Below are 72,089 nucleotides of genomic sequence, written 5' to 3'. Positions count from 1 at the left end.
AAATGATCCCTAGGTCATATGAACTTGTTGAACCAACCATAGGGCTTTGCTTCAATAGGATTTGCACTTGCTTGCTTGATTGACTGATCCTCCTAACCAGTCTTGACTTAATGACTTGCACTTGGGCAAATGGACAATGCAATGCTATGCAGTGGCCAATGTAATGTTATGACCTAACATGAAAATGAATATACAAAATGGGGGGGGTGCAAATTTGAGGTGCTACAGCTGCCCCTATTCAATCAACTGGGAACCCGAATGGATGAGAGCAACGGCTGTCAGACCTTCAGGGTAAACAGGGATTGAATACCGAAGAACCGTAGAAATTTGCACAATGCGGGGATCCACCAACGGAAACGTCCACTGGGATCTGATATTTATTACTGGGTATTTTGATTTTTTCTTCCAAAAGGTACAGTCACATCCAGACATCACAACACGATGAACGGGAACAGAAATCACAACTAGACGTCAACGGACGACTAAGAAAAACTCAACGTTTACCAAAACCAACGGAGAGGTAACCAGACATCAGCGGATGACCTGGGAAGGAGATACAACTAGACGTCAACGGACGACTAGGAAAAACTCGACGTTTATCGAAACCAACAGAGAGGTAAATAGACAACTAGATGTCAACGGACAACTAGGAAAAACTCGACGTTTATCGAAACCAACGGAGAGGTAACCAGACATTAATGAATGAATGGGAAGACTCGACCAGACGTCAACGGACGAACGGGAGAAGCTCGACGTTTATCGACACCAACGGAGAAGGAGAAGCTCGATGTTTATCGACACCAACGGAGAAGGAGACCCGACATCATCGGATGAATGGGAAAGATATACAACCATACGTCAACGGATGAAATGGGAGAAGCTCGACGTTTATCGACACCAACGGAGAAGGAGAAAACTCGACCAGACGTCAACGGACGAACGGGAGAAGCTCGACGTTTATCGACACCAACAGAGAGGTAACTCTCTGGGGATCAAGGTCACGACATGGAGCAGCCAGGAAGGAACACCAAGGATGCCGGGTTGTAGGCATGAAAAAGGTGACCAACCAAAGCGTGAATTGGTTTGTGTTCCAAAACACTCATCATCCTGAAGAGGGCTAGAAAAGCAATCTTGTTAAAGGATGGACATTCGATTCCACAAGGAATACGAATCCTACTCAGCTGGGGAAGACAAAACTTTGACCCAAGAGTGCATGAGATATATTATCTATAGCCGTCAAAACGTAGATAATACTCTCGCATGGAAGATTATCCTAACCGGGTTGTAGGTTGTTAAAAGATAAATCAACCGACATCATCCTGAAGAGAGCGAAAGCAAACTTGTTAAAGGATGGACATCCAATTCCACAAGGAATACGAATCTTACTCTGATGGTGAAAACAATCAAAAGACTGACCAAAGAGCGCATGAGATATATTATCTAAAGCCGTCAAAACGTAGATAATACACTCGCATGGAAGATTATCCTAACCAGGTTGTAGGTTGTTAAAGGATAAATCAACCGACATCATCCTGAAGAGAGCGAAAGCAAACTTGTTAAAGGATGGACATTCGATTCCACAAGGAATACGAATCCTACTCAGCTGGGGAAGACAAAACTTTGACCCAAGAGTGCATGAGATATATTATCTATAGCCGTCAAAACGTAGATAATACTCTCGCATGGAAGATTATCCTAACCGGGTTGTAGGTTGTTAAAAGATAAATCGACCAAAAAGAGAGGCATCGGGATACCGAGACTGGGTATGTAAAGATGACCAATCAAAAGGGGAAACCACAAACATTACCAGCAAACGATGAATGAAAGAGGACCTGCTGGGGATAAAGTTGCTGACTCGGAGCAAATATCCGAAAGGTGAAAGGAATATCAATATCGACTGGATAATGATAACCACAAAGAGGGGATTACATCTACCGGTTCGTAGGCAGAAAACCACAGAAAAGTAACCGCCATCACTAGGATGAGCACAAAGGGTTAACTCCACAGAGGGGAGAACAGAGGATTCACATCTACCGGTTAGTAGGTAGAAGACCACAAAGATCGGACTTACAACTACCGGGTAGTAGGTAGAAGACCGCAAAGATAGGACTTACAACTACCGGTTCGTAGGTAGAAGCCAACAAATTCCGCTGAGGATAAGATGAATGAGTGCCGGCTAATGAGCAGCTATTCATTTACACCACAGGGAAGCACAGGAGACAGCCACAAGGAAGCCAATTTAGGATCGATCCAAAAAGGCATATTGAATCAAGACTCATCCTAATGAGGAAGGAACTCAATAGGGAAAACCCATCCCATTATGTGTGGGGAGGGAACGAAAACAACTGTCATCCACGAGGATACAACTCGTGGGGAGTGCAGAAGGAAATGACAGACACTTTCTGCTTAAGGGGTCGACTCTATATGGAGAGGTCATGCACACCCACATCTGCTAGGGAGAATCTACTGGGGAGATCTGTATCACCAATTAGCAGGAAACAACCATCAACAGATACACGGCAACAGCTGCAACATAAGTACCTGAATGTTATGATTATGCATGTATGCATTATGCATGAGGAATGTATGATGAATGCTGACAAACAACCATGTCTAACACACATAGGTCCAGGAATCAACCACCCGGCACTACTCTTCTTCCTTAGGGAAGGCCAAAATCACCAGAGAGCAAACGCGATCTGCTGGAAACCGGGATATCAGGGAACAACATCTTCCTGCCGGGGAGGAAGGCCACAAGAAGCTTCCGGAGGGATCATCAATCACAACCGGGGAGAAGAGTTCAATGTACAGGCAGACACGCCACAACCACAACTCATGCTGGAGATCAGAGATGCCAAGAAGCAACCAGATCTCTGATGAAGATAGATAGGCATTGATAAAGCTCATCATGCCAATAACTCCGTTGAGGAATCTATCCGAGGGAATGCCGGTTTACTGGGATGTCAATCCACCAAATACCGAATCTTCCAAAGACAAACACCCATGCCGGGGAGAGGAGGAGACTGCTCTGCTGGAGAGACGAAAATTAAAGTCTTCAGTAAACACTCTGCTTGGGGAACTGCCCCCATAAAAGTGTTCCAACAGCAACCTTGCTGGGAATGCCCCACGATAGGCTCAAACAGCACTCTACTGGGGATACACCACCATAGAGCTAACAGGGAATTGGAGGGAGAATGTTGCACTGCCGGGGACATGAAGATGAACAACTTCAACCAACACTGCACTGAGCAACCTCGCTGAGGAGAAACCAAAAGAGGTTCTACAGGAAAAAGATACAGTTATACTCGAGATACGAACAAATGTCTTACCTGTTGGTAATCATACCGCCCTTGGGAAAGCACTGTGGATCTCCTAAGTATCCTTCCATCATTGTGAATGTTCACTTTGTTTAAGAACAATTTTTGAAAAATTTGTTTATTTTGAAAACAATGATACTTTATCAATTAAAACATGCAAAACATTTGTTGAGTTGAAACAAATAAGAGTGCAAATAATTGGATAAAAGCTCAAATTGATGTGATGGAATGGTAGTCTGCGAATGGCAGGACCCCATGGATCTGTACAAGTTTGAAATCGGTGATGTATATTGGAAAGGGCTACATTGAACATAATGACCTTTCCTCTACCATTCCGAATTTCGATGTATCCGGAGCTTCAGTCGACGACGAATCGAGAATTCCTGGCGGATGACAGATGTAGAACACAGTCTTGTCAGGATGCAGTTACTTGCTAAATCCCTAATTTTTGCCTAAATCGCCCCAGTGTGAGGTGCTCAATCTAGCGGGATGCAAATTCTTTTTCAATGTCTCTAACTTTTGCCTGGATCGCCCTTTCGGGGTTTCAATCCACCGAGACGCTCCTTTTTGCCTAAGTCGCCCTTTGGGGTGTTCAACTTAGCGAGCTGTTTTGCTTTTTTATTTTATTTTAGGCGAAGTATTCCTTGACTGCATCGGAATTCACAGGACGAGTGAACTTCTCCATCCATTGTTGTAAGTGTCAAAGCACCGCCTGAAAAGGCTCTCTTGACAACATATGGACATTCATAGCTTGGGGTTCACTTGCCCCTGGAATCGGGCACGAAAGACAAGACTTTCTTGAGCACAAAGTCATCTTCTCGGAGCACACGAGGCTTGACCTTCTTGTCGAATGCTTCCTTCACTCTCTGCTGATATAACTGACCATGACACATGGCAGTTAATCTCTTCTTTTCGATCAGATTCACTTGGTCGTAACGACTCTGAATCCATTCAGCATCAGTCAACTTGGGACTTCGAGGGTGCTATTTTTCTTTTGTTTCTTTTCTTTCTCCCTTTTTTTTTTGTTCTTTTGATTTTGATTTCTTTTGATTTCTTTTGATTTTTTTTTGATTTTGCACCCTCCTCTTTTTTTTAATGCCCCAGCTGGCTGTTCTGCTGATCCTCGAGATATAGCTGAGTGATCTTCTTTTCTTGCTCAAGAAGTCGGGAAATCTCGTCAGGAATCCCTTCAACATCATCTTCTTCCGCTTCGAATACAGGGAATTCAAAATTGGGAGATGACGTCGGATCATTATGTTCAATGGGTTTAAGAAACAACCTGCATAATGATTTTGAGTATAAAAAGCACTTTGAAAATCAAACAAGACAATCGTTATGCAGATGAAAGGATTGCTTTTATTCTTGTCTTTAGGGTTTTTTGTGATCACCAATTTCATGCAAAAAGCGAAAAGGGAAAACAAATGGAAAAACAAATGTTTTAACATGCTTTTATTTGAATGAAAATATCATTGCACAAAATGTTGCCAACAATGTCATCACTTCTCCTTTTGGCATGGGAGAAGGGTTTTTAAACAAAGTGATTATTACTCTGACTTATGAACAACTGTAGGAACGCCCACAATGACCCAATTGTGGTAGATCCCACCAGGGATGACAAATGTCAGAATCCTTTGCATCAGCAGCTTCTGCTCTTGAACAAACTTCTTCGTTGAAGACTTCAGCAGAAAAGCCACCGCCAGCCCGGGGCTTGTTATCTTCAAGTTTGATTAACCCTGGGACCTAAGTCCTCAAAGCTCAGAATACCTGATCTCACAAGGTCCTGCACCTTATTCTTCAACTGGAAGCAGCTTTCCACATCATGACCAGGAGCACCCGAATGATACACACAATGCTGATCAGGCCTATACCACCACCGGGGGTTGACGGGTATAGCCGGCGGGTCTCTGGGAATAATCAAGTTCCGCTCTATCAAAGAGGGATACAACTCTGTGTATGACATAGGGATCGGATAAAAAATGATCTTCTTTCTCTCATTACTTGTACTAGCTTGATTACCATTGTGAGGCTGGTAAGCCTGCTGCTGAGGACGATGTTGTTGATGCTGATATTGCTGAGTTGGTCTTCTCTGCTGTTGTTGAGGTTGAGTTGCTGGAATAGTCACAGCAGCAACCTGACGATACTGTCCTCTGTTCACACTCCTCCGACACTGCACAGCGTTTGTTTCACTCTCTCCCCTTTTGGGTGCCCCAGAATATGTCTTTTTAGAATTCGAAGAACTTGAAGAGCCAGGATCTTGTATCTTTCCTGCTTTAATGAGACTCTCAGTCCTCTCCCCACAAACAACAACATCAGAAAAGCTACTGAACGGGAAACTCCCCATGCGGTCCATGAACACACCTTGCAAGGTTCCAATGAACATGTCAGTCAGCTCTCTCTCCAGCATAGGAGGTTGCACTCTAGCGGCTAGCTCACGCCACCTCTGGGCGTACTCTTTGAAGCTTTCTCCAGTCTTCTGACACAAGCTCTGCAGTTGGGTTCGGCTCGGCGCCATGTCCATGTTATGCTTGTATTGCCTCAGAAAGGCTTCACCCAGATCTTTCCAGCTTCTCACTGATTCTTTCTTCAGATCCATGTACCAGTCCAAAGACGCTCCAGACAAACTGTCTTGGAAAAAGTACATCCACATCTTCTCGTCATCAGTGTATGCGGAGATCTTTCTGTAGTAAGCCTGCACATGAGTGCGAGGACATGAAGTACCGTTGTATTTGTCAAATGAGGGCGCTTTGAACTTGTAAGGGATCCTCAGCCCATCAACCAAACCCATATCGGTTACATCGAACCCCAGAGAGTTCTGACACTCCATGGCACAGATTTTCTCAGCAAGGGCATCCACTTTTCTATCCCTCTCTCCAGTTCTCACAACTTCATCATCTTCACTAAGCAAAGTGAACATGTCCTCTTGTCTGTCAACAATCGGAGCAGGATGACGAATCGGAGCCCGGGTAGCTCTAGCATTGACAGTCTCTGCAGCAAGAGGCTGTCCATTGATTCTGATCCCTCTTAACTCATCCCCCACATCATAGTCATTGGTGAGAGCAGCAGCATTAACATTCTCATGAACATGTACACCCACCGGCGACATGCGGTTGGACTGCGGAATCACAGTGTCTTGTCTCTGAACCAGGGCTCGAAGTTCTTCCTGACCTTGTGCAACCCCTTGCATCATTGTCATAAACTGGGCCATATTCGCCCTCATCTCAGCCAACTCCGTCTGAACTTGGTCCATAATCCTCTGATGATTGAGTCTGGTTGAGTAACGATGCGGTCGACGGTCAGCAATCCTGTCTCAGTCAGGAACCAAAGTGAGAAGTCTCTCCAAACATGTCTGTAATGCAAGGATGATATGTGCATGATATGCATGATATGGGTATTATTTTGTCATGAATGATCCTGATAAAGGATATGCGTATGCGAGTTAACTTTTTTCTTTCATTATTATTTTTTGGAAAATAAACATGCTATGATGCAAATGATGGAGCCATGACTGGTCGGCTGTGCATCTCGGAGCACAGGGTCAGAGCTTCGGCTTGAACTCAGAACCACAATTCATCTGAAACCCAAAGTCATCTGAGGAACTGTCATCTGAAGAACCAAGAGTCACCAACAGGACCACAAGTCACCAACAAGTCACCGTACCTGTAATAATGATCATTCCCTCCCCACTCACGGGTGTCATCTAGGCCAGGGTAAGGTCGAGAGAAACGCAGGATAAACAACCCTTTCAAGAATATCATCCTGTGCACACCCGATGTATGCACCGATAATACCCCATCAGAGTCTGAACTGCTCGTGATATCAATGTTCCGCTAAGTGGCGCATACCACCCGCTTCCCATGAATCACTCTATTCCTAGGTTTCCTAGATTTCACTCATAGCCTGGGTATTGGGCCTTTTACCTCGAGTAACTCCCAACCCAAACAGAGAAACATAGCACCGCCAACAGATGAATATGAATGAATGCAAACATTAATGCACACATAAATGCAAACAATAAATGAATGAATGCAATAAATAAAGCAGCAACCAAAACCCTAACCCAGAGAGCGCTAGGAGAGACTCGCTTAGGGAAGATGGACCAGCAAGAGGTCAACTTCTCTTGATCCCCAGCAGAGTCGCCAGCTGTCGCATTACGCGAAAAACCGGCGGGAAAACAAAACAACAGAGCCGTCACCGTGCGTTATTTATCCCAAAAGAGGGAAAGGAAACGCTCGAAGTAAACCTGGAAAAGACGTGGTCTCGCGACCAGAGAATGATGGGATCGGGAGTCGGTTATGCGAAGGGAAGGTATTAGCACCCCTACGCATCCGTCGTACTCGACGGGATCCACGCACAAAAGGAAAGATACAGGTTGCTAAAAACTGCTCACAAACATCAAACACTGGCTGAAAGAGACACAAGAAAACAAACGAAACTAACTCGGCAAGATATCGCATCCTGGGCCTACGTAGTCTATCAGGCATAGACATCAGAGTCGACGTAGTTCGGACTGGGGGAAAACATGCTCGCTAGGATATCGCATCCTATGCATACGTATCTTCTTGGACTAAGAAGAATCAGAGCATCCGTAGCTCGGCTAACGCACGCCAAACAAAACAAACACAGGAAATCGACTGCCAATCGCTGGGCTTACGTCAAACTCCACACAAACAGGCAAACATGGAAACCGAATGCCAATTGCTGGACTTACCTCAGACTCCGAACCAAACACACACACTGGAAACCAAATGCCAATTGCTGGACTTACATCGGACTCCAAGCACACAACAAGAGGATACGGAATGCCAATCGCTGGGCTTACATCCATCTCCGACTCACACAAAGACAAAACAAAAAGGGCGCCCGGAGAGATCAGCTCATCTCCTGCCTACGTACCTCATCTGGTATGAGGATCAGGGCGACGTAGTTCCCCTACGCAGGGACAAAGGACTAGCCTAACCAGATAACAGAGGGAGACACAACTAGGGAGACTAACTCGAGCCTAGATGTTATCATGCAAAATCATCCCTAAGTTAAGGTTGCTATCTAACTTGCACAGGGAGCAAGCTATCCTAAGCACAGGCAAAAGCAAACAATCACAAATAGCACACACTATATACACACAAAGTGGGGCTCAAACAAGGGTTAGGCTGCAAAAGCAAGCCAACTGCATCGGGGTGATGTTAGCTCTTAACCCTAACATTGAGAGTTAGGGTGAAGCAGATGAATTAGGAAGTGAAGATGAGACTTCACAGCTCTTATCCCTGGCCTGGGAGAGCTTCATGACAGATGAAGTGTGGGTCCAGAAAGTGGGAACCCTTCTACACTGATGACACTGACTCAACTGTACAACTGTACAAGGATCTTGGGTTATTATCCACAATGCATCAACACAGTGGTGTGAGCAGAGGGATGACTCAACTGAATAGCAGGAGATGGGTTGTACATCTCTTGTGTCTACCAATTGCCTTATCAAAGGTCTTTTCCTGCTTGGGGACAAAAATAAACAAGCACAAGCATTGCCTCTTAAGGAGGACTTCAGACAGGTGCCTGGCCAAGTAACAGGCCAGGTCTTCCAGACTACATGCAGTTAGAAGGTTATACCTCAGTGCTCAAGCTAGCAAGCAAAGCAAAATCAAGTTCCCAATGGAACTATAGCAACTAAGGTACCTGAAAACAATCTAACATAATCAGTACTCAGCTCAAACAAAAGTCAAACAGACAATTACAAGTCCACAACACAAACAGATAACAAGCATCAATGCACAAAGGTGCAAGCCACAAGGCATAAGTACAAGTCTCAATGCCTACAAAACAAACTCAAAGTTAGTCATAAACAAACAATAAACCAACTCCAATTGAGTGCACATTATCAAGTATAAGCAATTGTGCTCTTTGACCTGAAACAAAGCTCAAACATTAAGCACTAACCACTAGGACAAGGCCTAGGGTCAAAATGAGAGCAATAAACCAAAACAGAACATGAAACTTATCAAAAATCAAGATCAATCAAATAAGAATCAAATCTAAGTGTTCTCACATTCATATCATCAACCAATATCATTTCATAAGGCAAAGAGTACAAAGCATGCAATTTAGAACCTCATAGAACCAAACAGAAAGATTCAATCCACATCAACTCGAAAATATTTCAGTAAATCCCCAAAAAATTCATGGTCAAACAGAATTCATAACATGATATACACACCAAATTTCAAGTCATTTGGACCAAGGGAAGCAAGTCAATTAAATTCCAAAAGTCAAAACATGTTCAAACAAGCTCATACAAGGCACCAAATCATGCATCAAAATGCTCCTCAAGGTGTCTAGTTTATGCATACAAAATTTCAGCTCCATCCAATTAAGCATCATTATTTCATGAGCAAAATAGCAAGCAATGTGCAACAAATGATATGTATGAGCAAACCCTAGCCAAAACAGAAATCCACACATGCACAATTTTCATAAAAATCACCAAAAAATAGTAGACATGGCAAGGATCATCATGGAAAAAACCTCATGTTAATTGGATTAATGGTTTGAGAGTTATGATTTTTCTAATGTGGAGAAAAAATAAAAATGAATAGAACAAGTGTATATGAACATGGTTGAATACAAGAGGAATAATGCAAAGCCAAAATGAAAGAACGTTGGAGCCAGGATTCGAGCTCCGTGCGTTTTCAAATAGGGCGCCACTTAAGTGAAACGCTGCGTTTCACTTAAGTGCGTGGCATGATGCTATTGGATGCATGGCTCACAAACAGAAAATTTCATGCAAACACACGGGCAAATGGATCAAAGCAATGCTGGAAAACGAAAACCTAGACATTCAAGCAACATTCATCGTGTTCATCAAGGTCAAGAACAAAACTCCACAGAAATTCATGAAACTTATGTCGATTGAATCAGCCTTCATCATACATCAATAATCTAGCAATGATTTGTTCTAACTCTAACCACATCACAAGAACCGATCCAAATAAGTTTCAACATCCAAGATTCGAATCCACATAACTTGCTCCAAACTTAATGAAATTTCATGATCTAAATTGCAGAATGATCTACATGCTAAGATCTACAAGAACCACATGATAATTGTGAGAATTGGAGCAATCGAGTTCTTACCTCTATGAAGATGCAGCAGCCGATTTGTTGGATTCAAAGCCTGGAAGTGTGAAACAGATGTCCTATGTTGCTTGGATGAATGTATGGAAGCAAGACTTCAGCTCAACACAGCTTGAATTCGAAGAAATTTCCAACTGCCATCAAAATGCTCAATGTAACAGTCCAAGAAAACAGCACGAAAATGGTGATCCCTGGCTTCAATTCACTTCCAAAAGGCTTGTGTATGTTGGAACAACGAAGATCAATGCAAGTTCTATGAAGATTTTTGCAGAAAAATAGAGAGAAAGTTTTGGAGATTTTTCACTTTTTTGATCTAGATCTGAGCAAGAATGAATGTTAATCCCATTTTCTGTTAGAATTATCTTTATATACCATGGCTTAATCATTTCCTTAATCTCAATTAACCAAAAGTGAGTGAATTAGTGAAATGAGTGTTTATGTGCAATTGGCCAAAATAACCTTCATGTGTGGAATGAGCTGCTACAGTGCACGAATTTCTTGCCAAACACACTCCAAATGTGGTTTTAGATCAAATTCAAGTGGTGGGAAGTGTGGAAAATGCATAGTTTTGAAAGTCACTTTTTTCCCTCCCTTTTTTAAATTCAAACCACATGGAAAATGCCATTTTTATGTGATGATTTTTGATGAAATGTAATGAATGATTTGGATAGAGCATGTCAAATGGAGATTGTAGCAAAAAACCCCACTCAATTTGGCCAATTGGTGTGAAAGTTATCCAAGTTTGAAGTTCAAGATTTCTTGACATTGATTTGATCATAACTTGCCAACCACACATGGGAAATGGATGTTCTTAGACTTTTTGGAAAGGTGAGAGCAAGATCTTCAACTTTCATGTTGGACAAAACTCCATTTGAAGCTTGTATGATGATGTAAATTTGAGGAGAAGACCTTTCCATTTTTGGCAGTTTGAAATTACAGGTCACTTACTATTTTTGGAAACTTTTCATCCGACCTCAAATTCCTCAATCTTGATCTTTGAAATGTCAAATGAGACTTGTATGGACATGAATGAGGCCTTTCAAACCATCTCCCACCTTCAAATCCATGAATTCAGGCATAGTTGACCACAGTTGACTTTCTAGGGTTTCAGATGAAATTCAGCTTGACTGTCGAGCTTTGATCATCCAATCCTTGGCCAAACCACTCCAAAATGATCCCTAGGTCATATGAACTTGTTGAACCAACCATAGGGCTTTGCTTCAATAGGATTTGCACTTGCTTGCTTGATTGACTGATCCTCCTGACCAGTCTTGACTTAATGACTTGCACTTGGGCAAATGGACAATGCAATGCTATGCAGTGGCCAATGTAATGTTATGACCTAACATGAAAATGAATGTACAAAATGGGGGGTGCAAATTTGAGGTGCTACACTGTGTTTCAAGGACGTAGGTCCTAATGTGAAGAAGAACCCATTGCCCGAGCATGGGAAATCCTCTGTCAATATGGTCCAGGGCTGCCCTGGTAAGTATAAAGTAAAATATATCAGCCATATTCGACAATCTCTGGTCGAGATGCACAGACTGTTATGTGAGTACAGTCATTACGAGCACGACCACGACAGATGCCAAGTTTGCACGGTCAATCAAAGAGGATGTCGCTAAGTCCGGAAAGACATCCAAGAAATGCTGGATGAAGGAGTCATTGAGATACTTCAGAATTGAAATGTTAATGTTGATGATGATGAAGTCAATGTAATATCTCCGGTATTTCGGATTCCTGAGCCCGTTATCATCAAGTATGATGGCAACAAGCAGAATGCTCCTCCTTCTTTGATTATTAAACCAACTGGCCCTGTGCCATACTCTTCTGATAAGGCGGTTCCCTATCGCTACAATGCTGTGGCATTGGAGGATGGGAAGGAGGTGCCCCTGCCCTCTACTTCTGTTGTTAATATTGCCGATGTCAGCGGCTTGACCCGTAGCGGTCGTGTTTTCTCGGCTCCGCCAAAACCCCAAGCTGATGTTCGAAGGGCCAATGTTGCTGATAATGCTGAACGCCCGGTTGGGATTGCTGTGAATGCTCCGAATCCGACACTTGTTGTCGTTAAACGTGCCTCCGTTGTTGGCCAAAGTGGTAATACGAAAGAAGATTGTGATGAGATGCTGAGGCTCATCAAAAGGAGTGAGTACAATGTTGTAGATCAGCTTCTACAGACGCCATCAAAGATCTCTGTATTGTCTTTGTTGATGAATTCAGAACCATACCGAGAAGCTTTGTAGAAGGTGTTGGATGTGGCGTATGTAGATCATGACGTCACAATAGAACAATTTGACAGTATTGTTGCAAACATCACCGCTTGTAACAATTTGAGCTTTTGTGATGCTGATCTCCCCGAGGAGGGAAAAGACCACAATTTGGCACTACACATCTCTATATGCTGGTGGACACTGGATCATCGCTGAATGTGTTGCCAAAATCCACTCTCGCTAAATTGTCATGCCAGAGGCCTCCCATGAGGCAGAGTGGAGTAGTGGTTAAAGCTTTTGATGGGTCCCGCAAAATTGTGATTGGAGAAGTTGAACTCCCAGTCAAGATTGGACCAAGTGATTTCCAGATCACCTTCCAGGTCATGGATATTCACCCATCATATAGCTGTCTGTTGGGCAGACCATGGATTCATGAGGCAGGCGCCGTGACATCCACCCTACACCAGAAATTGAAGTTTGTCAAAAACAAGAAGTTGGTGGTGGTAGGGGGAGAAAAGGCTCTCCTGGTTAGCCATTTGTCTTCCTTTTCTTACATAGATGCTAAGGATGAAGTTGGAACGTTGTTCAAAGCTTTATCTATTGTTGAACCTACTAAGAAAAGAACTTCTTCATTTGCGTCCTATAATGGTGCTAAGTTGGCCATTGAGCATGGTACAACTACTGGATTGGGGAAAATGATTAAGCTGGAAGACAACAAATCCTGGGCTGGCATAGGGTATTCTTCTGGCGTTTTCAACAAGCATGGGTTGTTCAAGAGTGGTGGATTCATCCACACTATTCAAGATGAGGAAGCTGCTGCTATTGTGGAAGAGGATGCAGAGGAAGATTCTGGCAACTTTGTCATCCCTGGAGGGGTCTGCAATAATTAGGTCGCTGTTGATGTTCCAATAGTTATCCATAAGTCAAAGTAATGATCATTGTGTTTAAAAAACCCTTCTCCCATGCCAAAAGGAGGAGTGATGACATTGTTGGCTCATAAATACAATGATATTTTCATTCAATAAATTCATGTTAAATGTTTGTTTTTCCAATTATTTTCACTTTTTGCTTTTTGCATGAAATTGGTGATCACATAAAACCCTAAAAATAGAATAAAATCAATCTTTTCATCTGCATAATGATTCGCCTTGTTTGAATTCTAAAATCTCTTTATATCCAAAATCATTATGCAGGTTGATCAAACCCATTGAACATAATGATCCAACACCATCTCCCAACTTTGAGTTCCCTGTATTTGAGGCAGAAGAAGATGATGTTGAAGAGATTCCTGACGAGATCACCCGTCTACTTGAGCACGAAGAAAAGATTTTTCAGCCGCATCTTGAGAATCTGAAAACAGTCAACTTGGGGTCTGAAGATTATGTGCGAGAGGTAAAGATTGGGGCACTCCTAGAAGAATCTGTTAAGAAGGGGTTGACAGAGTTGCTACGAGAATACGTCGATGTCTTTGCCTGGTCATATGAAGACATGCCTGGTCTGGATACTGATATCGTGCAACATTTCCTACCTTTGAAGCCTGAGTGCGTGCCTGTGAAGCAGAAGCTCAGAAGAACTCATCCTGATATGGCAGTGAAGATCAAAGAGGAAATTCAGAAGCAAATTGATGCGGGGTTTCCGGTGACTTATGCATATCCTCAATGGGTGGCCAATATTTTGCCCATTACTAAGAAAGATGGAAAAGTCCGAATGTGTGTGGACTATCGAGACTTGAATAAAGCTAGTCCAAAAGATGATTTCCTTCTACCACATATTGATATGTTGGTAGATAATACAGCTAAATTCAATGTCTTCTCGTTCATGGATGGATTTTCCGGATATAATCAGATTAAAATGGCACCCGAGGATATGGAGAAGACAACATTCATCACACCTTGGGGAACATTCTGTTATCGAGTGATGCCCTTCGGTTTGAAGAACGCCGGAGCCACGCATCAACGAGCTATGACTACCTTGTTTCATGATATATGCACAAGGAGATCGAGGTGTATGTTGATGATATGATTGCAAAGTCAAGAATGAAAGTTGAACATGTAGAGCACTTGTTAAAGCTTTTTCAGCGTTTGAGGAAGTATAAACTTCGTCTGAATCCTAACAAGTGTACGTTTGGAGTCCGTTCCGGCAAGTTATTGGGCTTTATTGTCAGCGAGAGAGGTATTGAGGTTGATCCCGCCAAGGTCAAAGCAATACAAGAGATGCCTGCGCCCAAAACCGAGAAGCAAGTCCGAGGTTTCCTTGGCCGCTTGAATTATATCTCCAGATTTATATCCCACATGACTGCCACATGTGCGCCAATATTCAAGCTCCTCCAGAAAGATCAGTCTCACGATTGGACCGAGGATTGTCAAAAAGCCTTTGACGGTATCAAAGAGTATCTGTCTGAGCCACCGATTCTGTCTCCACCGGTAGAAGGGAGACCATTGATTATGTATCTGACAGTTCTTGAAGACTCAATGGGTTGTGTCCTTGGTTAGCAAGATGAAACAGGGAAGAAAGAATATGCTATATACTACCTGAGTAAGAAGTTCACCGAGTGTGAGTCTCGATATTCGATGCTTGAAAAGACGTGTTGTGCTTTGGCTTGGGCTGCTAAGCGCTTACGCCGGTATATGTTAAATCATATGACTTGGTTGATATCCAAAATGGATCCAATCAAGTATATCTTTGAGAAACCTGCTTTAATTGGGAGGATTGTCCGTTGGCAGATATTGTTGTCTGAGTACGATATTGAGTATCGAGCTCAGAAGGCTATAAAAGGTAGCATCTTGGCTGACCACTTGGCACATCAACCAATTGAGGATTATCAGTCAGTTCAGTATGACTTCCCAGATGAGGAGATTCTGTATTTGAAAATGAAAGATTGCGATGAGCCTACCGCTCGATGAAGGGCCAGAGCCTGGTTCCCGTTGGAGCATGGTATTTGATGGCATTGTAAATCAATATGGAAATGGTATTGGGGCAGTGATTATTACTCCTCAGGGCACACATTTTCCTTTTACGGCAAGGCTAACTTTCAAATGCACGAATAATATGGGTGAGTACGAGGCTTGTATTATGGGATTGAAGGAGTGTATTGATCTTAGGATCAAGCATCTTGATGTTTATGGTGATTCGGCCCTTGTTGTTAATCAGATTAAGGGTGAATGGGAGACGAATCAGCCTGGCCTCATCCCATATAGAGATTATGTGAGAAGGATTTCAACATTCTTTATTGACGTTGACTTCCATCATATTCCTCGAGATGAGAATCGAATGGCAGATGCTCTTGCTACACTTGCTTCAATGATTGTGGTTAGACTCTGGAATGAAGTTCCCAATATCACGGTGATGCGCTTGGACAGACCAGCTCATGTATTTGCAGTAGAGGAGGTGCAAGACAATAAACATGGTATTATGATATCAAGTGCTTTCTTCAGAGCCAGATTTACCCGCCTGGGGCATCTGTGAAAGATAGAAAGACTTTGAGGAGATTATCAGGCAGTTTCTACCTCAATGGCGATGTGCTTTACAAGAGGAATTTTGACACGGTTCTGCTCAGATGCGTGGATAGACACGAAGCAGACCTGTTAATGATTGAGGTTCATGAGGGTTCCTTTGGTACTCATTCCAATGGACATGCCATGGCTAGAAAGATGTTAAGAGCAGGCTACTATTGGCTGACAATGGAGTCTGATTGCTGCAAATATGTGAAGAAATGCCATAAGTGTCAGATTTATGAGGATAAGATTCATATCCCCCGACACTTCTGAATATGATTTCATCACCATGGCCTTTCTCCATGTGGGGAATTGACATGATTGGCATGATAGAGCCAAAAGCATCCAACGATCACAGATTTATTCTCGTAGCCATTGATTACTTCACCAAGTGGGTTGAAGCGGCGTCATATGCAAACGTGACCAGGCAGGTGGTTGTGAAGTTTATCAAGAATCAACTCATATGCCGTTATGGTGTACCAGATAAGATTATTACTGATAATGGATCTAACTTAAACAACAAGATGATGAAAGAGCTATGTAGCGAGTTCAAGATAGCACATCATAATTCTTCTCCTTACAGACCCAAGATGAATGGGGTTGTTGAAGCTGCTAATAAGAATATCAAGAAGATTGTCCAGAAGATGGTTGTTACGTACAAAGATTGGCATGAGATGCTGCCATTTTCCTTGCATGGGTATCGTACATCTGTCCGCACTTCAACAGGGGCAACCCCTTTCTCTCTTGTATATGGCATGGAGGTTGTGCTCCCAGTAGAGGTGGAGATCCCATCAATAAGAGTCTTGATGGAAGCCAAGTTGACTGATGTTGAATGGGTTCAGAGTCGTTATGACCAACTGAATTTGATATAAGAGAAGAGATTGACTGCCATGTGCCATGGTCAGTTATATCAGCAAAGGATGAAGAAAGCCTTTGATAAGAAGGTCAAGCCTCTTGTATTTCAAGAAGGTGACCATGTGCTCAAGAAAGTTTTGTCTTTCGTGCCCGATTCCAGGGGCAAGTGGACTCCAAACTATGAAGGTCCATATGTTGTTAAGAGAGCCTTTTCAGGCGGTGCTTTGATACTTACAACTATGGATGGGGAGGATTTCACTCGTCCTGTGACTTCAGATGCTGTCAAGAAATACTTCGCCTAAAAATAAAAACAAAATAGCTCGCTAAGTTGAAAACCCGAAAGGGCGGCTTAGGCAAAAATGAGCGTCTCGGTGGATTGAAAACCCGAAAGGGCGATCCAGGCAAAAGTTAGAGACATAAAAATAAATATATATCCCGCTAGATTGAATACCCCGCCTTGGGGCAATCTAGGCAAAAATTAGGGATTTGGCAAGTAACTGCATCCTGACAAGACTTTGTCCTACAAGCTGTCATCTGTCAAGGTCTCGCTCAGTCATCGTCAACTGAGGCTTCAAACACATCGGATTCAGAGTTGGTGGAGAAATGGTCATTATGTTCAATGTAGCCTTTTTTCCAATATATATCACCAATTTCAAACTTGTAAAGATCCATGGAGTCTTGCCATTTGCAGACTACCATTCTATCAAATAAATTTGAGCCTTTATCCAATCCTTTGCACTCTTATTTGTTTCTATTCAACAAATGTTTTGCATGTTTTAATTGAGAAATGTCATTGTTTTAAATAAATAAAATTTTTATAAATTGTTTTTTAAACAAAGTGAACATTCACAATGACAAAAGGATACTTGGGATGTCTTCAGTGCTCTCCCATTGATGGTATGATTCCCAAAAGGGTAAGGCATTTGTTCTTATTCCCAGCATACTTGTATCCTCTTCATTTTCCTTTCAGGTTGTTTCCTCCGCTGGCACAGAAGAAAGTTGTACCCCCCACCAGATCCCCAGGGAGTTCGGGAGTTCTGGATGTGATCTCAATCTGCTAGATCCCCATTGAGTCTGGATTTAAAATTTGTGTTATCAATCATATGGTTGTCATCCCTTGTGTGGATTGATCTAAAATCCCTTGTAGATTGATGATTTGAATATGCTAATCCTTTTGAAGGAGTCAGTTTCCCCTGACTTCAAGCGAGAAATTCCCCTCGGAGTGAGCAGGAAATCCCTGAGAGTGGAGTTTTCATCAAACTTGGTGGACCTGTCTACTTTTGATCTCCAACAATTTTGCTCCTTGACCATCCTCAGCAGGGCTGATCCCACTCCTACTCCCCAGTATGGTCACCATCAGGGTATCTCCAGCAGTTGCCTACGGATAATCCCCGATTCGGTCATTAGCAATACTCCCCTAGGAGGATTGTCTGATCAGAGTCCATTTGCGGTTTCTTCCTGAGCAGAGTGGTTGATCAAGATATTTATCCTTTATTCCTCAACGAAGTAGTCTCCCTTCCTCCTCGACATATGTGATTTCTTCAACAGTGCAAGGAATGTGGTGACATTGGAACCTTCTGATTGGTGGTTATTCCCCACAGAGTTCCATCTTCCCCTCTGATAATTTCCCCAGTAGAGTTGCTTTTGCGGTGGATTTTATCTGTGTGATGATCCTGTCCCCAACTGGAGTGACTGATTCTCCTTACATGAAGAGATCTTTGTTTCCTAGCTTTCTCTCCTAAGATGTAGTACCAGATGTTTGTCCATTGATTCTTGGACCTGTTTGTGTTAGATATGTCTGTTTGTCAACATTCATCATACATAAACCACACATATACATGCATAAGCTTGACATCTAGATATTCATGTTACATTCTTTGCCATATATATCTTTGTGATACATATTTCTCCAAGCAGAATATTTGTGTCTGATCTCCCCATGTAGAGTCAGCCATATAGGCAGAAAGTGTCTATCCCTTTCTTCCATATTCCCCACTGAGTTTTGCCCTCGTGGATGATTGTTGTTTCAGTCTCCTCCTAACACATATATTAGGATGGAGTTCTCCCTGAGTTATATCCTCATGGGGTTGAGTTTTGTTTCATTGTGTCTCTCTAGCTTGTTCCTAGATTGACTCCTTGTGGTTTTCCCTACACTTCCCCGTAGTTTAGATGAATGATCACTCAGTAACTAGTAATTGCTCATCTTTTCCCGGTGGAGTCTATGGCCTTCTATCCAGTAACCGGTAGTTATAAGTCCTATTCCTGTGGTTTTCTACCCTCATCCCGGTGGTTATAAACCCTATTTTATCCCTTTGCAGAGTTAACCTTATTTTGTTCATCCTAACCGATGACGATTACTCTTCTGTGGTTTTCTACCCAGTATCCGGTAGATGTAATCCCCTCTTTGACGGTTATCTTTATCCGATATTCGGTATCGATATTCCCTCACTTGTTGAGTATATCTCCCAGTAGCCGGTGGTATATCTCCCGGATCATTGCCTTTGTCAATGTATCCCCAGCGAGTCATCTTTCATTTACCCTTGGTTGGTAATGATTGTCTCTCCCTTGGATCGTTCATCATTTTATATCTTCGGTATCCCGATGCCCTTTCCTTTCGGTCGATTTATCCTTTATTAACCCAGTAATCGGTTGTGGATAATCTTCCATGCGAGTGTATTATCTACGTTCTAACGGTAATAGATAATATATCTCATGCGCTTTTTGGTCGAAGTTTTTGTTCTTCCCTAGTCGGGTAAGATTCGTATCCCCTTTGCGGAGTCGAATGCCCATCCTATAGTCGAGTTTGCTTTTTAGCCCTCCTTTCGAATGATGAGTGTCTTGGAAATATTCCCCAATTCACGCCTTGGTTGGTCACCTATTATATGCCCAGTAACCGGTATCCCTGGTGTTCCCTCCTTTCTGCTCCCTATTATGACTTTTTTGTCCCCTGTGGAGTCAAATTTCCTGAGTCGAAATATACCTTTTTTAGGTCTTCCTCAGATGATTTTGGATGTTTGATATCTCTCACCCTCATACCGGTCTTAGATATTCATTCTCCCTGAGCATGTTGTTCCCTCACCCTTGTACCGATGTTTTGGATCACATGTCTCTTTGAGCTTATTACCCAATAACCGGTAATACCTCACTTATTTTTCCTCAGCTGAGTCCTTTGCGGACATCCCCACCTAAGTCCGGATTTTTATCCGAAGTATCCTTTGTGGATAGTTTTGCTCTATTGGCATATGCCCCGATACATGCATTTTTGCGTCAGCTCGAGTCTTTCCATTGATTCATTTTCATGGAACCTCTTCGTGTCTCCCAGCAAGTTTCAAGTCGTGACCTGCTCACGCATTTTATTCCCTTTATTCCCCCCAGAGTCTCTGTCTCCCTAGTGAGTGTATTACTCCTTTGGATTATCAGTTTCTCTTGATTTCTTTTTCTTTGTGGCCACATATCCCCACAGAGTATTAATTTTTGCATACATACATTTGCATCATGAGGTCTCTTAGGGACCAAAATTCGTCTCTTTGTTATTATTTAAGCCCATTCTACCTCGTCGAGATGAAGATTTTCACCTTCGTATCTCCGGCTAGAATGACCTTAAATAGGGGCATCTGTAAGACCCCAATTTTGACCCTAAGATCCCTCATGGCATCATAACATTACATTTGCATTGCCTCAAGGATCATAAGCATCTTGGCTCCTTACCTTTGGGGTGGGATCTCTTGTGAGTTGGTTTGAGATCACCAAGCATGCTAGAATTGTATATTATTGCTTTTCTCATTTTATTTACTAACCAAAAGCACAAGAACATATCACTAACACCTCTTGTTTGTAGCTTGAGCAGTCACAAAATCCAAAGCTTCTAGGAGATCCTATGTGCATTGATATGGCCAATAGGAGATGAAAGCAAAAATGGTATTGGTTCCCAAAGTTATCATCCATCAAATATGTCTCCCAAGTATCTCAATTCATCATTTTGATCAAAGCAAATCAAGGGGTTTGAGGCTTGTTTCCCCAGGGAAACCCTAATTCATTTGTTCATCAATTGTGCCTTGCTCATGAAGCAATCTCAACCCATGGTCAAATGCAATCAAGAGAATTTCTTTCATTCATCATTCAATTCATATTTGAACTTATTTGAGTGTCCTCAATCATCAATTCATCAAGATATGAGGCATGGACTTGAGAAGTTGATCAGTTAATTCATCTGACTATTTTGAAATACACTGAGACCTAACTTTTTATGTGTTTGTCAAATGGAGATGACCCCAAGATAAAAAATGTTCTTACGAACCATATGAACAACTTTCATGTTTATCAAAAATTTATTTAAAGCTTGGAAGATCATCATCCATTCCAAAACATTATAGGTCATTTTGATTGAAACCCTAATTTGGGTCAACTTTCCAAGTACATAACTCCTTCATTTTTCATGATTTTGAGGTGGGATCAAATGAATTGGAAATATTAATATGTCAACTTCAAATGTTACGTTGATCAAAATTTCAAAATCTCAAAATAAATACATGTGATAATGCAAAACATTATAGGTCACTTTGGACCAAATGCATTGAAATGTGAAAAAGTCCAACTTCAAGTGCCCATAACTTCTTCATCAAAAATCCAAATTATGCAAACTTTAAGTCCAAATTTATTTCCTTGAAAATATATACAACTTTTATGTTAAAGCTTTTGTCATTTGGAGCTTGTATCGTTGAGACAGAAGAGCTTGAACTTTGGCTAATTTTGAAAATCTCACATATGCATGTTTTGCACCTTACACTTCATGTCCAATTTTCATCAATTTCCAAGGCCCAAATGGAGTTTTGATCAACATGACAAATGATCCTTATGCAATAATCTTTCCATCCATTACTCATAAGGTGGTGTTTCCATTTTTGGCATAGCATTTTCAAAGGCTTGGACATAATAGTGCAATTTTGGAAAATCATTCAATTTGCATTGCATGAGCTATTACCATCCAATCTGCACGTCCAATTTAATTTCATCATGCATCAGCTACCAAATCTAGTTGGAATTGGACCCTCCATGCGCCTGTACAGGCCCATGCATGGAGGCCCTTTCCATTCATGCAAATTTGAAATCATGCATTCAACACTGCCTTGCCTATAAATACTGTTGATCCTAAGTGTTGGCATCAATTTTGGTAAAACAAAGAGTGTTCACAAGATGTTATGTGTGATGTCTTAACATGAGATATCATATGTACCTGCTGGAGTTCAAGAATATGTTCATGCAGGATTATTTCAGACTGCCATACACAATGCCATGGCTTCTGATATTGGATGTACCTGCTGGAGCTTAAATGAAAGACATGTTCATCCAGGATTGTTTCAAGATTTCATACACAAGGTCATGGGATCTGATATGGTTGTACCTGCTGGAAGAAATAAAAGGAATTATTGGATTATGCAGGATTTTTCCAGGATGTCAGATCCGATGTCATGACATCCTGTACACAGAACATTCAGTGTGAATGTCTGGTGTTTTGTGATTGCATAATTAATGGCAATCTTTGTATGATTGAAGATCTGATTAGCTGGCGCATTCAATCATGGATTACAACCTATTTTACTTATTTTCCAAGGAGATCTAACCAGCTGTTATAAAAAGATTTGATTGGAAAAATAGATTTAGGGTTTCCAAGATGTCCAAGCCCAACTGAAAGCTTCTATAAAAAGGGACTTAGAAAACCTGTTTGAACACACAACCAATACTGAGCGAAATATAGAGAGAGAGCTAGGGTTTGTGTCTGTTTAGTCGTAAGACTTGTAAGCCATTCAAGTCATCTTTTGATGATTGAATTGGACTGATTTGTGGTTGTAATTTGTCACTCTAAAGCTGTTAAGCAAGAGTGTGTGTCTACTTAATCAAAGTTGTGAACCAAGATTAAGTGTGTGTCTTCTTGATCAAAGCTGTGAAGCAAGATCAAGAGTGTGTCTTCTTGATTGAAACTGTGAAGTAAAATCAAGAGTGTGTTATTGAAAAGTATTTTCTTTTCTCAAGGGATTGTTGTTTAAAATCACAGGTGTGATTGTAGGGAAGTGAGTGGGCTCTCATATCTAAGAGTGCTTAGGTAGAAATTGCACGGGTAGAGATTAGGTGAGAAAGACTGTAACTTGTTGAAGTGTATGGAGAGTCTTTAAACTGATTCTATTTTAGTGAATTTCCTTCCTGGCTTGGTAGCCCCCAGATGTAGGTGAGTTGGACCGAACTGGGTTAACAATTGCTTGTGTCATGTGCTTTATCATTCAGTATCTTTATCCTATTTGTGTTAACAGATATTAGTGTCGTGACATTACCTTCGACATCTTATATCTGATACCAGAATTTCAAATACAATTCCATATCTTCATATTTTATCAACCTGAAGGTGCCCCAAATGTTGCTAAACTAAAATCACATCCCTCACTAAAGGAACTAGCTCACTTTTCTCTCCAATTTCAGATCTGAACTTTGGTTTCCTCGATCAATTTTCAGATCTTAAAGTTCCTAAACCTTCTTCTCCTTGATCTATAGTGTGGACTATAAGCAATAGCATTAAAGAATTGTGACTCAAAGCCCTGCAAATCAGAGGTTTACCTCAACTGTTATTTTCTTCGAATCAGCTTGCATAGTGCTTATTTCTCATTGTTGTTGTGTGATCTGAAGTCCTCTGCATAGAGGCAACATTATTGTGCTTTCAATTTTCAAAAATCATGAAGTTCATATGAACACCACAGATCTTCCACTTCTGATTTCTCTCAATATAGAGATCTAGAATGGATTTGAGTGGTACAAGGGTGATATACATCACCCCAGCTCTCGATTGATGTATGGATCGTGTCTTTTGGTTACCATTTAAATCTCTGCAAATTTGGACTTGGCCGGAGTTTGGTAGAAATCTGGATCGTGTCTCCCAATGATTCACATTCCTTCTGTTTGAAGTTCAGGATTTCATACCTTTTTTTCAGGAATATTGATGCTGGAAAGTACTCATTTAAGAATGCAGTTTCCATCTCCTCCCATGATGTGATACTATTGGATGGGAGAGAATAGGACTATTCTTCCGCATCTTCAGCTAAAGTGAACGGGAACATTCTCAATTTTTTTGCTTCATCAGTATGACCATCAATTTTCAAAGTGGTGCTCATGGTCAGAAATCTTTGTAGGTGCTTGTTGGCATCTTCATTAACCTTTCCAGTGAAAGGTTTTCTCTCTAGTTGATTGATTGTGCTAGGATGCAGTTGAAAATTCGCCATTTTTACCGATTGATTGACAATGGTCAGTCTACCACCTGACGCGTTTGCACCTCCATAGTCACCTAGGAGTCTTTCCGGAGGTGGGGGAGGTGGAATCAGAGGATTATCAGCCATTGGTTCTTCTTCGGAATCAGAGTGATCATAGGTAACCTCTTCTTTGGAATCCACTCTTGCGTTCTTGCGTCTCCGGTGAAGGGTTCTCACGATTTCTGCGTCAAAAAAAAAATTCAGCTGAGGATTCTCCTCGCATACATAAATTAGTAAATTATACTATATAAATGACAGAAAAATAAATTTTTTCCAGAGCAACAAAATTTTAATGGAACTTTAAAATTAAACTCTATATTTTGGTAGTCCCCGGCAGCGGCGCCAAAAACTTGATCGGAAAAATAACAAGTGTACTATTTCGCTTGTTATTGTAATAAAGGGGAAGTTTCCTGAATGTCAATCTCAATGACTACAAGTTAATATTGAGTTCAATTCATCATTCAATTAAACAAAAATTATAATTGGGGTTTTTAATTTAAAATTATAATAATAATAATGAAAAATAAGGGTTTGCAAGGTAAGAGGAACAATCCCAGGGAAGGTGTATGATTTATCCCTGTAACAACTCTAAGTACTATTGCATCAACAAATATCAATTACTACTAGTTCTCAAGGGTATTTTCTCCCAAGTCCTTGGTTAGAAAACCTTTAATCATTCAACCTCAATTTCTATGTCCATAGGCAATTAGCGTGAAGTTAAGCTTTATTATATCAAGAATGCTCTGATTCATACATGGTATCCCTAGTCCTAGGTAATATCTATTGTAGAGCAACCTTATGAAAACCTTACAATGACGGTCCAACCTAATTGATAACCATAAAACAATCTCGATTGGTCCGAAAGAGAAAACATTAAACACATCAAAAGATTACCGTAAAAATAATATTATAAATGCAATCATAAACTCATAGTCATTACAATTCTAAACCAGGGACTCCCCCTAGCATTGGGGGGTTTAGCTACTCATATTGTTCAAAATAAATTCAATATAAAAAATACACATTACAAGTAATTGGATGACTTGGATCTTCAATCGCTTCCGCTCATGAAAACCTTCCGCTCTCCGAATTCCTTGATCTCTGTAATCCTTGCTTGTTTACAATATTGTGTCCACCTCGTTCCAAGATGATCTTTTCTTTGGTAGAAGGTCCCCTAATATAGTGAAAATTCGTAAGCAACAGGTGGACAACCCTAAACATCCTTGTAGCTCAAGCCTGATAACAAAAGCCCGAAGACAGGAAAATTCTAGGCCTGGGATGACATCCTGACACACCTATGGAGATGTAACAAGGCTTGGTGTTGGCCTGACACGAGCCGTGTCAGCTGATACGGCCGGCCGTGTCAGGCTTTTGCCTTCACTCCTAGTTCTCCTTCTGCCTAACATGGCCCGTGTCAGACCTCCTATACTGAATGTTTTTCCTTTCTTCGCTTGCCGGAATTCCTCACTGTCTTGCTTCGAGTTCCTCGATTCTTCTACCTGGACCTGTAGGACAAAAACACAGACATCCCACGGATAAAATCACGAAAATATGAAATAACAATGACAATTAATAGAAATGCTAAAATATATGACAGGAATTAAAATTGACTTTAAAGATACCAAAATACTTGCACAGTATCTCAAAATCCTCGGTTTCTTGTCGGATCAATAACGAAAACTCAATGAAAATGGTGATTGATCACATATGCATCTGCAATAGAATCTATCATGTATGCCATGTTATATACTTGACCAGATGTCTCGTATGCTTTAAGTGCAACGAGTAAGTACCAATTTGATCCCGGTGATGCTCATTTGGTAGCTGTCAAGAATATACTTAAATATTTGAGAAGGACTAAGGACTCATTCTTGATATATGAAGGTCACGAAGAGCTTGCTGTAATTGGATACACTGATGTTAGCTTCCAGACAGATAAGGACGACTTTAGATCGCAATCTGGTTATGTGTTATGCTTAAACGGTGGCGTTGTGAGCTGGAAAAGTTCAAAGCAAGATACAATTGTTGATTCTACAATCGAGGTCGAGTATATTGCTGCCTCAAGTGCAACAAAGGAAGCTGTTTGGATCAAAAAGTTCATTAGTGAACTTGGCATAGTTCCTAGCATTGTGGATCCCATTAATCTCTATTGTGATAACAATGGTGCTATTGCATAAGCTAAGGAGCCTAGATCTCACCAACGATCCAAACACATACTTAGGCATTATCACCTCAGTCTAGAGATAATAGATAGAGGAGATGTGAAAATATGCAGAGTACCTACACTTGACAATATTGCTGACCCAGTGACAAAGCCTCTTGCGCATCAGAAGCATGATAGCCATACTAGATCTATGGGTATTAGGGGTATGCCTGATTGGCCCTAGTCCTAGTGGAAGATTGTTGGTGTAAGCCCTAGAGGCCAATACTTTTTGAACTTGTATCGAATTATTTATTAATAATAAAAGGATTTTTCTTTATTATGTTTGTTTAATAAAGTCCCTAGAATAGCTAGTCCGTTTAATGTATCAAGTGTGACTTAATCATGAGATCCCATTAAACATAAGGACACTATTCTTAAGGTATCCATAGTCGAGCTTTGTTATGAAGTGGGATGACATTAAAGCATTAAGACTATTATATATATAGACTGATGATCACATCTCATGGATCATGGATAAGGAGTTATTAAGTCTTAAACATAGGTATGGATATTAGGAGTAATATTTATATTGGATTGACTCACTATGAGAATACTACATAAAATGTTATGCAAAGTGTCATAAGTTATTATCATGGTGATAGTGGTGTATACCACCATTCGACCTAAAATCACTATGGACCCTAGATGTAGAGTCGAGTGCTTTATTGCTGATCAAATATTGTCTGTAACTAGATGACCATAAAGGTAGTTGATGGGTACTCCACGAAGCATGCTGAGGGACATGAGTGACCTAGATGTAATTTTCCCATCCTGCGTAACAGGATAAATGTATAAAGGCCCAATATTGAACTGGACAAGGATGACACAGTCTATGCCTTATGTTCAATATAGACATAAGGGAAAAGGGTAATTGTACACACAAGTATTATCACAAAAAAAGATTTGTCAGATCACATGACATTTTTGTGTCTTGGGTAGCCGTGATGTGTTGCTAGATACAACTCACTGTTTATTATGTTAAATACTTGATTTAATATAATTGCCAATGTCACGAAAACCTACAAGGTCATACACAAAAGGACGAATCGATGAGAGATAAAGTAAATAAGGAACATCGTAAGGTATTGTGCACTTAAGGGAATTGTATAACATCGTAAGGTACAATGCACTTAAATAGAATACAAAATATGGTAAGGTACCACACGCTTAAGTGATTTTTGGTATACCATAAGATATGGGCCACATACACTTAAGTGAGCTTTTTAGCTTGCAACCCATACAAGTGGTTCTATAAATAGAACCCTTGTGCATAAGAATTTCACTTGATGAAATTTCATTTCTCTCTCTCTCTCTCTCTCTCTCTCACTCACTCACTCACTCACTCAAAGCCTTCATTTGTAGTAGCTAGCACTGAGACTGAAGGAATGCATTCGTGTGGACTAAGTAGAGGTGTTGTTACCATTCAACGCTCGTGATCACTCCTTAGATCTGCATCAAAGGTTTCAATCGCCACAAGAGGTAACGGTTTCTATCACTGATCATGCCCATTCGTAAGGATCACTAAAGGAAATTTTTTAATTTCGCTACGTTTTGGATTATAATTTACTTTCAATAAGAACCTCTAGAAAATCGGTCAAATAAATTGAAACCTCTGACCGGGTTATGTTAATTAAAACCTCTGACCAAAGTTAAAGTCCAAGTAAATAAGAACCTCTGGCAAATTGGTCAAGTAAGTTGAAACCTTTGACCGAATTATGTTAACTAAAACCTCGGGCCTAATTCAAAATCGAAATTAAGTGAAATTTTTGCATGGTAGGTTAATTTTCTTGAGCTTTCTAAAAGATTGAGTCGATAGACTTCAGGCGCGGATCAAAGTAAATATTGTTAAGGTATAAACCTTAAATAAATCTAAGATGTGTCTCGGGGCTATACATATAATCGGGAATTAACATTGATAAAAATCATTCAAGATAATAAAAATACATTTAAAAAAAGGCCTTAGAAGGGCTCAAAACATTGTACTAGGAAATAGAAGGAAATTATCCAAACATTACAAACACGCATCACCATGGATAACTAACGATAAAATCAAATAAGTCTAATCAACATACTCATCCTCCTCTTGAACATCACGAGATGGACCACTGATCGTAGCATCCTTAGATACCTCGACTTCAGGAGAAACTTCCTTCATATCTACAAGTCGTCCATCAACCATAGTCTTGAAAAAGTCCACCTCGGACACATTAAGGTCAGGCTAGAGGCACAACTCTTAGGCTTTAGCTCTCTCAAAACCATCACCGTTGGCTGAAATAATGTCCACATGAGCCTCTTTCAAAGACTTTTTTAGAGTCTCGTTAGCCTCACAGGTCTTTTCAACATCTTGGATCAAGCTGGCGATAGTTGATTCGAGCTTCAAACATTTGGATTCTGAGGTCTCTTTTTGTTCCTTCACTTCCAATAATTGCTTATTCAGGTCGTTCACCTTGTCAGTTTGAACCTTCAAGGAATCCTTTAACTGAATGACCTCATTGGTAAGAAGGATTTCATTCTGCTAATAGGCTTCACTAACTTCAAATAGTCCCATGGTCATAACATCGCATCTCATCCAATAGGATACAATGTTTTTGGTTAGCTGTTGGCCCCTATAGTCTTCACCTTCTCAACATCCTCTATCACATTCAAATGGTCGTAAAAAAAATTCAGGCCATTAAAGCTATTGGACCAAAACTTGAATTCACTTGATGGGTTGGCTTTATAGCTGCTGCTGGAGGCACCGGAATCCTGGATTAAGGTAGTAACGGCCAAATCGGCATGACTTATAGGACCCCCCATTAAAGTTTTCATCTTCTTGGGGGAACCTGTATTCGAGCTTCCAGGAAGGGGATGGGAAATATCTTGTGTCTCTGAAGCACTTGGGGATGCCTTACCAGCCTCAACTTTCCTCTTTTTGAGGGCTCGTGTCTGAATACCAGACAAATCAGTCTTAAAGGAAGATTGTTCTCCTCTCCTCGCTCTCGCTTCAACCATCAATTTCGTTTGTTCCGCTAGCTTAAGGCTTGTCATTTTAGTTGAAAAGTAATGAGCAAATAAATTCATAGGAGTAAACATGAAGAGATTACTAGAGTATTGTAAGAGACATATAAGCATTACCCAGAAAGTTAGAGATTTGTTCCGGATCATCAGTCATGTTTAGGAAATCCTTAACCTTTACTACCCAGTAAACATCTAGAATAGCTAAAGCTAGGATCTCCAAAAAATATAATTTGTCATAGTCAAAACCAGACATCGACAACAAATTATCCATCCACTAAATCGAGAAGTGTTGGCCCCCATCCAATGCATACATAACTTGAGAGCACCTTTTTCCACTTCTCACCCGAAGAAACTTATCTTTGAAACCTTTGTGGTTGGTAGTATAAGCTTGGATTAAACTTTTCCCTGGGATTTCACTAAGGGAAGCCTAACCTCCTTTGTCCTCCCCTTTTAACTCAAAGAAAGAAAAGAACAAACCCAAGATGGGATTTTGTTCACCGCCTCACAAACGATCTCAAAGGCGTTAATAAAGCCCCAACCATTTGGGCGTAATTGAGAAGGGGAGATATTTAAGGTTTTTAAAGGTCGGATTCAAAATCAGTAAAAGGGATATGGATCTTAAAATCCTCAATTACCCATATATAAAAATAAAAATATTCATCTGATACTCCCTTTCATCAAGTAATACAAACTCTTTCACCTGCCGCACAAGGTTCTAACACGACATCCTCTTCGTTCCCAGTTGAAGAAATCTGCTCGTTCGATTAGAGTTTAGAAATATCATTATCACCAATTGTGATGTGATTGTATCTTAAGACTTTTTTATCAATAAATGACCCCATCATCTCCATCATAATATCCACATAACCTGATGATGAAGATTCTGAATCAGTTTCACTACAAAGTGAAGAAATGTCTCCATAAACTTCCTTAAGGATTTGATCGAGTTCTACTTAACCCAGACGACCCTCACATTATTTCATGCACTCATCCCAGAGCTTGCTTCTTCTCGGGCATTGAGGGAAATCAATACATTTCTTGAATCACCGCACTCGTGTATTATAACCAAAATAAAAGAAATAAATAGGAGCAAGTAGAGCAAAAAAGCAATACTTGAGATTTGTGCTTGCAAGTAACTGGTAGAAAGCGCAAAAATCTGGACAAAGATCTTGAAGAAAATGAGGGCCGAGAATGATGAACAGAGAAACGAGGAAAGTTGGAGTTTCATGGAAAGAAATTTTAAACGATTCGGAAACCCTATTGAGCTAGAATCATGATGGAAATTAGCTTCCCCATAAAAGTCATCATGACAAAGAGAGAGGGGGATATGCTAATAAAAACATCATTATTACTCTTAAAAACCCATTATCGCATGCTAAACGGTTCACAAGATGACCATTGGGTTAAACCAAGTCGGATGGAAGTACAACCATTCAAGAAAAGAGAATTCTGGGTTCTCTATCTAAACACTTCACCCCTTTGGGTCTCGTGATCGGGGGGGCTTATGTACACCCGAAAATTCTATAAAGTTGATCTATCAGTCATTGTGATCGAGTTCCTAAGTCGGGTATTTATGAAAATTAAATGATTACCGAGTTGCTACATGTGATATAAGTAGGATCCCAGGTTGTAGGGTTCTCGGAGGAACGACGATGTGTGTGGTCGGTGTAACGGATATGGGGAAGTTCCATGGTTGCAAGGACGTTACAAAAGGTGATAAAAAAGACATTACATGACAATGATGACGACGACGAACGTTAACATCATCATTTAATCTGGAAAACTGAAGGGACACTTCTTAAATGATCTCTAGAAGTGAGACAAATATAAAAAGGACTCTCCAATAAGGAGAAAAGGAGGGCGAAGTAACAACCGAATTCAAAGTACATTTGTGGTCTCACCTGACTCGCCTCAGGGAGATTATCCAAAAATATTTATCATGAACATAACATAATTACACTCTTCCACTATTTTTATAAGTTTGATTACAGTATTTTGATTACAACGAACTATCACACGATAATTCCTCTTGCTGATGCAGACACCAAACTGCTAAAAAAAAGATTCCTCAAGATCATGATCCAATAACCTCGTTATCCACAATAACTTGCTCCAAATATTCATGTGTGGCGATCCCCCTGATCCCACCGATTTCTTGTCTGAGTGTTTTCCATTAATTGAGCATATATTGGACAACTCCCGACTTTGTCTGCGAGCAATCTTTCTACAACGCCACCAAAGAATGATAACTTCCAACTCTGCCTTACAGACCATTGATACTTGATCTCGCCAAATTATTCCTTGGAGTATATTGGAAACTCTCTTCGTGATATATAACAAATCAATAGCAAACTACATTCAAGAAACGATACCCACACATGTTACACAATAACCAGCTTCACACAAAAAGATTAGATACCCTAATGTACCACTAGTCTCCCTCAACACTCAATCTTTATAGGAAGGTCCACAATAAAAGGGAAAGAATACTAAGGATGAATATGATGAACAATGCCACATAATCTCAACCAACTACTAAAATTATAAGGTGTTAGTCAAGTAATTCAATTTTGGTGAATGAATAACACACACAAGGTTCTCTCAAGTTTCTAGATGAATGAGTCTTGGTTCTTGATTGATATCAAGAGCTTGATCTATCACAACAATATTAATCAACTCACTCTCTCTAATTGACACAAAGACAACAACAAAATTACACAAGAACAAGATGCAACAAAAAGAGATAATGAATTGACATGGATTCAAAATCAAGAAGTTGGTTTTGTAGATGAAGAGAAAGATTCATGGTATAAGGATGAACACACTAAGAAGAGAAGACAAAATCACATTTTTTTCTCTATGGGTTTCGTCATAGGTTTCACACACTCGTTTCTTTCACCAAAAGAAACAACTATTTACATGAGAGATGGAAAATTGGATTTTTAGATACGTGATTCGAATTAAGAAGGATTTGTGATTCAAATCAATCTGGACAAGCCTAAAAGGGGAATTTTTCAAAGCTCATGATTCAAATCATGATATCCACTTGATTAGAATCAAATGAGGTTACGATTTAAATCATGTTCAAGTTGTGATTTAAATCATTTGGTCCTGATGTAAATTCCAATTTTCAAGGGTGAATGATTCGAATTAGAGACAACACATGATTCAAATCAAATACCAAAATATCCAAGTTTAAATGTTCTAACTTGTGATTCAAGTTACGCTTGTGGAAATGACAAAAGAGTATTTTCATGGGCTCAAAAATGAAATACTAACAAGGATAGAAGGAATTTAATTTATGAAATGTATAAGGTTCTCAATGGTACAAATTAATAGTAACCGAAGTGATTATAATCAAATTGAAATGATAAAAGCGTACAAGCAAACAAACAATACAATATTCAAATTATAAATACACAATCCTACTTATATCAATCAATAATCGAATTGACAAAAACATCAAATCAAAAATGATACTCAAAGCACATAAATGATACCAAATGATACTTTGTACTTTCAGAGGTGGTTTGGTGTTAAGCGGCGGATATGGTAATCTTTGACGTTACCATAACTTCAAGAGTTTGTTATCTAATTTGTTCAAGAAAGAGACCGGTTTCTCAAGAGAAGAAGAACAATGATCTACGTGAAGGAAATAAGAGATTTGAGAGATAAGATTGGTAATATGCGAGAAGTAAATCGGTGATTTGAGAGAGAAGATTGTTGATCTATCTCTTTAGTGAATAGACAATGATTTTAGTGGGAAAACGGTGGGAATCAAGAGTCGTTTTCCATAGAAAACACCATTGTTCCATTTGAGAACCATAAACAAGTTATGGAGTGGTGGAATGAGATATTGGAGCGGTGGAGAAAACTTATGATACGGTGAAGAACGTTGGACCTACAAGTAGGGATGGCAAAATAAATCGTACTCGCATATAAAATCCATCACAAGTATGGGGCGAATACCTTAATAGATTTCCACGAATAAGATAAATGAATATTTAAATATTAATTTTTAATGGCTACGAATATGAGTTTAATCACGTGCCCACGAATATCCGTATCCATTACTAAATAATAAAAATTATTGAAATATCATTAGTTTATTATACTATGTCTTTTCATCTTAGAAAAAATAGTTTTCTCATGTTTCTTTTTTCTTGAAGTTTTCTTTGAAGAAAACGTTTCACATTTCATACAAATTCTATTTGATCATTTTATATTTAAGTTCCTTCTATATTCCAGACCTCACTTCAACAATTCCAGTGAAATTATTTCACTGTCGAACCAAAAGTATCGTCCTTCCTCCATCCAATTAATGTCTCCCTTCTGATAGAATATAATATTTTGTTATAATTAGTCATAATTAGTTTCCCTATAATTATGTTACACATTGATGTACATATATTCTATTTAGATCAATGAGAAGGATACGGTTTCCATTATCTTACATGGTATCAATCCTAACCGATCCCTCTCTCTAAAAAAAAGCAAACGCAGAAACGCGTTTCTTCTTCTCCCTCATTACAGTTCGTCGCCGCATGCTTCTTCTCCCTCCTTGAAGTCTGACGCTGCAACATGACTACCGTCCTCTGTACCACCGCCGTCGAACACGAGAACCGCCCTATTCTCTTGCCTTCAGCCTCTATTCGCGCCGCCGCCGTTGCACACCACCGTGCACAAGGACCCACGTGATTCCGATCCCTGTTCTACGACTGACACCTGCAACCATGTCTGATTCAGACCATTCAGAACACAGTGGCGCCGATACCCATAAATCCGCCGATACTGGTGATTCCGCGCAACCTAAGAACACCACTTTTCGAGGTTCCAAATCAGAGTTTCATACCTATCTTGTCGTCTCCAATATTAGGAACCATGTTCCTATTATTCTTAAGATGGAAAAAGATCAATATGGTACCTAGGCCGAGCTTTTCCGCATCCATGCTCGCTCACATTGAGTCCTGCATCACATCGTTCCATCTATCGGAAAAGAGCCACCAGCAGTTACTGACGCCAACCATGAACAATGGTCCACTCTTGATGCCACCGTTCTTCAGTGGATTTATTCTACTATTTCTACCGATTTGTTGACCATTATTCTGGAACCCAACTCCACTGCATTGGAAGCATGAAGTCGCTTGAAAGATATTTTTCAGGACAACCAAAATGTTCGAGTTGTCACTCTTGAGCAAGAGTTTTCTAATCGTATGAAGGATTTTCCCAATGTCTCTCCTTACTGTCAGCGTCTTAAGATGTTTTCTGATCAGTTAAGAAATGTCGGCTCCCTTGTCAAAAATCATCGTCTGGTCCTTCAGCTGATCTCTGGTCTCCCAGAAGCTTACCACAGTGTTGCTACTTTGATTCGCCAGAGCAACCCTCTTCCGGCATTCTATCAGGCTCGTTCCATGCTCACTTTAGAAGAAGCCGGTATGGCTAAGATGGCAAACACATGCTCTCATGCTGCTATGCACACCACTCATCCGAAACCTACTGAAGACACCTCTCAGCGTGACAACCGTTCTCGCTCCCATGGCAACTAGGGTCATGAAGGGGGACGTGGTAACCGCAGTACACCTCAGTCTGGAGCTCCCACCACTCCCTCACCTTGGTCCGCTCCTCCTTGGCAACAACAACAACAATACCCAACCTGGGAACCATGAGGTTGTACTACACCACCATGGACTATGCCACCATGTTCGTATCCCACCTCTCAGTGGACACACCCTTCCGGTCCTCCTAAGCAGCCATGGAATTCTAATTCATGACACCGAACATAACACAAATAACCACATCTCACCAACCACTTCACCTTAATCATGTCCTACATGCCCCAAAAATTATTAAAAATTTAATTTCTGTGAGACGACTCACCACTTACAACAATGTTTCTGTTTCCTTTGACCCTTTTGGTTTTACTGTCTCTGATTTTCAGACGGGGATGACCCTTCTCAGATGTGACAGTCCTGGAGATCTTTATCCAGTTACCACTCCTCCCAGTTTTGCCGGTCTCACATCCAGTCTTTGGCATAGTCATCTTGGTCATCCTAGCGTGTCTGTTTTGAATTCCCTTCGCAAAAATAAGTTTATATGTTGTGAGCCTTTTAATTCTTCTGTCGTTTGTGACTATTGTGTTTTAGGCAAACAAGTCAAATTGCCATTTTTTGATTCTCAAACTACGACTTTGATGCCTTTTGACATTTTACATAGTGATTTATGGACATCTCCAATTTTAAGTTCTGCTGGTCATAAATATTATGTCTTATTCTTAGATGATTTTACAAACTTCTTGTGGACTTTTCCTATTAGCAAAAAATCTCGTGTCTTTGAAACGTTCAAGTCACTTACTCAACTCATTCAAATTCAATTTTTGCAACAAGTCAAAACATTTCAATGTGACAATAACGGTGAATATAATAATGAGCTTTTTCAAAAATGTTTCACTAATCATGGTCTAGTTTTTCGTTTCTCTTGTCCCCACACATTCTCACAAAATGGGAAAGCGGAACGCAAAATAAGAACCATTAATAATATGATACGCACTATGCTAGCTCATTCTTCTGTTCCCCCCTCGTTTTGGCATCATGCTTTCCATATGGCAACTTACCTGTTAAATATTATTCCCTGTAAAACACTTCATAATCAGTCACCAACACAACTCCTGTATCATCGTGATCCCACCTACACACATCTCAGATTCTTTGGTTATCTATGTTATCCTTTATTCCCGTCATCTACCATTCATAAGTTACAATCCCGCTTTACTCCGTGTGTCTTCTTGGGTTATCCGCTGAACCATAGAGGTTACAAGTGTTTTAATTTGTCTAATAGAAAATTAATAATTTCGAGGCATATTATCTTTGATGAAACTCAATTTCCCTTCACCAAGATACACTCCCATTCACCTCACTCTTATCAATTCCTAGATGATGACCTTCACCCCTACCTTATACATCAGTGGCAAAATCAAATTTCTCCTCTTGTTGCACATAACCAACCAACACCCATAATCCCAATTGACCAACCACTACCCTTAATAAACCAACAATCATCATCTCCTACCTCTTCGATTAACACACCCATTACAATAACCTCTCCATCACCACCACCAATTCAACCGCATCCACCTTCACCTACACGAACCATCACCACTCGAAGCATGAAAGTAATTGTCAAACCCCGTACGATATTTAACTTATCAATTTCTTACTCTGACCACACCATCTCTCCCATACCTAAAAACCCTAAACTAGCCTTACCAGACCCGAATTGGAAATCCGCAATGCAATCTGAATTTGATGCTCTTATTCGAAATAAGACGTGGGATTTAGTTCCTCGTCCTTGTAATGCTAATCTTATTCGATGTATATGGATTTTTAGGCATAAGAAAAATTCTGATGGCTCCTTTGAGCGTTATAAGGCTCGTCTTGTAGGTGATGGCAGGTCACAGGTTGCAGGTGTGGATTGTGATGAGACTTTTAGCCCCGTGGTGAAACCCGCTACCATTCGAACAGTGCTTGCCATTGCTCTCTCCAAATCCTGGCCCATTCATCAACTGGATGTCCAGAACTCATTTTTACATGGCGATCTTCATGAGACTGTTTATATGCATCAACCATTGGGTTTCCGTGACCTCCGTCATCCAGATTATGTATGTCAGTTGAAGAAGTCATTATATGGTCTCAAGCAAGCGCCTAGGGTATGGTACCAACGTTTTACTGACTATGTCGCCACCATTGGCTTTCGCCATGGGACATCAAACCACTCCCTCTTCATATATCGACAAGGTTTAGACATGGCCTACATTCTGCTGTATGTATACGACATTATCCTCATCACCTCTACTCAGGTCATCCGTCAATCAATTATGTCACTCTTAGCATCTGAATTTGCAATGAAGGATTTGGGCCCTCTGAGTTACTTTCTGGGTATTGCAGTATCTCGTCATCCTGATGGCATATTTCTCAGTCAAAGCACTTATGCTTCAGAGATCATTGAACGTGCTGGCATGGCGTCCTGTAAACCATCGGCCACTCCTGTTGACACCAAGCAGAAACTCAGCACCTCCTCCGGCACTCCTTATAAGGATCCTTCCTTGTATCGGAGTCTTGCAGGGGCCCTACAGTATCTCACCTTCACTCGACCTGATATATCATATGCTGTTCAACAAGTTTGTCTTCATATGCATGTCCCTCGCACGGAACACATGCTTGCTCTTAAGCGCATTTTGCGCTATGTTCAAGGCACCTTACATTTTGGACTACACTTATCCCCATCTCCCATTACAAAACTTATCTCCTACACTAACGCTGATTGGGGTGGATGTCTTGACACCAGATGTTCTACATCTGGTTACTGTGTTTTTCTAGGTGACAATCTTATTTCTTGGTCTTTCAAAAGGAAACCAACTCTCTCCCGTTCCAGTGCTGAAGCCGAATATAAGGGGGTTGCCAATGTTGTCTCCGAATCGTGTTGGATCCGCAATCTCCTCATGGAACTCCATTTTCCTATTCCTCAAATCACTTTGGTGTATTGTGACAATGTTAGTGCCATCTATCTATCTGGTAATCCTGTGCAGCATCAGCGCACTAAGCATATTGAGATGAAATTCATTTTGTTCGGGAAAAGGTAGCTTGTGGTCAGGCTCACGTCCTTCATGCTCCCTCAAGACATCAGATCGCAGACATCTTCACCAAAAGACTTCCTCGCATTCTCTTTGATGATTTTCGGACCAGTCTAAGCGTCTGTGAACCTCCCGCTTTGACTGCGGGCGTGTGATAGAATATAATATTTTGCTATAATTAGTCATAATTAGTTTCCTATAATTATGTTACACATTGATGTATATATATTCTATTCAGATCAATGAGAATGATACGATTTCCATTATCTTACACCTTCCTACTCCTCTGTCGTCCGTCCTTCCACCATAACTCACACTCATAATATATTTTATTTGTTTTGATTAAAAATAAAATGTACGGATAGTATTTTTGGATGTTATTATGTTTTGGTGAAAAAAGAAGAAAATTAATGTGATGAAATTTTATTGTTAAAATAAGAGCGAATTCTATGAATGTTATGTGATCCCATTCATTGTGACTTCCCTTTCAACATTTTTTTTATTGAGCCTTATTCGTGAGTCTTGCTGACGGTTAGAACAGACATATCAAAATGAATTTGCAAAGGTGGACGGCTTTTCAACTGCATCAGCAACTGTGTTGTGCGGTTGACTTTGGAAGCTGTTCTACACAACATAAAACTCACATGCCATCCTTTCAAGTTCCTTGATCTAAACTCTACACATAAAACCACGTTGTTACAGCTAATTTGATTCCTAATTCTTCCACCGTCAAAGGTTACAATAACCAAGTCTTCAATCACAATCTAACAATAAATTTAGTTACGTAACATTATCGTACTCATAACGTTAACGAGTGGTATTGTAGAATTGATCCTCGAGATCAGAAAAAGTTCCATTTTAATGGTTATTGTTTTAAGAAAATACTAGTGTTAAGCTTTGAGTATCCCTCATATATATCACTAATCCAAGCAACCATAAACTTTAAGAAGCGTACTTAGAAAAAGAATACATGCTAATCTTAAGCCGAACTTCTAGGCCAATATTCATAATATACCAAAGTCTCTCTATATATTTTCTTCAATGCATGCAACCTTTCCATCAATCAATATAGCAAAGTAACAAAAGATGGCTAGAGGAAAGTGGAGTATCTTGGTGGCCTTCTTTGTCTTACTTATCTCCATGGAAGCTTCCATTGCTCAAGGACAAGGAAATGGCAATGGTAACGGTAACAATGGGAACGGTAATGGTAATGGGAACGGTAACAATGGGAACGGTAATGGTAATGGTAAAGGTAACAACGGTAATGGTAATGGTAACAACGGGAAAGGAAAGGAGAAGGCGAAAGAACCCAAAAGGAAGACACCGAAAGATGATGAATCAGCGATGTCTGAAAAGTTGCCAGCTCTGCAGTCGGGACAGGAGCGAGCATTCTGCAAAGCGAAAAATACTTGTCAATTCAAGACACTTGTATGTCCTGAAGAATGCAAGGTCAGGAAGCCAAAGAAGAACAAGAAGGGTAAAGGTTGTTTCCTTGACTGCAGCAGCAAATGTGAAGCCACTTGCAAGGGTAAGTTCACATATATCTATATTCATATATATATATATATATATATATATATATATATATATATATATAGTAGTATAAAACCTGATCTATACGATTGGATTAAGATCGTGCGACTCATGCTCCGACTTTATATTTTGGACCTGACTTATCCAGACCCACGTGACAATGTCAAATACATTATTTTTTCATCTCATGCTATTCCATAAAATTAGTATACATATAGCAAGTAGAATACTGAATTAATGTTGAGTTTGTTTGGTTTATTTGCAGTTAGAAGAGCAAACTGTAATGGCTTTGGTTCATTGTGCTATGATCCTCGCTTTGTTGGTGGTGACGGTGTGATGTTCTACTTCCACGGAGCCACGGGAGGAAATTTTGCGATAGTTTCAGACGACGAATTCCAAATCAATGCGCACTTCATTGGTACTCGACCTCAGGGAAGGACACGCGACTATACATGGGTGCAAGCACTTTCTGTCATGTTCGACGCGCACACTCTTGTTATTGCAGCCAATAGAGTAACTCAATGGAATGACAATGTTGACTCTCTTACCGTGAAATGGGACGGCGAATTAGTAACCATTCCTACTGACGACGACGCGGAATGGAAGACTAATGGAGATGAAAGGGAAGTGGCTGTGGAGAGAACAGATGATAAAAACAGTGTTAGAGTCACAGTTTCTGGTTTACTTGAAATGGACATAAGGGTAAGGCCTATTGGAGAAAAAGAAAACAAAGCTCATAATTACCAATTGCCATCAAATGATGCTTTTGCTCATTTGGAGACACAGTTCAAGTTTAAAAATCCTACTGATTTTATTGAAGGAGTTTTGGGTCAAACTTATAGGCCAAGTTATGTTAGTCCTGTAAAGAGAGGTGTTGCTATGCCAATGATGGGAGGAGAAGACAAGTACCAAACTCCATCCCTCTTTTCAACATCCTGCAAACTCTGTAGGTTCCAGAGGCCTTCTTCTAGCCAAGGACTGGTTGCTCAATATTGATCATATCACGGATCGTGAAAAATAAAAGTGATGCCCTGTGATTGAATCGGTGATGTTTTTTTTTGGTTTTGTTGTGTTGTAATGTTTCCAGATAAATAAGGGCCTAAAATGTTGCCCATGATCCATATTTTCGTCGAAATTTGTACTGAATAATTTATTTTGATCTTTTGTTAAAGTGATTATATCTTTATCTTATGTGTGAGATATGAGAACAAGTTCTTGTATTGTGCGACAGAAACCAAGCTTTTGAGTAAAAATAGCATAAAAACTCATAGGCATTAGAGATCACTTTTTTTATTTTTCTAATATTTTATTGCAATGAACAATGCACTGTTTTGCATTAACATTCCCCTCTAATTTACAACTTTAATACCATCTTACTCTGGCTAATCAAGGAATCATCATGATCTATTAGGCTGAGTCCAAGCTAGAAAGGCTAGAAAAGCGACGCGTCTATGTACAAGCAGCTTCAACGGCTAAACTCTTCGTTACTCCTTGACATGGATTTCCAAATGTATTAATTGATACTCCAATACTACAACTGCTTGATCCAATGCAGGCCTTCTGCACAATGGGTAGAGCCTTATTGCTGCTGCAGCGTCCATGGTTGAAGTTTCCGCAAGTTCCATGAGGAGTTCCAAAGCTTGCAAATTTAATAGAAGATATCACCTGATTAGGATAAGGGCACTCTAATGACAGTACGGGACCAACCTTTCTTGCTGATTCTGTATCCGAATTCCACGTGTCTATAGGTGGAGGGTGAGATTCTGATACATGCGAGCACACACTTTCTATCTGTTTTGTAGTAAAAGATATTTTTGTAGGGTCGCCTCCTTTTTCCTCGAACAATACAAGAATGTTGCTGTCTGATCGCAACCACGATCGCGGTACATGATATCTGCAGGATCAGTGACTCAATGAGTATCAAAAGGGTCTGCTTTACTCGAACAGTTACACATATACAATCAAAACGCATTAGTTTTCAGGTGCAATTCATGATATTTGAAGAATGTCTAACACTTACAATGTCTGTGACGGTTTTCCACAGTTCTTGAGACATTTGGATGAAGAATAGGATCCTCTATAATTGCACGAGTCAGTACAACCAGAAGTTGGAGAGACGTATGATGGCCAGTATCGCCCAATGCTCTGTCCGTTCACCCAGGCTTCTCCTTTTCCCATCCCCGTGAAATCAATTGCAACTGGGTTACTTCCAGAAGGAGCGACGAAGTTCGTCTAATATAACACATCGAAATTAGTTAGCTGAAGAAAAACTTGACAATTTAAAAAAATGCTTTATTCTTAATAAGATTACCTTGTACCAAGTCAAAGGTTGATTTGTAGGTAAGGTAGATTGTGAATTCCACTGTCCAACACTTCCACTAGACAAACCTAAATCTTCACCTTGAAGACCAATCTGCATTCACAAAAAATACAGACATGTAATCTGTGACTTCACTTAAAAAACTCAGAAGGAGAAACATAAACAGGCCTTAAGTTAAGCCGAGACTAACCTGATACGTCCATTGCTGCGAGGAGAGATCGGAAGTACTTCCATTTTTCAAACCTTTCAATGTTACTGGACCAGTGATCCCCGCACCCACTAAGTCATAAAACGCTCCATAATTCTGCGGCGCATAAAATTCATATTAACTGATGTAGACATGTAGTAATGAGGAATGACTAGATGATTATTTTATCGTTGTAGATGCTTATTTTGTACTTTATAATCAGAAAATATGAACCTGTAGTCCCACTGTTAAACTCAGGAGATCAACTTTGTTCTTTCCGGATACAAGTGTAATAGGGATGTCCACCTTGACCTTAGCGTTTCCGCTGTTTCCTACTCCACTCCCTGAAAAAAAGTTCTTCGTAATAACATATCGATATATCATTACATGATTCATGAGATTCTTCATTGAAGTAAAGAAAGATACCTGCGAGTTTCCCGTTTATAAAAGCATGAAGGGCATGACCAAGGGATTCAATGTGAAGAACAGGTTGAGCACCGGAAATATCTTCAACAACAATGCTTCAAAACAAATTGAAAAAGGTTAACATGGGCACGAAAAACAATCATCAAGATAAAGCTATCTCAACCTTGGAATCCCTTATACCTTGATGAGTACCAGAGGTAGTCACTTTTATCTGCCGTCGTGTTTATTTGTTCAAGTAGTCCAGATTTTGTGAATGCATCGTCTTTTGAAATACCGACCGGTTCACTAATCCAACTCCATCCCGAACTTGAACTTCCCAAAGAATCAACCTCTTCTCGTAAAGACTCAGTTGCGAAGCTTGAAATCATAGATGCAGAATTAATCTGCCGTACGAAAAAAATAACTTTAGTTTAAGCTACTTACTTTGAAAACAATAAAAGAAGAAAAGATATCACTAATAGATTGATCAATCGCACGAAGTTAAAAGGTGGTTAAGTAAATTGAACTATATATTTTGATTGGAAATTAATGAGGCAAACCTTTGCAGTATTTAGAACAACACTCTTGCAATCTGGTAAGATGCTCACAGACCATCCAGGCAAGTGATATGAATTACCATTGAACGTTACCGTTGCATCGGCCGTACCAGTGTTAGCAAGGAAGGCAACACATACAGATCCTGTCTTGTAAACTGCAGTCTGAGATTGAACAGTAAATCTTAAGAGATATAACAAAACCATTCATGTCACGAGTAACGAAAAACTTAAACGAACAAACTATGATCAAAGCTTCGAAGGGCCTTTTATTTATTACCTCTAGATTTGGACCAGGAGATGAAATTGTTGGATCCGTAGCTATCAGTGCTTCTTCACAAAGCTTTATGGCCTTATGCAAATCTTTAAGATGGCCCCATTTAGGCTGCCTAATAATTCCTGCATCAAGAAGTAACACATTTTATATTTTTCTACATTTCTATACCATCAAAATAAGTATGATAGTTGAAAGATTGCATACCATACTCATCAATAGGTGCATCATAATCATAACTCGTGGAAATGAAAGGTCCGCCAGTTGTTCGGCCAAAGTTAGTCCCTCCATGGTACTATTTCAAAGCAAGCAAGCAAAAAAAGTTGTGGTATCAGTTGGTTTACTCTCTTACATATTAAATTTGAGTTCAAACTACAAAATAGTGGTTTGTTCAAATTCTGCTATGCTGCGGTAACACAGCGCAGCAACAACCGTTATCTGATTACATTTTGTAGTAAGTAGTGTATCATGAAACAATAACGTTTGATCGAATTATAACCTAGCTATAACACTCTTTGACAACAGTGACTACATGTGAGGTTGCATTACCATGTAGTAGTTTTGGAAAGTTCCACCTCGCTGAAAAAAACGTGCAACAGCGAATGCAAGATCTTCTACAGGTCTGTAAGGCACAGCACCTCCAAATGAAAGAAACCTATGATTTCAAAAGGTTGCAATAGGGAAAAAAAGTTTAATCAAATCATATTTTGAGTACTCCATTCAAATTACAAAATGATCACTACTAACCATCCAGTCCAATTCTCAGTCCACATTTTTGGTTTCTGGTTCGAGTTTGGCGTGAATTGATCGCAGTAAAATCCATTGCACGCATTAATCTGTGAGCATTCAATACACAATCTTATGAAAATAAACAAAAGTAGGACGAACGTAGACGTCAACATGGTAAGATCGCTCTATCATGAAGATAATAAAATGAAACGGTATGATGAACACAGAGGCCTATTCTTTTCGGCTTTCCCTAAAAAAATATAATCCAGTAAAACATAAACTGCATAAAACTACGTGGATAGCTAAAAGGAGAAACCATACAATTGGATCGGGTGCATTTACTTGCTGGCACATAACCCAGGGAACACCTGTATCAAGAGATGTAGCCATCGATGCCGCCCAATTGATGTAGGTTTTAGCAGCAGGACCATAGCTTTTGTCAATGTTTCCATACTCATTTTCAATCTGGCATAAACAAGTAAATATTTTAACATTAAAGGACTATGCATTAGGTCATTAAGAAAAATTGGCTTGTATTTTTATGATTTTCAGAGAATGAAACCTGAGATAGAATAATAGGTCCTCCTTGTGATGCATAGAGATTCTCTTGCTTCATCAAATCCACAATCTTCGCAGTAAACCGCTTCATTTCTGCTTTGAATGGTTCATTATCAGTTCTGAACTTAACTCCCGGAATAAAATGCAACCAAAGAGGGAAACCACTGTTTAAGAAGAAGAAAAAAAAGAAATTAAAGCAATGGATTAGACAATAATATGAAACTGTTAAAAATGATAGAGTGAAAAGATCCAATTTTACCCGTAATTCCATTCCGCACAAGCGTATGGACCGATCCGGAGATGAACATACAGACCTGCTGCAGCAACTGCCTTCACAAATCCAACCAAATCCCCCCTACCTTGAAAATTATACTGCCAAGCCAAAATATGTAATCCATCATTCATTCTGAAAACTCACAAAATGCAATGTAAAAAGAGACATAAGAACAATATGAAAGTGGAAAGACAATGAAAAAGAACAGAACCTGTCCTCGAACCGGTTCGTGCAAATTCCAGAAAACATAAGTCTCAATGACATCAATTCCTCCATCTTTGGATTTCTGAATAAGGTCCGGCCACATCTACAACAACAACAATACTACCACTGTTTAGTTCAAACATCAAACACAGACACCAGACAGACACAGACACAAACATAAGTCTTAATGGTTTCTGACACTTAGCATGTCAGACACCAATCTGAAATATGAATGCTACAGAAAAACATATAGAGAAAGAGACCTGTGGAGTACTACGAGGATAATGAATAGAACCAGAAATTAAGACCCTGCGTTTTCCATCAATGAGCAATGCTCTATGATCATAGGTAACATTGGCACAAAAACAAGCAGGAACATAAACACCAAGAAACCAAATCAAAAGCAACACAATCTCTGTCGCTCTCATAATCCTTTTGGGGTTTAGGAACAAACAAACTATAAAGTATAAACCAACACAAGCTAATGAAGAATGATTCCTCACACCTTTGTTCTTGTATTTAAAGGCTCAACCTCTTGTTTTTAATACACACTTATCTTGAAGTAAATGCAATCAAAATGACTGTGTTTAGAGAAGAATAAAAAAACAAAAAAAAACAAAAAAATTAAATGTGATTCCTTTCTTAAATACAAAAATAAAACAAAATCATAAAATAGAAATTGTTTTGTTTTGTTTTGTTAGTACAAAATATTTGTCTCTTTTTATCACATGCGTGTAAGTATAAGAGGTTGTTGCTTAACCGCTTTGTTAAAAAAAGTAGTTGTAGCTTCAAATTGATATAAACTTCTAGTGTGAGAACAGAATCAAATCATATTATATTTTGTTTTATATTTTTGTGGTTAATTATAGTAATTAACTAGACTAATATGAGGTCATTATTCTAAGTATATAGAAGGGCACGCCACGTATAGATACTATAGTTTAAGGATTATGAGAATATGTATAAAAAAAATGGTCAGTGTCATGGTCGTCTTGCTCAGATCTGGTGCTGTCTTCTTCCTATGATTCTTGCCTACCCTGTTACTATTTTTGTCGCATTTTAGTAGCTATGTAATGGACTTGAATAATGTGGTTATAAGGTTCAATAAATGAATGTTGTTAGGGTAGCTACTAAAGTAGTTAGTACTACCCCATTTTAATAAATTTTTATTTTTCATTTTAAATATTTTAAAAGAGAGATAATGATTGGATTTTTATTTTGATTGCATTAGATTTTATGGAAATCCACGTATTTTTTTAAGGATAATATGTTTTATTTGGGTTGTGGTGAGAATAATTATTTTAATGTCAATCTTAAATTTATGAGAATTTTATCATATCTTTTATTTTGATTACTTTTTATTAATATAATTAATTTTATTTATAATTCATTTATTTTATGGAAATCCACGTATTTTCTTTGTCGGATAATATGTCTTGTTTGTGTTGTAATGAGAATAATTATTTTAATGTCAATCTTAACTTTATAAAAATTCTTTCATATCTTTTATTTTGATTATTTTTTATTAATGTAATAATTTTATTTATGATTCATTTAGTTTATGGAAATACACGTATTTTCTTTGTCGGATATGTTCTGTTTGAGTTGTGGTGAGAATAATTATTTTAACATCAATCTTGAACTTATGAAAATTTTATCATATCTTTTATTTTGATTATTATTTATTAATATAATTAATTTTATTTATAATTGAATTATTTTATGGAAATATTTTCTTTGTTGGATAATATGTTTTGTTTGGGTTGTGGTGAAAATAATTATTTTAATGTCAATCTTAGCTTATTATAAAAAAATTATTATATCATTTATTTTTATTTTTTTTATTGATGTATTAATTTTATTTAATCCATTTGTTTCATGTTTGTGTTGTGGTGAGAATGATTATTTTAATGCTAATACCAACTTTTATAAATAATTATATTATTTTACTGAGGGTTTGGTGTTGTGGTATAAAATAAAGTTATGTTAAAAAAATCAGATTTCAATTAAAAAAAACATGAAAATAACGAAGCAATTATTTACAACTTTTGAGTTGATTTAATTTTTTAATGTAATTTTGATTTAGTTGGCAGACATTGATTATTTTTTATCAACAATCAATTTTATCTATATTTCATTTATTTTTTAAAATTTATTTTCATAAAACTAAAAGATATACGAGTAGAAATTAATTAATATGTTTAGACCATAAAATAAATTAATTTATATGCATTAGTTGAGAGTTGTAACGGTTAGATCTTAAATAATAATTGATTTTCATATAAATTATGTGATATGTGGATGTGCGAATTTGAATAAAAGTTTACTATGTGTTCTAAAAGTGGAGTTGATGTGTGATAAAATGAAAGTTGTTTGATAAGGAGGTCATTTGGCATGTTTTATTCTCTAGATAGGTCCTTATTTTTCTCTCACTATTATGCCTTTTAATTTTATTTTAAAGCAATTGATGAAATATAAGGTGTTTGATAAGTGTTGGGAATGAACTAGTATTATTGAGAGAGAATACACAAACTCAATGTGTAATCTTATTGAGTGTTCATTGAATTGAACGATATATGAAGCTTGCTATTTATAATTAGTTCAAGCTTTCACAGTTGTACCTTTCATAGTGAAGCTTGCTGCTTATGTACTTCACCAAGGAAGTACTTTTGCTTCCCGAGTTTCTTTAGTACAATTTTTTTTTATGGAGTTAGGAGATCAGATCATGAATTAGTTTGGAGGATGTGTTTCTGATTAAGATGTCATTTTAATACACTAAGCATACAAAATGATGTTTTAGTGTTGGTAAATGAAGAGGGAATGATCGGAGTTGTTAGAGATAAACCCAAAGTGAATGAGGGTCTGATGGAGCTTTTCATACTAAGTCCCGAGACTTGTTTAAGACCATAAATTGCCTTCTTTAATTTTCACATAAGGGAGTTAGTAGTGTCCACAATTCCAGGTGGTTATTGCATTTACACTTTCTCTCGGAGATAACCATTCAAGAAAGCATTATTGAAGTTTATATGTTGAATTTTCCACTTGAAAATGATGGTTAAGGACATGATAATTCTGATGCTAGTAGGCTTGACCATAGATGAGAAGGTTTCTTGAAAGTCAAAGCCCTTTTGTTGATGAAAACCTTTGGCGGCGAGTCTTGCTTTGTATTTGTTGATGGTGTCATTTGGATTTTCTTTGACTTTGAACACCCACTTACTTGTCTATGACGTGGAAGGGAAGTGAGAGTCCAAGTGTCATTCTTGAGAAGAGGATTTTATTTAGATTACATAGCTTTGCATTCATGATGAGCCAATGCTTGTTTGGTGGTTGCAGACTCTGAGTGTACCATGAAGGCTTTTGGTTTGGAGTTGTCAGTTTTGGCTCTTGTTAGCATAAAGTGATTGTTGACAAAAAATGTAGGATTAGAGGGTTGGCTATGAAATGAGGGCGATAAAGATTTTGTGGACTGAGATATGTATTAGGATAGAGGAGTTGAACTTTCCTGAGGTGCTTTGTTGGACAAGTCATGTGTATAAATGGGATAGTTGTGTAAGAGTACATGAGAAATATCTAAATTGAAAGTGTTTGAGCCTAGTTGTATAGGATGAGACTGATCAATTGACTCAGTGGGAGGACCAGTGGATAAAAAAGCTATGATTGTGATCATTTGGTAATGCCTGATTAGTGAAATTTTGCACTAACTAAGCATGTTGACTATGTAGGGACTCATGTTAAGTACTAGCTGTTATGGGAATGGACTTAAATGTAATATTATTTTATGTAGGCCATATATATTGGATTTTAGAGTGACCACATGAAGGTACACTAGAGAACTATTGTGTTAATCATGAGTGGATTCTCTAGGAATATGTTCATGTTGTAAAGTGGAGTATGGAGATTCTACTTCATTGAACTTTACATCTTTTGAGACAAAAATTGTGTCATCTTTGTCCATACATTTATGACCCTCGTGTGTTAGAGAGACTCCCAAATAAACATATTTGGTGCTTATGAAATAAATCTTATGTTGATTGTACGATCTTAAGTGAGGATAGAATAAGCAACCAAATATCTTGAGGGTCTTGTACTCTGGTTGCTTGTGGAATTTGGAATATTTCCAATACACCCCTCACACCCAACACTCTTTTTGGATTGATGCATGGATATTAACGGTTGGCGGCCCATGGTCCGATCGATAGGTTGTGATACCATATTAGAGTTTTGGCCTAACTTGTAACACACCGAGTTCAATTATTTGATTTAGTTAAATTATTTAAGATTTTATTCGAATTGATTCACATGTTAAATTGTTGTTTAAAATTACTAAGATTTTAATGGATTTTTAGAATAATAGTTATTTTTGAATCAATTAAAATAATGGGGAAATTAGATATATAGAGGGGTGAATGGCAAGGTTGGGAATAAGGAAAATATGGAGGATAGAATGGGGATACAATGGTAAGTTGGAGGGTACAAGGGGAAGAGTCTATTTTGGAAGGAAATAAGTCTGAAAACAAAATAGAGAATTAAGAACCTAGAGAGTCGGGACGTGGGAGTTGGATCAAAAAAGGCAAAGAGGAAGATCAAAGGCTTAAGGTTGAAGAACTCCAGGAAATCAAAGGGGGTTTTCGGATGGAAATCAGGTAAGGGGGAGATGTGATTCTTTAATGGGTGTTAGAACACGTGGAACAGATGGAGGAACCCTTAACCTCCTTAGGATTTGGATATTATAGATCTCTATTCTGATGTTGTGTTATCACTTTGATTGTGTGATGAATTAAAGTGAAATTTGTGTATTGTATGGAAGTATATGTTGTTTTGATGTTGTTGATCATGATATTCCATTGATTGATGTTTGAAGGTTCTTAAACTTGATTGTTGTCGCATATGATGTTAATGATAATTGAGACGTGGTTGCGTATGATGAGGATGACAATTGAGATATGGCTACGTATGATGATGATAATTGAGATGTTGTCATGTACGATGTTAATGATGAATTGGGTATGAGAATATGATATGTTGTTGTGTCTGGTTGTGTAGATGTTGTACTTTGTTCTTCATGTTATACTGTTTATTATTGAAATAAATTCTGCATTACATAAGTGTTGCATTATGTTGATTGTTGATGATGTGTTATTGGATGAGAATACTTAGTATATTGGTAGTGATTGAGCATTGTGTATGTTGGTGTTATGCAATAATTTACTTCCACTTATTTTTCACCGTTGATTATTGAAGTATATTCTCACCCCTTCCGTTTGAATGTTGCATTTACATGGGCATCTTGCAGGTACTCAGGAGTAGTTTTGATGCAGTAAGTGGAAGGTAGCTCTTTGAGAGGCTTCTTATAGTTATCGTTTCTTTTAGTAGAGGTCTTGCTCTGGTCAATGTTGAAGGTAGAGAAAAACAAGAAAGGGAGATTTGAATTGTTTTCACAGTAATTAATTTTTTTTGCAACACCACACAAAATAAATACTAACAACACACATAATTTATCATGGTTCGCTTGAAATTCAAAACTATTCCAGTCCACCCGGCCAAGGTGATTTCGCCTTCAATAAGGACTTAATCCACTAATCTCAACAGATTACAAAAATACGTCTAAGAGTTTTACCAATCTCTTAGCCCTCTCAAGTCTACAAACCTAAACAAGTCACTTGAGGAATTACAACTAATTTCAATAAATTATAAGTGTTTGACTCAATACTTCTAGATAAGCAATATAAACACACTTTGAGAACAATGAAACACAACCATACAATTTGAGCAACAACTCTTGTATGGAACTATTTCTTATAATAATGATAGTGAGAGATATTTGGAATGGAGAATGTTGTTGTATGAAAGTTGTATCATTGTTGTATTCAGCAAGTTGTAAGGGGCCTTTATATAGTACTTGAAATGATACCGTTGGGGGGAAATCAATGGAGATTTCGTGCCAGCTGTGGGAGTTAAAAGTAGTAAATTTTCTTTTCCTTTCCATAGCAATCTTGGAGCGTAATCCATTGTTTCCTTAAAAGAAATTGTACTTCACTTTAAATACTTCCAGCGTAAGTTTCTGATTAGGTGAAGTCTGATGGCGTGTTAATCATGTATCAAAGTGAGCATGATCAGAGTCTTCAAAGTTGGAGTTCAGATATCTTTTTGTAGTCTTCAGATATCTCTTGCGGTCTTCATATAACTTGTGCAGAGTCTTTAGATATCTTGTGCAGAGTCTTCAGATATCTCGTGCGGAGTCTTCATATATCTCGTGCAGAGTCTTCAGATATCTCGTGCGAAGTCTTCAAATATCTCCTGCAGAATCTTCAGATATCTCTTGCAGTCTTTAAATACCAGAGCTTGAACTTCAACGTCAGATTTTTCAAGTAATTACTCCTTAGATGCATTCTGTTTGGAGTCAGATCTAATTTCTCTTTGTGTTGGGTCAACTTTTCTGGACTAGTGCGAATGTCAAATATTTGTTTCCTCAGAGTCATTTTAACTTAGAATCCTGCACACTTAATAAAAATATTAGGGTACCAAATTATTTCATTCTTTGTTATCATCAAAACTTAGAGATATATTGCAGAATCAAAATCTTGTTCTAACAAATGTAACATCGGGTTGAGAATAATTTTTATAAATTTCTTTTGTCATTGCGTTTCGATGAGATTTAAATGGTGATGATTTGAAACATCACGATATTCGTTATTGCATTATGAAGTTTGAAGTTATGATATTTAATACATTGAATTGAAATAATAATTTTTTTGGTTGATTCCGCTGCAATGATACCCTAAGAGAAGGTGAGCAGACAATGACAAGTGTTGTGTGATAAGTTTTGTAACCCGTGTTACGTAGCATGATTGAATTTTGATGTGTGTGACACCCTTGTGGTTGTGATTTTAATTGAATTATGTGATAATTGTATGTGGGATTTAGAAGGGTGGTACATAACTCATCCTTACAAAATTAGCTTATAAGGTGAGAGGTGTCACTCTATATAAACTCTTTAAAGATTGTATGTTTAACCAAGGTGATTGTATGGTCTTCTTTTTTCACAATTGTGTATTTTAAATTTAATTTAAAGTCATTGATTCAAAATAATTTATTTAGAATGATTCATATAAAGATATGTGATTTTTTAATGATAAATTATTAGTGGTTAATTGTTAGTATATGTACTTTTTAAAATTACAATACATGACAACCCCTAGTGATTAAGGGTTGTCGGAGGTTTTTAGGGTTTGTTGTGAGGTTGATATGGATCTATGTGCTTGCTGTTGGTGTAAGCCCTAGAGGCCAATACTTTTGGTACTTGTATCGAATTATTTATTAATAATAAAAGGCTTTTTCTTTATTATGTTTGTTTAATAAAGTCCCTAGAATAGCTAGTCCGTTTAATGTATCAAGTATGACTTAATCATGAGATCACATTAAACATAAGGACACTATTCTTAAAGTATCCGTAGTCGAGCTTTATTGTGAAGTGGGATAATATTAAAGCATGAAGACTATTATGTTTATAGACTGATGATCACATCTCATGGATCATGGATAAGGAGTTATCAAGTCTTAAACATAGGTATGAATATTAAGAGTAATATTTATACTGGATTGACCCGCTATGAGAATACTATATAGAATGTTATGCAAAGTGTCATAAGTTATTCTCATGGTGATAATGGTGTATACCACCCTTCGACCTGAAACCACTATAGACCCTAGATGTAGAGTCGAGTGCTTTATTGCTGATCAAACATTATCCGTAATTGGATGACCATAAAGACAGTTGATGGGTACTCCACGAAGCATGCTAAGGGACATGAGTGACCTAGGTGGAATTTGCCCATCCTGCGTAACAGGATAAATATCTATGGGCCCAACATTGAATTGGACAAGGATGACACGGTCTATGCCTTGTGTTCAATATAGACATAATGGCAAAAGGGTAATTGTACACATTAGTATTATCACATAAGGATTTGTCATATCACATGAAATTTTCGTGTCTTGGGTAGAAGTGATGTGTTGCTAGATACCGCTCACTGTTTATTATGTTAAATACATGATTTAATATAATGGCCAATGCCGCGAAAACCTACAGGGTCACACACAAAGGACGAATTGATGAGAGATAGAGTAACTAAGGAACACTGTAAGGTACGGTGCACTTAAGTGAATTGTAGAACATCGTAAGGTACAATGTACTTAAGTAGAATACAAAATATGGTAAGGTACCACGCGCTTAAGTGAATTTGGCATATTATAAGATATGGGCCACATACACTTAAGTGGGATTTTTAGCTTGAAGCCCACACAAGTGGTTCTATAAATAGAACCCTTGTGTAGAAGCATTTAGCAGTTGCAATTTCGTTTCTCTCTCTCTCTCTCTCTCTCTCTCTCTCACTCAAAGCCTTCATTCGTAGCAGCTAGCACTGAGATTGAAGGAATCCGTTCGTGTGGACTGAGTAGAGGCGTTGTCATCGTTCAACGTTCGTGATCGCTCCGTAGATCTGCATCAAAGGTTACAATCACCACAAGAGGTAACGATTCTATCATTGATCATGCCCATTCGTAAGGATCATTAAAGGAGAAATTTTAAATTCCGCTGCGTTTTGGATCGCCCTTCTCCTTCAGTGGTATCAGAGCCACTTACGAAACCATGCATTTGATAGCTGTTTATTTTTTGTATTTTATGTATTAATATGATTAAAAGACAGAATGAATCAAAGAATAAACGAGTTATTAAATTGAGATTGATCAAGTTATATATATGATATAGGTAATCCTGATGCAAAATACGGTATATATGATATACTGTTTCTGTTTCGTTCATTCAAACACTTAATGGTTGTTTTCCTTTGAGCGATCAATGGTCGTTTGCTTCTTGATCCGACATTAGTATGGTGAAGCAATGACGTATTGATAAATCATACTGAATCAACAATCGAGATGTGTTTGACGGTCTGAAATTGGTGCATTAAGGTTAATGACGGCACAAGGGTTGTGTTGTCAAAGAGTTATGCATTAGGGTTAATGACGGCACAAGGGTTGTGTTGTCAAAGAGTTGTGCGATTAGGGTTGTGACTGTGCAAGAGTTGTGCTTTAAAGTATCAAGTGTTGATGCGAAAAACGACGTCGATTTCAAATGAATTGTTCATTAAAATTTTCGGCCAGGGCTAACTCTGCGTAGTGTGATCAGTCACCAAAATTTAATTTGGTTTTAATTAATTAAAAGAATTAAAATTAATAATAATAATAATGTGTTTATTATTATTGTCTTGTGGTGATCGGTTATGGCCTTAGTTTTCTTTTATTTTGTTTTGGGTTTTAAAATACGACCTGCGTGTCGTGCCTCTCTTTTTAATCTCTTAATGTAACTTCTTTTCTCATCTCACTCCCTCGTATGTAAAACGAGTTTCTTTTATGTAATGTAATGTAATGTTATGAAGAAAGAGAAGAATTCAATACCAAAGGAGGACAACCTTGAAGGTCTTGCTTGGAGAAGCTTAGATCGTTATTAGGTTAGCTTAGGTTCTCTCATTGGCTTGGGAGAACAATTGCGCTAGGGGCCATAACTGTTTCATTATATATGTATGTGGATGCATGTGAATGTATGTTGATGCATGTGAGAGACGATTTATATGATAAATAAGCCGTTGAGATCAGTATAATTGCAAATTCCCTTAAATTAAATATTAAGTTTATGCTTTCCAAGTTTTAACACTCATCAAGACTAGTATCGGATAATGTAGGTTTCGCCTACGCGAGGTGCATGTTCTATATTAGTAAGGTGCGATGGGATAATTGTAATATCCAATTGTTAAAACAATGGGTCAAACTTAACTAAACAAATTATAATAAGATTATATATGTTTAGAAGCAAGAGTTGGAAATGATCCATGTGATGGATTGGAATAAGGAGTTATTCACCCAACTAAAATATTCGAGAATTGTATTAGATACAATTGGAAAGAGTTCCTACCTAAATAACCTAGTTTTGTGTAATCTGCCTACGCGGACTTAAAACAAAGTGAAATATGGATCTCGACCCACTAGAAAATCTTCCAACGGGATTTTCCGAATCAAATGGTGAGGGTCATTTGTTTTGAGTAAAATAGTGGGAGCATATTTAATTAAAGGCCTAATTAAATATGTTATTGATACTTATATTTTCATTATTTTCATGTAGATTACCATGACAACAAACACCTCTAACAACATTTTGCGATCAATCCTTGACAAGGAAAAATTGTCTGGGACAAATTTTCTGGATTGGCACCGAAATCTGAGGATTGTCCTCAAACATGATAGAAAGCTATATGTCTTGGAGAAACCTGTTCCTGAAGAGTAACCTCCTAGTTCTGCACCTAAGGCAGAAAGAGATGCTTATAAGAAACATGTCGATGATGCCAATGAAACTGCTTGTCTCATGCTAGCTACCATGAACTCAGAGTTGCAAAAGCAACATGAGAACATGGCAACGTTCGATATGATCGAACATATGAAGATGCTCTATCAAGAGCAAGCAAGGCATGCAAGGCTTGAAGTTTCAAAAGCCCTTTTTCAAGGCAAGTTAGCTGAGGGATCCCCTGTAGGTCCCCATGTGCTCAAGATGATTGGGTATGTGGAAAACCTTGAGAGGTTGGGTTTTCCCCTCGGAAAGAAACTTGCGACTGATTTGATCTTGCAATCGTTGCCAGATAGATTCAGTCAATTTGTCCTAAATTTCAATATGAATGATATGGACAAATCTCTTCCTGAACTGCTAGCCATGTTAAGAACTGCTGAGCAGAATCTGAAGTCAAAAGGGAAGTCCATTCTGATGATCGGAAATGGAAAGAGATAGAACAAAAGGCCCACCAAGCAGGGTGATAAAGGGAAAGGCAAGGAAGTTGCCAAACCCAAACCCACTGTTGCTACTTTGAAGCCTAGTGGAGGCATAGAAAAAGAAGGCACCTGCTTCCATTGCGGTAAGACCGGACACTGGAAGAGAAACTGCCCAAAGTACCTGGAAGATAAGAAGAATGGAGTAGAGACTTCAACTTCAGGTATTTTTGTTATTGAAATTAATTTATCTACTTCTGCATCATGGGTTTTAGACACTGGATGCGGTTCTCACATTTGTACCAATGTGCAGGGACTAAAAAGGAGTAGAGATTTGGCAAAAGGTGAAGTTGACCTACGAGTTGGCAATGGAGCAAAGGTTGCTGCTTTAGCCGTAGGAACTTATGTATTGACTTTACCTAGTGGTTTAATAATTCAGTTAGAGAACTGTTATTATGTACCTGCAATTAGCAGGAATATTATTTCCGTTTCTTGTTTGGACAAGTTTGGTTTTTCATTTATAATAAAGAACAATTGTTGCTCAATTTATTTGAATTATATATTCTATGCTACTGCACAAATGAACAATGGACTATATGTCCTTGATCTTGAAATGCCTATTTATAACATTAATACTAAAATGATGAAACCTAATGAGTTAAATCCAACTTGCCTTTGACATTGTCGATTAGGCCACATAAATGAGAAACGCATTTCCAATCTCCATAAAGATGGACTCTTGGACTCTTTTGATTATGAATCATATGAGACATGTAGATCTTGTTTAATTGGAAAGATGACAAAGTCTCCATTCACAGGAAAAGGTGAAAGAGCTAATGATCTTTTGGCCCTCATACATACTGATGTATGTGGACCACTGAACATACCAGCCAGAGGAGGTTTTCAATACTTCATCACATTTACTGATGATTTCAGTAGATATGGTTATGTGTATTTAATGAAACACAAATCAGAGTCCTTTGAAAAGTTCAAGGAATTCAAGAATGAAGTACAAAACCAACTAGGAAAGAATATTAAAACTCTTCGATCAGATCGAGGTGGTGAGTATTTAAGCCTAGAGTTTGATGACCATCTGAAAGAGTGTGGGATCCTATCCCAACTTACTCCTCTTGGAACACCCCAATGGAATGGTGTATCTGAGAGAAGAAATCGAACCCTGTTAGACATGGTCCGAACCATGATGAGTCACGCCGATCTTCCAAACTCCTTTTGGGGACATGCACTATTGACAACAACTTACACACTTAACGGTGTTCCATCAAAAAAGGTTGAGAAGACACCATATGAGATATGGAGTGGTAAGAAACCACATATGTCTTACATGAAGATTTGGGGTTGCGAAGTTTATGTGAAACGAAAAATTTCAACTAAGCTTGAGCCCAAATCTGATAAATGCTTATTTGTGGGGTATCCTAAAGAAACAAGAGGGTATTACTTCTACAATCCTTCTGAGGGTAATGTAGCGGGGTATTCGTTACCATTAGAGATATTGATTAAATCCAAGGTAAACCATACAAGTCGAGTCGCCACCGCACTTCTATTTATCCAAAGGAATGGTTAGAAAGCGAACAAAAACCTAAAAGTTTTAACGAAAACTAGTAAAAGAGAACAGAGTTCTGGGTAAGGGGGTTGGTTATGCAATGGGAAGGTGTTAGGCACCCAAAACATCCTAGGTACTCCTAGGGAACCCTTTTCATACTTGTTGCAAGGTTATTTTTTTTTTTTGTGAAAATTTTGTTTGTGCAAACATGATTGAAGAGATGAGAAGAGAATATACAAGTTATTTACATTTTGTTTGGATGGATGAACCCATTGCCTACGTACCCTCTTATAAAAAGATTAGGATCAAAACCTCGTAGTTCGGGGTAAAAATTTCAAAATGATTTGGTGAATTGATTAGTCCAAAAGCCTTAAGGTCTTTTGTTATCCAAGGGAGAAAACTCAACCAAACCACAAATCCACCATGTGAGGATAGCTTCAACATGCTAGTGAGGGGTTAACCCTATAATAATCATGGAAGACTCATTGTCCATCACTAAGGATATAGGTGAGTATTACATCTACCACAAGGATAACTCAAACCTAATAGCTAAAGGTTATGGAAAATTTGATTAAGGAAGTGGCCATTGGAACCACAAAAAGACATTTGAATGGGTTATATTTACCAATTAGAAATATATACAAAAATGGTCAAAGTTGACTTAAAGATTCAATTCAAAATAAGTATTATGAAAAGAGAGTTTGAAAATCAAAAGCCTAAGGCTTAGGTTTCTAATGTTTGAAAACAATGGTTAAATGTTTGCACAAAAAAGTTTTGGCTTGGGTTAAAATGGAGAGAAGAAGAAGAATGGCTAAGTCCTAAGTAAAGCAAAAAGATGAGGGATGAAGAAATAAAACCACAATGGAGTTCCTCTCTTGAGATCATATAGATGATCCAAGTAGCTCCCATCCTTTGGAATAAGCAATCACAAAAATAGTAAGCTCAAGCAATCAAACAAGTCTCTTAAGAGATCCTCAATGTGTCTTGTCTTTCACTTTGAATGAACATGGCAATGGTCCTCCAATTTGAGCTCATAGAATCCCCTAGCACACAAAGCATACACATCAAAAGTTTCATGAAGTAAATCAAGAATGGACAAGAGTGAGTTTAGAGATTTGGTCCTGAAATTCTGGCGTAGTCAGAATTCAGATGTTCTACTCCAAGTCATGACATCTGATCCAACATTGTAACATAGCAAGACAGTTAGCACATTAAACCCTGTCCTAAATCATGCTTTCACAGATGTCACGACATCTCCTTCTATGTCACCCTAGAATGAAGGAACCCCTAGTCCTGTGCATCAGTTATACAACTTCAGCAGAGATCAATCATCGTTCTCACTTCTGTTGTTTTCCTACACATGTTATCTGCACGATGTCTTAATATTGATCATCTGTTACATTATTCCAGTGTGCTTGCCTTTTCTTGTATTTCCTGAAATAAAGGTTGAATACCTTAATCTAATTACCACTTATTAGATTGCTAACAAATAGGCTATTTGTTAGGTTCATTAATTGTAGGATAGTATTTGGTTTCCTGGATTTTAGCTCAGCTGTTGGATTCCTAAAGAATAGCCTGAGACAAATACTGAAACAGAAAAACTAATCATCCTACACTTTAGCACATGCTGTTAGGAATGAATGTCACAACATTCAGTTTGACATTCAGAACATATACATCATGCTGGTTCTGTTATGTTCTTGAGAACCAGACTGTGCTAAATTTGTTGTACTGTAACAGACCAACCAGTCTCTAGTTCAGTATCAGCCTACATGAACAACTGTCTAGACATCCAGTTTGACAGCTTCACAATGATCCTTTGGCCAGGTCTGTTTTCACTTGAAGACCAGACTTAGATATATACTGAGCTGAAGCACAAAAGCTAACCTGCCTATTATTCAGTATATGCTGTCAATGATGAATGTCACGACATTCTGATTGACATACAACCAGAAGGCTATGTATCAGGTCTGTTATTATCTTGGTAGGCAGACTGAAATACAAGCTTAGTTATGGCATACAGGATTATAACATATGCAGAAGGAAAACAAACACAGGAAATTGTTAACCCAGTTCAGTCCAACATGACCTACGTCTGGGGGCTACCAAGCCAGGAAGAAGATCCATTATCAGCAGTATTAATTCAGAGTTAAACTCCCCCGTTTACAACTCTTCACTTAATCCCTACCCAATGCAATCTATACCTAGGAACTCCTAGATAGAAACCTCCAGTTTCCATTCCTATCACTACAAATACAATGTAATGTTAACCAACTTGAACTTGCTTCACAACTTCATTCAAGAACATAATCACTCTTGCCTACAGGCTTTGAGTTACAAAAACTCTCAGCTTTGAACACTGAGAAACACATGGTAACCTTCCCACAGATTGGGAGGTTTACCTCACACACACCCCTAAAAATTCATTCTAAGAGGCTTACAAAAACTAGGTTACACTAAGCTATTTATAACCTAATCACCCAACTGGATTTGGGCCTTCAGAAATCGCAGCAAACTTGTTCTTTGCTGTTACAAATACAGCAGAAAATTTCTGCTACAAACAAGGTCTTCAATCCTAAAATCTCTCCATATATATCTCCTTATTTTGAGCCTATATATATTCTGATTGAGTCTTTAAGACCTCCACATGGGAGTTGGGATATTCACCAAATATCCTTACTAATCCCAGAATATATACTGAATTAATTAATTCAGTTTTCTACACATGTGTGATGTCACAGGCATGATGTCGTGACATCGTACATGACATGTTGGTCCAGATGTTGAACTTCTTCAACCCAACATATTAAAACAACAGAGATGATTACATTATTTGTTTTACAAAATTAATGCCAATCCTAAGGTATTAACAATCTCCCCCTTTGGCAAATTTTAGCTAAAACAAATAAACATTACACTGGACAAAACATCCCAATATGGGTATGCTCTTCATCTATGTCATTGACTCCACCACCACAAACACCAAAGTTGGTGTACATGAGGAAGTAGAGGTACAGGAATCAGTTGTACCAGAACCCTTCCCCTCAACAGGAGAGCTTCCGGAAGAATATGTAATGCTGAGTACATAGATAATGTAACTCAGATCACACGACACAACTGTCCTCTTAACTCAGATCACAAGACACAAGTGATATGCCCAGTTAGTGACTTCTGTGCCTGAAGCCAATTCTGAAGCCAATTTCTGCTTGCTACCACATTTTACTTGCTTCTGGTACATTCTCAACCTCAGGACTATATTTCTCTCCCCCTTTTTAGCTAAACATTTGTAAAGGAACCCCTCACAAAACCAGATCCAGGCGCAGTTTGCCCAAACCTTAACATACCCCATGATGTAGAGGGAATGGAGTGTTTCTCTTGTGAGAAGAAGAGGGCTATTACATCCTTTAAATAGTCCAGCCCGTGCTTAGGAATTAACGGTAGGCATAAATGCTTGGTCAAGATTCATTAATATTTGTTGAGAAACAGTCAGAGAATCACCAACAAAATCTCAGACTATCTTTGAATACCTTTTATAGCTCTTGACTGTTTCTTTTCCAAAACAGCAGTTCCAGTGCATGGAGACTATTCCATATATGCAGTCAGACACGTTGCACGCGATGTCTTAACATTCCACGCGGCTTTTCCCTGCATTCTGCCAGTATTCAGCATTTCCTAAGACCACTTTCATACCTCCAATAGTGACTTGACATCTGGCACTACTAAAGCCAAAAACACAAACACCAGTAGATGGTTACTCCCCCTGTACCACACAACTGTGACCATCAGGCTTATTCTAATTTATCAGAATTAGACACACCACATCCATAATTCCTAATGACTTCAAGATTCAGAAGGAACTAACAACAATGTCCAGGGCAATGTCATGACATCAAGTCATACATTCTTCCGCTCACTCAGCCTTGACATACATCACAACATCCTAATAACTAACAAGGTGCCATACCCAGTTATCTAAGAGCACATAGACCACAAGCTTGATGATTACTTGCAGCACAAGGACAAAACTCCCTTTGTCATGAACAACCAACTCTCCTCTTGAAACTTGGAGATCACACATGAACATATCCAACACCCCAAAGTTGGACCTTCACATACTTCCTGATTCAAAGAGAATCCAAACCACTTGATGAATGGAAAACATAAGACGCATCTTCATGTCTTCAAGAGAACACCCTCTGTTCAACCCTCTTGGCTGAACACATCCACACTCTGTGTCAATCTCTCTTCTAACCAGAACAGAAACCCACTTCACAAACTGTTCTAACATTCGTTAGGACATCCTTCACAACATAACAAGGAACACCATCTGATAATCTTCAGATATCACTGAGTCACCAGCTTGATCCACAAGAACCCAGACATAAATTGGGACATATACAGGAGATCAACTTCTCATCCCATTACGAGAGATAATCTTCCATAGATAGCTCAGAGCTCCTACCACAAGCTCCAAGAGATGAATAGAAAACACCTCCTTTTGTCTTCAACTTACTACTTTTCTGCTCAAAAGTAATTGTCTCAGACTTTCCTCAAGAATAATCAGCTGCCATATGTGGATTATCTTGATTCTTCGAACTCACTTCTGAGATAGACCAAATGCCACTGGTTGATTACCTCCTTCATGAATCCTCATATGAAAAAGTCAAATGCCATTCTTTGACCTCTCCACGTCTATCAGACCTCTCCCAAAGATATTCTGACCTTCCAAGTGAGACTTGTACTTCAAGCTACATGTTGAACAAAACTTAGATTTTCTAAGACATGAACATGTAACATCCTTTCTATCCAGCAACTCCAAAGAACTGCAACGAGGACGACCTTTTTGAAGTATCCAATCTACAACCCTGTAGACCCTTCTATCTCAAGTTGATGTGCCACTTCACCAACTAAGAATCTGATGTTGAACCAAATGTCACAACATTGTGTTTTGACATCCGGCTGTTGAGTTCAGCTCCTTCTTCTGCCACTTGAAGGAACTTCCTCCCTTCACAGAACAAGAGTTCAATGTTCTCATAGACTTGATTGTGGAACCAAGTTTGAGTAAACAACCTCCATCCTGCAGGTTTGCAGTTAAGTCATCCAAGCTCACACCTTGATGAATTCCTGCTTCTTTTCCAAAGACATCAGACACTTTGATGCATGAGTCTTCAGAAGGACCAGTTAGAAACTAACCCTTCAGCTATACCAAGGATTCCACTTCCTAAAGCAAGGCTGTTTCCATGATGTTAAGAGTGCTGCCACTTGTTCTTAACTTCACAGGGTGCATTAGCCAATGCACTTCCTTACTTAGATCAGAGATAAACTGATCCAAGTAACCACCATCAAGACTATGATGTCTTCTTCTTCTTGTACACACCAAGGCTGAACATGTTTCTTTCCAGGAAACCTTTTCAGAGATCATATGCTTTTGCTGCCACCAAAGAGATAGATCATAAACCAATGTACTATCCTTCCTGTGATTCTGCACAGGGTCTTGAAGAAGAGATGTTCCAACATCTTTAAGAACATCAGTTATCTTGAGCTCCAAGGATAATCAATTAAATACTTGTACTTGGCACAAGTTGACATTGATCTTAAATCCTTTCCCAATATTCCTTTCAGATACTTCCACCATAAGACTACTTTGAAAATACTCTTCTAGTGTCACATCTTCTTCTTGCAAGCACTTCAACAGTTTTGAAAATCTTCTCAGATTAAATTCACCCTTAGGAATGAGAGAGATGAATTCTTCCTTGCAAATGTGTCACACAACAGCCAGAACTCATGTGACATAGGTCAACAGCCAACCAGACCCTAGGCTGACCAAACGTGAGGAGGTTAGCCAAACTCCCCCTCAAATTAACAATCATGGACACTCCACACCAATATCCATGCATTGTGCAGACATGTCTCAACATGACATACACCATCCCTACCAGTGGCACCTAACTCTATGAGTTATACCTATACATACTCCAATCACACCAATCAGACTTCAGCTGACCATACGTACTAGTGAACAAAAACAACACCAGTCAATAGTAGATATGCATTGCCAGAGCATACTACCTCAACCAACTTCTGAATCTTCATATCCTCACTCCTTGAACGAACTGCCACTTTTGATCGTGGTGTTTGAATAACAAGATTCATGGTCCCAATCCTCTTAAATGGAATAGCAGTCAGGTTACCCCATTATTGACTTCTATCATCCAGGGGACTTGTCTTCCAGTACACCATAGTACTTCAGGGAACAACTATCCAACCCTGATCAGTCTACAGGAATAAGGCACACAGCAGGGATTGCACAATGTCACATCTCAACCAGCTCCACTTCTAGAGATAAGACTTCTAAAAGTGACCTTCTTGAGCATACACACAGTTGACCCTACCCTTGTCAACTTAGCTCACACATATGTCTCCTCTTCCAGGTCAGGAGTAGGTTCCAAACAAAAGTATCCCTTTGTTTGACACCTAAACAACATCTGCTCTTCAACTAGTAGCTGCATACTTGTTGAATAACATGTTCTAACATCCCATAGAACATTAGTTCCACCTCCTTGGAACAAACCCTCCTTGAAGGACTTCAAGGTCTTCATATACACTACCCAAGAGAGTAAAAGAATCAGTGATTAGGTGATTCTTATCATCCTGAAGTGAGAACGTCATGATGAGTGGACTTGAGGATACTCAAGTATCTTTAACATCTTCTGTAGATTATGATGACATCTTGAATGCAGCAGCCTTTCATCCATATGAGGGGAAACTACATCAGAGTTTGAGTTTTGCCAGGTATTATGCAGCGGAAATCATAATACAACTCAACCTATGAACACACACTTCACCAGATCAGCCTCCAAGACCATACCAAGTTTGAATGTGATTCAATACTGGCACAACTGTCCCACACAAAGGCCAATTGCCAACCTCCAGAGACAGGTACACACCATTCCAGTCATGAACAGTCCATCCACCTACTTCAAGGGACCATTCAGGGGAATCACAGAACCTTCCAACGATTCCACCATCAGTACTAACATAACTCCTTGCAAGATACCAGAAAGTATTACCCATGGATCTCATCCAGAAACAGAACAGGATGCCTGCTCTGATACCATTTGAAATTCTAGCGTAGTCAGAATTCAGATGTTCTACTCCAAGTCATGACATCTGATCCAACATTGTAACATAGCAAGACAGTTAGCACATTAAACCCTGTCCTAAAGCATGCTTTCACAGATGTCACGACATCTCCTTCTATGTCACCCTAGAATGAAGGAACCCCTAGTCCTGTGCATCAGTTATACAACTTCAGCAGAGATCAATCATCGTTCTCACTTCTGTTGTTTTCCTACACATGTTATCTGCACGATGTCTTAATATTGATCATCTGTTACATTATTCCAGTGTGCTTGCCTTTTCTTGTATTTCCTGAAATAAAGGTTGAATACCTTAATCTAATTACCACTTATTAGATTTCTAACAAATAGGCTATTTGTTAGGTTCATTAATTGTAGGATAGTATTTGGTTTCCTGGATTTTAGCTCAGCTGTTGGATTCCTAAAGAATAGCCTGAGACAAATACTGAAACATAAAAACTAATCATCCTACACTTTAGCACATGCTGTTAGAAATGAATGTCACAACATTCAGTTTGACATTCAGAACATATACATCATGCTGGTTCTGTTATGTTCTTGAGAACCAGACTGTGCTAAATTTGCTGTACTGTAACAGACCAACCAGTCTCTAGTTCAGTATCAGCCTACATGAACAACTGTCTAGACATCCAGTTTGACAGCTTCACAATGATCCTTTGGCCAGGTCTGTTTTCACTTGAAGACCAGACTTAGATATATACTGAGCTGAAGCACAAAAGCTAACCTGCCTATTATTCAGTATATGCTGTCAATGATGAATGTCACGACATTCTGATTGACATACAACCAGAAGGCTATGTATCAGGTCTGTTATTATCTTGGTAGGCAGACTGAAATACAAGCTTAGTTATGGCATACACGATTATAACATATGCAGAAGGAAAACAAACACAGGAAATTGTTAACCCAGTTCAGTCCAACATGACCTACGTCTGGGGGCTACCAAGCCAGGAAGAAGATCCATTATCAGCAGTATTAATTCAGAGTTAAACTCCCCCGTTTACAACTCTTCACTTAATCCCTACCCAATGCAATCTATACCTAGGAACTCCTAGATAGAAACCTCCAGTTTCCATTCCTATCACTACAAATACAATGTAATGTTAACCAACTTGAACTTGCTTCACAACTTCATTCAAGAACATAATCACTCTTGCCTACAGGCTTTGAGTTACAAAAACTCTCAGCTTTGAACACTGAGAAACACATGGTAACCTTCCCACAGATTGGGAGGTTTACCTCACACACACCCCTAAAAATTCATTCTAAGAGGCTTACAAAAACTAGGTTACACTAAGCTATTTATAACCTAATCACCCAACTGGATTTGGGCCTTCAGAAATCGCAGCAAACTTGTTCTTTGCTGTTACAAATACAGCAGAAAATTTCTGCTACAAACAAGGTCTTCAATCCTAAAATCTCTCCATATATATCTCCTTATTTTGAGCCTATATATATTCTGATTGAGTCTTTAAGACCTCCACATGGGAGTTGGGATATTCACCAAATATCCTTACTAATCCCAGAATATATACTGAATTAATTAACTCAGTTTTCTACACATGTGTGATGTCACAGGCATGATGTCGTGACATCGTACATGACATGTTGGTCCAGATGTTGAACTTCTTCAACCCAACATATTAAAACAACAGAGATAATTACATTATTTGTTTTACAAAATTAATGCCAATCCTAAGGTATTAACAGGTCCTTTTAATCCATCTTCACCATTAAGGTCCATTTACTCCAATTTTTGCATAGGAAAAGTCCTAGAATCTAAGTCCATTTCTCCATTCTTTGCATAGGGTATGTCTTTGAATCTTAGTCCACTTCTTTGCATTTGGTTCACAACAATCAAAACAAAACACAAGCATAATAATATATACACAATTATGTGCTCAAGTGAGCTAAAGGCAAATGACGTTAACATAAACATGTGCTCAAGTGAGCAAAAAGAAAAGCAAATGGATAATATGTGCAAGAATAGTAAATTGCATAAAAGTAAAAAGCAAAAAGTAAATGTTAATTGTTAGTGGTTAGTGTTAGTAGTTAGTGTGCCATAAGGCGAATTTAGCGCTATGCTAAGTAATCGTAATTGGACTTATGTAGAAGTCACAACTATTTGAGCCGGTCAATAATAATGTAGGAAACAACACAAGTTAGAAGTCTTGATTAGTGAACCAAGTTCCAACAACTTGCCATGCCAAAAAGAAAAAAAAGGATTGATCTTGTATTGGTTTAAGCCTTTTGCATGATTTAGAAAACAACTTATCCTTAATGCAAAGCCATTCACTTGATCAATTGATCAAGATGAATTAGATTTGAATCAAGGAAGATTAAGTCTCCCTAATCAATGCTAACCTATCAACCTTCAACTCATTGATCAAAAATAAAAAAGAAGAAGAAGAAGAAGGAGATGAATAATGGAAATAAAATGGCAAAAGTACAAATGCATTAAATGAAATAAAATGTACCAATCATCTATGTTGACCAATAACATTGAAAGTCAAAGTCAAACAATCAAAAACAAAAGTGAGATGAAGATTGGAAGTCAAGAAATGAACAAAATATTTTTGGCATTTTTAATATTAAAAATAAACTTGAATTAAAAATAAAAGAAAGGTAAAACTTCAAAATTACTTCAAATCAACCTTGAAAGGTCCAAGTAATTTATCCCAAGTTCAACAAGATCAAACCAAGTTTGACAAAAAATTTCAGAGTTTTTAAAAGTCAGAAACTATTTTTAATCAATTTAAAATGAAGAAAAATAACCTAATTGAACTAAAATCTCAAATAAATCTCAAATCAATTAAAAAATTGATGAGAATATTTTTCATAGATTCATCATCATTCAAATAGGTTAGGAAAATATTTTTGTATTTTTTGAATATCAAAAACTATTTAAAATGAATTAAAAACAACCAGAAAAGAGAAAATTCATAAAAAATATCAAATGATAAAATAAAAAATATTAAATATCAGAAATAGAAACTAGAATTTATTTGGAGACTAATGCAATTGGTCCCATAATTTTTAGATTTAAAATGAAGAAGATATGAATTTTTGAAAACAATGGAATAAAAGGAATTAAATGGAAATTAAATTCAGAAATTAAAAATGAGAAAAAGTGCGAGGCGTTGGATCAAGAGCTCATTAATTGAGCTGGCGCATCAAACGGATCATATGCGCGCGCCTACCAAACACACTAGTCAACCGTGCCACATGTAGTATTAAATAAAGTCACAAAAAAGAGTGGCTCTAATTAAATCTGGAAAACGAATCCAAGGGTCCAGGATTGATCTGGAAATGGGACGGTGGCCAACGCCACCGTCTTCTCCGGCTAGCTCCGACGGAGTCCAAAATTTGCAAAGATTCAAAAGGCAACCAAAATGCATGATCTATACATCTTTAGAAAGCTGGGATGATGTACATCATCCATGTGCCACTCAATTCCACTCTAGATCTCTATATTGAGAGAAATCAGAGATGGAAGTTATGTGGTGTTCATCATGAACTCAATGAATTTCAAAAATTAAATGCAGAATCACGATGCCTCTATTGAGAGGACTTCAGCCAACACAAGATCCAAGCAAATAGGTCAATATATGATGAGTTTCGAAGAAAATACCAGTTGAAGAGAAAACTTGATTTCTGGAAACTTGAGCTCGATTCCTTGCTTTCTTTGCCAAAACAGAAGATCAATGAGATGCAGGATGAAGGTTTAAAAGCTTTAGATCCAAGGATTCAACCAGATGTAGTTGAATTTTTGATCTGAAAAATTTGGAGAAAAATGAACTAGCTTCTTTGGTAATGGTTATGGATTCAATTGTGCAGCATCTTAGGCGCCATTAGGTTGAGTTTGAATGAAGTTGAGCACTTCTATTTATAGCAAAACAAGCTGCAAGCAAGGTGAATTCTCGTGTGCATGGAACTTGGACCCTTCATGCATGGGCCTGTACAGGCGCGTGCAAAGCCCAAAAGCTGATGCAAATGAATGCTGAACACAAACCAAATTGAATTGGACGTGTAATTTGAATGGCATTTGCTTGTGTATCAAGATTTCATGTGAATTCCATATTTTGACCTAAACATTCACCTCTTCGAAAGTCCCATTTGGAAAATCCAAACATAAGCACGTGGGTAATGGTTGGAAAGGTCTTGATGTAAGGAACAATTGTTATATTGGGCAAAAATCCATTCGAGGTGTGGAAATTGGTGAAATTGGGGTTTAAAGTGCAAGGTGAAAAACATGCAAAGGCAATATTTCTAAATTTGGCCAATGTTCAAGCCCTTCTGTTTTGATTATGCAAGCTTCAAATGAAAAGGCTTCCAACATCGAAGTTGTAGATCTTTTCAAGATAATCAAAATGGACTTAAATTTTGCATCATTTGGATTTTTGATGAAAAAGTTATGGGCATTTGAAGTTAGACTTTTTTTGCCTTTCAATGCACTTGGTCCAAAAGGACCTATAATGTCTTGCATTATGACATGTATTTCCTTTGAGATTTTGAAATTTTTTTCAACATAAAATTTTAATTAGACCTTTTAAGATTTCCAATGCATTTGATTCCACCTCAAAATCATAAAAAATGAATGAGTTATGTCCTTGGGAAGTTGGCCCAAAATTAGGGTTTCAATCAAAATGACCTATAATGTCTTAGAATGGGAGATGACCTTCCAATCTTCAAATCAATTTTTGATGAACATTAAAGTTGTACATATTGTCCTTAAGAACAGTTTTGCTTTTGGAATTATCTCCATTTGACCAACACATAAAAAGTTAGGTCTCAGTACATTTCAAAATAGTCAAATGAATTGACTGATCAACTTCTCAAGTCCAAGACTCATATCTTGATAAATTGATGATTGAGGACACTCAAATAAGTTCAAATATGCATGAAATGATGAATTAAAGGACTTCCCTTGATTGCATTTGATCATGGGCTGAGGTTGCTTCAAGAGCAAGGCATTGTGGTGCACAGATGAATTAGGGTTTCTTTGGGGCACAAACCTCAAACCCTTTGACTTGCTTTGATCAAAATGATGAATTGAGATGCTAGGGAGGCATACTTGATGGATGAGAGATTTGGGAACCATTACCATGCTTTCTATCATCTCCTCTTGGCCTTATCATTGCACAAAAGATCTCCTAGAAGCTTTGGACCTTGTGATTGCTCAAGCTAAAAACAAAAGATGTTAGTGACATATTTTTGTGCTTTTTGGTTAGTAAACAAAATAAGAAAAGCAATGATATATAATTCAAACATGCTTGGTGATCTCAAACCACTCACAAGAAGTCCCACCCAAAGGCAAAGGGAACCAAGATGCTAAAGATCCTTGAGGCAATGCAAATGCAATGTTATGATGCCATGAGGGATCTTAGGGACAAAATTGGGGTCTTACAGATGCCCCTATTTAAGGTCATTCTAGCCGGAGAAGTGAAGGCTAAAATCTTCATCTCGACGGGGTAGAATGAGCTTAAATAATAACAAAGAGACGAATTTTGGTCCTTAAGAGACCTCATAATGTATATGTATGCATGTAAATAGTAAAACTCTGTGGGGATAGGCTTCCACAAAAGAAAAAGAAATCCGGAGAAACTACAAATCCAAAGGAGTAATACACTCACTAGGGAGACAGAGGCTCTGGGGGAGTAAAGGGAAAAATGCGTGAGCAGGTCACGACTTGAGACTTGCTGAGAGACACGGAGAGAATCCATGAAATAAATCAATGGAAGGACTCGAGCTGACTCGAAGATGCATGTATTGAGGAATATGCCAATACAGCCAAATTATCCGCAACGGATACTTCAGATAAAAATCCGGACTCAGGTGGGGATGTCCACTAGGGACTCAACTGAGGAAGATCCCAACAGAAACCTCCTGGGGAAACAACGGGGTGAGGTATTACTGGTTACTGGGTAATAAGCTCAAAAAGACGTGTGATTTGAACACCGGTATAAGGGTGAGAGAACAACATGCCCCGGAAGAATGAATATCTAAGACTGGTATAAGGGTGAGAGATATCAATCAACCAAATCATCTGAGGAAGACCTAGAAAGGTATATCTCAACTCAGGAAAATCTGACTCCACAAGGGACAAAAGTCATAATAGGGAGCAAAAGGAGGGAACACCAGGGATGCCGGTTACTAGGCATATAATAGGCGACCAACCAAAGCGTGAATTGGGGAATGTTCCCAAAACACTCATCATCCAAAAGAGGGCAAAAAGCAAACTCAATTATGGGATGGACGTTCGATTCCACAAAGGGGTACGAATCTTACTCAACTGGGGAAGAACAAAAGGCTTCGACCAAAGAGTGCATGAGATATATTATCTATTACCGTCAGAACGTAGATAATATATTCGCATGGAAGATTATCCACAACCGGTTACTGGGTTAATAAAGGATAAATCGACCGAGAGAGAAAGGCATCGGGATACCGAAACTAGGTATATAATGATGACCAATCAAGGGGAGCAACAAACATTACCGACAACCGGTAAGTGAAAGATGACTTGCTGGGGATAAACTGCCTAATCAGAGCAATTATCCAAAAAAAGGGAATATCAACACCGAATATTGGATAATGATAACCATTAAGGAGGGGATTACATCTACCGGATACTGGGTAGAAAACCACGGAAGAGTAACCGTCATCGATTAGGATGAACAAAAAGGTTAACTCTACAAAGGGGAGAAAATAGGGCTTACAACTACCGGTATGAGGGTAGAAAACCACAGATTCCGCCGAAGGATAAGATGAATAATTACTAATTACTGAGCAATCATTCATTTATACCACGGGGAAACACAGGAAACAGCCACAAGAAGGCCAATTTAGGATCAAACCAAAGAGGCAAACTGAATCAAGACTCGTCCTAGTGAGGATATAACTCAATAGGGGAACCCATCCCAATATATGTGTTGGGAGGAGACAAAAACAACCGTCGTCCACGAGGATATAGCTCAGTGGGGAATGCGGAAGGAAAGATAAATACTTTCTGCTTAACGGGCTGACTCTATATTGAGGGATCAGACGCCGACATCTGCTTTGGGAATGTACTACCAACTAGCAGAGAATAACAAACAAAGATATATGGCAAAAAATGAAATATGAATATCCGAATGTTTGAAAATTATATGCACACAAGCATGGTTTATGTATGATGAATGCTGACAAACAGACATTTCTAACACAAACATCTCCAGGGAATAAGCACTCAACAGCCGGTACTACATCTCAAGAGAGAAAGCCAGAATCCATGGAGAGTATCCAATCTGCCGGGGATCAGAGATACCAGGAAGCAAAGACCTCTGCAGGGGATGAATCATCAGTCGATCCTGCTAGGGACAGGAGTTTATTGCACAAATAAAATCTGCTGCGTAAGCAACTC

At 38.6% G+C, this 72,089-nt stretch overlaps 3 protein-coding genes across 3 annotated transcripts; 2 read left to right on the top strand and 1 right to left on the bottom strand.

The window, feature by feature from the left end:
* Positions 1-34,223: 34,223 nt before the first annotated feature.
* On the top strand, positions 34,224-35,036 carry LOC127104581 (uncharacterized). The gene is made up of 2 exons (XM_051041761.1): positions 34,224-34,373; positions 34,653-35,036. The coding sequence occupies exons 1-2, from the start codon at positions 34,224-34,226 to the stop codon at positions 35,034-35,036; spliced, it is 534 nt and encodes a 177-aa protein (XP_050897718.1).
* A 3,984-nt stretch (positions 35,037-39,020) lies between these two features.
* LOC127106493 (uncharacterized) lies at positions 39,021-40,835 on the top strand. Its single transcript, XM_051043776.1, has 2 exons — positions 39,021-39,644; positions 39,915-40,835. Exons 1-2 carry the CDS (start codon positions 39,203-39,205, stop codon positions 40,643-40,645), a joined length of 1,173 nt encoding a protein of 390 aa, XP_050899733.1. The 5' UTR covers positions 39,021-39,202; the 3' UTR covers positions 40,646-40,835.
* An 88-nt stretch (positions 40,836-40,923) lies between these two features.
* Positions 40,924-45,730, bottom strand: LOC127106492 (beta-galactosidase 8). The gene is made up of 17 exons (XM_051043775.1): positions 45,418-45,730; positions 45,162-45,257; positions 44,936-45,048; positions 44,681-44,840; positions 44,440-44,583; positions 44,137-44,225; positions 43,939-44,044; positions 43,597-43,684; positions 43,396-43,514; positions 43,122-43,280; positions 42,763-42,965; positions 42,583-42,677; positions 42,391-42,500; positions 42,160-42,273; positions 41,961-42,062; positions 41,670-41,881; positions 40,924-41,543 (listed from the first exon to the last, which is right to left on the bottom strand). Exons 1-17 carry the CDS (start codon positions 45,580-45,582, stop codon positions 41,099-41,101), a joined length of 2,520 nt encoding a protein of 839 aa, XP_050899732.1. The 5' UTR covers positions 45,583-45,730; the 3' UTR covers positions 40,924-41,098.
* Positions 45,731-72,089: the final 26,359 nt, after the last annotated feature.

The sequence above is a fragment of the Lathyrus oleraceus genome, chromosome 7 (assembly GCF_024323335.1).
Source record: "Lathyrus oleraceus cultivar Zhongwan6 chromosome 7, CAAS_Psat_ZW6_1.0, whole genome shotgun sequence".
Lineage (NCBI taxonomy): Eukaryota > Viridiplantae > Streptophyta > Magnoliopsida > Fabales > Fabaceae > Lathyrus > Lathyrus oleraceus.
The sequence above is the reverse complement of the archived record's forward strand: the minus strand, read 5'-3'. Positions and strand labels throughout refer to the sequence as shown.

Coding starts and splice junctions, on each gene's coding strand:
- LOC127106493 (XM_051043776.1), top strand. CDS start 39,203: ATGGCTAGAGGAAAGTGGAGTATCTTGGTGGCCTTCTTTGTCTTACTT. Junction 39,645..39,914: donor ATGTGAAGCCACTTGCAAGG/GTAAGTTCACAT, acceptor GTTTATTTGCAG/TTAGAAGAGCAAACTGTAAT.
- LOC127104581 (XM_051041761.1), top strand. CDS start 34,224: ATGTCTGATTCAGACCATTCAGAACACAGTGGCGCCGATACCCATAAA. Junction 34,374..34,652: donor TCTCCAATATTAGGAACCAT/GTTCCTATTATT, acceptor GATATTTTTCAG/GACAACCAAAATGTTCGAGT.
- LOC127106492 (XM_051043775.1), bottom strand. CDS start 45,582: ATGAGAGCGACAGAGATTGTGTTGCTTTTGATTTGGTTTCTTGGTGTT. Junction 44,841..44,935: donor TGTGCGGAATGGAATTACGG/GTAAAATTGGAT, acceptor CTTCTTAAACAG/TGGTTTCCCTCTTTGGTTGC. Junction 44,226..44,439: donor TAAATGCACCCGATCCAATT/GTATGGTTTCTC, acceptor GAATGCTCACAG/ATTAATGCGTGCAATGGATT.